The 72,089-nt window shown below is 46.4% G+C and overlaps 3 pseudogenes; all 3 read right to left on the bottom strand.

Annotated features, from left to right (window-relative positions):
• Nucleotides 1-15,188: 15,188 nt before the first annotated feature.
• Nucleotides 15,189-30,742, bottom strand: LOC124991323 (peroxynitrite isomerase THAP4-like; annotated as a pseudogene).
• Nucleotides 30,743-44,430: 13,688 nt separating this feature from the next.
• LOC124991322 (STE20/SPS1-related proline-alanine-rich protein kinase-like) lies at nt 44,431-46,387 on the bottom strand (annotated as a pseudogene).
• Nucleotides 46,388-56,443: 10,056 nt separating this feature from the next.
• On the bottom strand, nt 56,444-57,928 carry LOC124991177 (tyrosine-protein kinase Lyn-like; annotated as a pseudogene).
• Between the last annotated feature and the right edge of the window lie 14,161 nt (nt 57,929-72,089).

Raw genomic sequence — 72,089 nt, 5'->3', positions numbered from 1 at the left:
CTGAACCTACACATGAAAATCAATTAGCAGAAGGCTTAGGCTGTCTTTGGGGGGAGAGCAGGAATGTAATAACAAATTGCCCAGCTGCTTCAACCACAGAAGTGAACATTTCAAGTGTTTCTTACAGGAGGAGATGAGGGCTCCTTTAGAGAAAACAGTGGATCAATTTTCCAAGCCTAACTAAATTCTTCAGAGCTGCTGAAGGCTTAATCTGATGACAAAGAAAATTATTGTCAATACTTAATCTCTCTGAGTCTCCTTGTTGCAGTGAGTGATAAGGAAAAGCCACATGGTCCCTGAATTTAGCATATCCACAGAGACCGCTCTAGGACAAAATGCACAAACACTAGTAAATTACTTCAAATTAACTGGAGTAATTTTGTAATAACCCCACAGCTTGTGTCTTAAAATGGAAATCATTTTAATTAACTGGAGTAATTTTGTAATAACCCCACAGCTTGTGTCTTAAAATGGAAATCAGTTAAGGATCGAATCCGTCTTTAAACTGTATTTCTCTAGTCCTGTGGCTCAACCAAGGAGAGGCCAGCCCCACGAAGGTGGTACTCAAAGCCTCCAATAAAACACACAGAACTGTCTGACTTCACTTCAACCCAGGCAGATGGTAACAAGTGTCAGAAGCATTTAATTAGCCTGGGCACTAGCTCCTGATTTAATGGACCCATCCAGCTGCATACCTGTGATATGTGGACCTGCAGAGACATAAACTTCTGAAGGGTTATAAAGAGTTTTTTGAGAATGAGGGTTGCAGCATTGCAAATTCCCAGGCTGCCATGAAAGGCAGAGGCCAGGCTTGCCAGTCTCCCTTCACCACATGCACACTCAGCACGTTGAGCTTCCAAAGGCAATTCAGTGCATGCCCGATTCCATTGGGGATCAGGGTCTCTGCACACAGCTCTGTAGCATCACTGAGCCAGAGGGATGGTGCCCTGAATATAAACCCTGGCATTTCTGTTCCTTGGAATTGCTTTTCAAAGCAAATCCACTCACATGACCACGTTTGAGCCTCACAAAGTCCTGTTAAGCAGAACAGTTGTCATCCCATTTGACAGGTCAGAGAATTGCCATCCAAAGTCTGAGGTCAACAGTGAACAAGTACTAAAGCCAACACAGAATCCCTCTGTCTCCCTTCAGAGCCTCTGGTGCAGGCTCCAGCCAGCCTTGCACTGGTGGGGGCCTAAGGGCAGCACTGTAGACTTTTTCCAAGCGCTGGGCAGCTCTAGGGGCCTGGCACATGGGAGCAACAGCCAATAGTCACAGGAGGACAGCCTGGGAGAGTGTCCTTTGGGTGAGAAGTGGGATCTAAACCCTGCAACTCTGCTGCAGCCTGGCTCCTCCGTGGACTTGGAGGTGATGAGGTTTACAACTGCATAAGTGGGTTACCTCCACACCATGAGCAAGACCTCTCCATGATACAGACCAACATTCCTTCATTCCTCACAAGGGAAAGGCCAGCTTCCACTCTGACTGACCACCCCCTATGGAGATACACTCAGAGTCAAGACACTCTGTGCTACATCTTGGTGGGTCCCCAGATTCCAGGCAGGCTCTCCACCATGGAGGAGCATGAAGCCACATCTGTGTCTTTGCAGGCACTCAGGGGAAGTCCTCAAGTCCAGACCCTCCCACTTAACCAGAGAGGATTGTCACAGTGAGCTGAGAGACCGCGTCTGTCATACCCTCAGCCCATGTTTTTGAGGGCTGCAGCTTTGGCAGTAATGATGGCAGAGGAAATGGTTTGGAAAGAAATGCAGTGGCATCTGCAGAGACAATCAGTCAAGAGGGACTTCAGAGGGGACATCAGCTCCCCCTGGTCCTCCTTGCAATTGGGTTTACATCCTAAAGCTCCAGGGGTTCCCACATGCCTATCCTCAGCCCCTCACAGCTAATTCCCAGGGGGAAACCTGGGCTGCTTTTGCCCTAGGGCAGGTAAATGCAGCTCTCTGGATGAAGTCCTGGCACCTGAGGTCTTTATCGCCCCCACCTTTGAACTCAACCATGGGTGAGAACCACCCTGAGAGGGAACCTCCAGTGGGGGCGTTCTCCATCTGGCTTCATGCTGGGATCTCTGGGAGCTTTGAAGAGTGCTGATGCAGGGACCCAGGACTGGAGCATGGCTCAGGCAGCAGGAGCTTAAACAGCCTCCAGGTGAGTCTGATGTGTGGTGATACTGCTCTAATGCTTTTACTCTTTTGCTGTAAAATGAACCCCTGGAAACTCTGGGCCCCTTTGGCTTGCAGAAAGTCACTCAGTTCTGTGTAACCTTGGCTCACAGGTAAAACAGACCCTGGAAATCTCGGCAAATTGGCAAATTAACTGACTCCCAGGAATGACTTCACTTCCTTCATGATTAATAATGATCCCCAACCCCGTGTGGTGTTTGAACACCATGTGATCCCTTCCATTGCCCTCATTGGAACATCACCAGCACCATGGGACAGCAAGTACTTTATTGTTCTCTGAACCTTTTTCCTCATGTATGAAGTGGAGTCAGGTGACCGACCATGGTCGCTGGGTTTGGGGAAGCCAATAATGTGACCCAGCCTCTGACCCTGAGCTCAGACCCTCTCCCTCTTAGTCCTCATGACACCCCTCACTGCAGAGCTGGGAGGGGAGGCAGGCTGTATGGACGCAGGAGGGGTGTCCTTTTCTGCAGCACAATAACATCAGAGACTAGAGAAGATCTGTGGCCACCATGGGCATGAGGTATGCCCATGGCTGAGCCTCAGGCCACTATCTGGGACAGGAGCCCTTCCAGATGTCCCCTTGGGGTCACAAACTATGGGATTGGTGCTTCACACTAGAGCAGGGCAGCAGGGAGGGCAGGAACTGGCCTGCAAGGCAAGACCAGCTAGAGTGAACCCTGAGGTACAGAAGGCAGGGTGCCTCTGGAGGCTGATGACTGGCCTCCTGTCCTCCTCCTGTGACACCTCGAACTCCATGACATCATAAGGGAACTCTGCTAGACTGTGGCAGACACTTTGTTCTGAATGTCTCTTTCTATTTGATATGACTCTAATAGAAGGATTTCAGTGTCACCAAAACATCACCTCCCACTCCTTGCATGGAAGCTATTGGAGGATGTGCTTCAGCAAAACAAGTGGAAAAAAACACAAAATGGGATCTAAGTAAGAGGAGATTCAACCACAAGAAAAGAGTGGAAGAAGTACCAGAATGATAAAAAAGTGAAGGATGATGAATACAACTGCTCTAGATTAGAGCAAAAAAAAAAAAAAAAAAAAAAAAAAGAGGACTCCAAGAAAATATTGGAACAGGTATATTACCTAATGTCTATGACTATTTGGAAGATGTGATTGATGACATCAGAAATCTTTTCAACACATCTAAGTAAACATTAGCAAAAGTTAAATTAAACTGCCTGAACTCACTGCCAACATGTCCTTGGAAACCCACAACCACCTCGGAGCCACGGATCCACAAGAATCCCAATGAGGCTGTTTCCATGAGAACAGGAGCACATGGTCCCCAGGTTTCAAGTCAGAAAGTCTTGTCTGCCCAGCACTGCTGACCCAAGAACACAGAGTGCTCTGAAGGGCCCCACGGCAGGGCTGCCATGTGACACGCAGGCCCACTGCCAGTCATGCCATCACTCTGTGCCTCACCAGCACTCCAAGGGAGCACTGGAGAAATCTCCCTTTGCCTGCAACCCAGGCCAGCCTAGAACTCAGGAAGGGCCCCATCTCAAAACAGAAAGGGCTGTGGGGTAGCCCAGTGACAGAGCACTGCCTAGCATCCCCAGTGTAAATCAGTCAACGAGGGCATCAAAGAGACACACAGGCATTTAGGACCAAGGCCCAGAGAAGAAATCCAAAAAGTCAGTGACATAAATAATTTTTCAAAAATATCTGTTTCAGCTGTAGATGGACACTATACCTTTATCTTATTATTTATTTTCATGTGGTGCTGAGGATCGAACCCAGTGCCTCATACTTGCGAGACAAGTAATCTACCACTGAGCCACAGCCCAATAAATGATTTTAACAAGATCATGTGATACTAGAATATTTAAGGACCCACTGTTATTTCTATATATTAGCAAAAAATAATTGGAAAATAAAAAAAAAAACATTTAGAATAGCAGCCAAAACCACAAAATACTCAGAGATAAAATTTAACAAATGATGTATGATACCAAAACATCACAGATGCTGGGGAGATCCAAGATGGCAGACTAGAGGGAGGCTGTGTTCCTTATCGCTCTGTAACTCTGGTTTCAAGCAGAGAATATGTTTCTTGGTGAGGCAGTTTTTGCTGCTTATCGATCCCCTGCTGTTTACCCCATTTGTCTACGGTGATCACCTGCATTCTGCCAGCATATTGACACGTTTTTTGAGTACAGATTACTCACTGTCAGGCACCTACCATCCGCCATTTGCCTGCCTCTTGCATGTCCATCACCTACCTTACACCTATCCATCACCCACAAAACAAGGTTCACCTCCCAATTGTCTGACAATTTTCAGTGAACTAATCACCAATGGACAGTGGAGTGCCAGCTGCCTGCTGTTTCCTGGAAGTTCACTGTTACAGTACCTGCAGGTTTGATTACACGTAGCTGCCACCATCTTGAGACAACAGCCAGGCCCTGTAGGACCCCTGGCCTAACTGACTGAGCCCCATCTCCAGGATCCCACAACCACACCAAACACTCCTGACCTCCAGGACCCCTGCCTGACTAACCACAACCTGCCTCCAAGACCACCAGCTGACCATGTCCACACCCTGAGCTGCAGCTCCCCATTTGCCAACACTTTTGGAAGCCAGAACGGTCATCCTGGATAATCTTGGAAGCCATAGCTCTGATCTTTAGGTGGGGCAAAACCCATCCTGAGACACCTGCTGGAGACCTGAAGCTCATTGTCAGGTACCTCTCATGCATCAGGCTACTGAAGATCGGAGGTTTGAATACTATATGACTGTTATAGTGTAGATTTTCCATTTTCTCCTTATTGAACAATTTTTAAATTTTTATTTCTTTACTTTTCTTGCTCTCTTTTCCTTTTGCATACCTGTTCCCTCAGAGTCTCTTTCTCCCGTTTTTCATGCTAACATCCAATTTCGTTTGATTACACTCTCACCCTTTCTATTATCTAGAATTTTTGTATATTCCTTTCTTATCCCATTAACAGCTACAACCTATATCCCTCTACATCCTCTTTGTCCTCCATTAGAAACTGCAAACCTTTTTGCAAATCTGTTTGTTGTACTGAAGATAATATTTGAACTCATTCTATTTATTATGACAATATTGTTATCATCCTCATAGGGGCTATTTGGTCTAGGATTGCATACTGTATGAACTGGGCACTGCTAATATTGATCTCCCCTTAAAGAAAAGGTTTGGAAACCTATAGGGCCACTATAAGCCTATAGGAGGAAATCTGCAATACCCCAGATCTGCACTGCTAGAGGGGAAGATACGTGAACAACATAAAAAAACAAGGGAAGAAAATGATCCAAACAAATCTAGATTTTATATTAATGGAATCCAATGACAGTATGTTAGAAGAAATGTCAGAAAAGGAATTCAGATTATACATGATTAACATGATTCGTGAAGCAAAGGATAAGATAAAATAGCAAATGCAGGCAATGAATGGTAATATCAATAAGCTGAAAATGCAACTGCGGGAAGCAAAAGATCATTTCATCAAAGAGATAGAGATTATAAAAAAATACCAAATGGAAATCCTTGAAATGAGGGGAAAAAAGAAATAAAAAACTCAATGGAAAGCATCACCAAAAGACTAGACCACTTGGAAGACAGAACCTCAGACAATAAGCCCAATTGAATGGGAATAAAAATCATATCTCAATAATAACCTTGAATGTTAATGGCCTAAAGTCATCAATCAAAAGACGCAGACTGGCAGAATGGTTTAAAAAGAAAGACCCAACAATATGTTGCCTGCAAGAGACTCATCTCATAGAAAAAGACATCCACAGACTAAAGGTGAAAGGATGGGAAAAAACCTACCATGGACATGGACTCAGTAAAAAATGGGGGTTTCCATCCTATATCAGATAAAGTGGATTTCAAGGCAAAGTTAGTCAGAAGGGATAAAGAAGGACATTGCATACTGCTTAAGGGAACCATAAATCAGGAAGACATAATGATAGTACACATTTATGCCCCAAACAATGGTGCATCCCTGTACATCAAGCAAATTCTTCTCAATTTCAGGAACCAAATAGACCACAACACAATAATTCTGGGTGACTTTAATGCACCACTGTCACCGCTGGATACATCTTCCAAACAAAAACCAAACAAACCATAGAACTCAATAACACAATCAATAACCTAGACTTAATAGATATATATAGAATGTTCCCTCCATCAACGAATGAATTCAATTTCTTCTCAGCAGCACATGGAACCTACTTGAAAATAGACCATGTGTTATGCCACAAAACAGCCCTTAGGAAATGCAAAAAAATAGAGATACTGCCTTGTATTCTATCATATCATAATGGACTGAGAATAGAAATCAATGACAAAATAAAAAACAGAAATTACTCCAACACTTGGAGACTAAATAATATGCTATTGAATAAAACATGGATAACAGGAAACATCATGGAGGAGATAAAAAAAATCTTAGAGGTCAATGAGAATGACGATACAACATATCACAATCTCTGGGACACTATGAAAGCAGTACTAAGAGAAAAATTCATTGCATGGAGCACATTCCAGAAAAGAATGAAGTCAATAACTAAATGACCTAACATTACAGCTCAAAGTCCTAGAAAAAGAACAGAATGACAGCAAAAGTAGTAGAAGACAGGAAATAATTAAAATCAGAGCTGAAATCAATGAAATTGAAACAAAAGAAACTATTCAAAAAATTGACAAAACAAAAAGTTGGTTCTTTGAAAAAGTAAACAAAATACACAAACCCTTAGGCACACTAACAAAGAGAAGGAGAGAGAAAACTCAAATTACTAAAATTCGTGATGAAAAAGGAGATATCATGACTGACAGCACTGAGATACAGAACATAATGAGAAGCTACTTTGAAAATCTGTATTCCAAAAAAATAGAAACTTCTGAAGACATTGACAAATTTCTAGAGACATATGCTCCTCCCAAACTGAACCAGGAGGACATACACAATTTAAACAGATCAATATCAAGCAATGAAATGGAAGTCGTTAAAAACCTACCATCCAAGAAAATCCCAGGACCAGACGGATTCTCAGCTGAGTTCTACAAGACTTTCAAAGAAAAATTCATTCCAATACTTCTCAAAGTATTCGAGGAAATAGAAAAGGAAGGTACCCTACCAAACTCATTCTATGAATCTAATATCACCCTCATACCCAAACCAGGCAAGGCACATCAAGGAAAGAAAATTTTAGACCAATATCCATGATGAATATAAATGCAAAGATCCTAAACAAAATATTGGCAAACCGTATCCAAAAACATATTAAGAAAATTGTACACCACAATCAAGTGGTGTTCATCCCTGGAATGCAAGGATGGTTTCACATCCATAAATCAATAAACGTAATCCATCATGTCAATAGACTTAAGGATAAAAAACATATGGTTATTTCAATTGATGCAGAAAAAGCGTTTGACAAAATACAACACCCCTTCATGCTTAAAACACCAGAAAAAATAGGGATAGTAGGAACATACCTGAACATTATAAAGGCTATTTATGCTAAGCCCATGGCCAACATCATTCTTAATGGAGAAAAACTAAAACCATTCCCTTTAAAAACCGGAACAAGACATGGATGTCCTCTTTCCCCACTTCTATTCAACATCATTCTTGAAATACTAGCCAGAGCAATTAGACAGACTAAAGAAATTAAAGGAATATGAATAGAAAAAGTGGAATTTAAGCTGTCACTATTTGCTGATGACGTGATTCTATATTTAGAGGATCCAAAAAACTCCTCCAGAAAATGTCTAGACCTCATCAATGTATTCAGCAAAATAGCAGGCTATAAAATCAACACGCATAAATCTAAAACATTCTTATATGCAAGCAATGAAACATCTGAAAGGGAAATGAGGAAAACTCCATTTGCAATAGCCTCAAAAAAATAAATAAATAAAATTCTTGGGAATCAATCTAACCAAAGAGGTAAAAGACCTCTACAATGAAAACTAGAAAACAGTGAAGAAAGAAATTGAGGAAGACCTTAGAAGATGAAAAGATCTCCCATGTTCTTGGATAGGCAGAATTAATATTGTCAACATGGCCATACTCAAATCCCCAGCACTGAAAAAAAAATGGCCATACTACTAAAAGTGCTGTACAGTTTCAGTGCAATACCAATTAAACTCCCAATGATGTACCTTACAGAAATAGAGCAAGCAATCATGAAATTCATCTGGAAAAATAAGAAACCCAGGATAGCTAAAGCAATCCTTAGCAGGAAGAGTAAAACAGGGGGTATCAAAATACCAGAACTTCAACTATACTACTAAGTAATAGTAACAAAACCGGCATGGTATTGGTACCAAAATAGACAGGTAGATCAATGGTACAGAACAGAGGACATGGACACAAACCTAAATAAATACAACTTTCTCAAACTAGACAAAGATGCCAAAAATATGCAATGGAGAAAAGATAGCCTCTTCAACAAATGGTGCTGGGAAAACTGGAAATGCATATGTAGCAGAATGAAACTAAACCCATATCTCTCACCCTGCACAAAATTCAACTCAAAATGGATCAATAACCTCGGAATCAGGCCAGAGACCCTGCATCTTTTTTTTTTCAGTACTGGGGATCGAACTCAGGGCCTTGCGCCTGCAAGGCAAGCACTCTACCAGCTTAGCTATTTCCCCAGTCAGACCCTTCATCTTATAGAAGAAAAAGTAGGTTCAAATCTTCAACATGCCAGCTTAGAATCAGACTTCCTTAACAGGACTTCCATAACACAAGAAATAAAAGCAAGAATCAATAACTGGGATAGATTCAAACTAAAAATCTTTCTCTCAGCAAAGGAAACTATCAGCAATGTGAAGAGAGAATCTACAGAGTGGGAGAAAATCTTTGCCACTCATACTTCAGATAAAGCACTAATTTCCAGAATATATAAAGAATTCAAAGACTCTACACCAAGAATACAAATAATCCAATCAACAAATGGGCTAAGGAAATGAACAGACACTCCACAGAAGATCTACAAGCAATCAACAGATATATGAAAAAATGTTCAACATCTCTAGTAATAAGAGAAAAGCAAATCAAAACTACCCTAAGATTCCATCTCACCCCAATTAGAATGGCGATTATCAAGAATACAAGCAACAATAGGTGTTGGTGAGGATATGGGAAAAGGTACACCCATACATTGCTGGTGGGGTTGCAAATTAGTGCAGCCACTCTGGAAAGCAGTGTGGAGATTCCTCAGAAATCTTGGCATGGAAACACCATTTGACCCAGCTTTCCCACTCTTTGGCCTATACCCAAAGGACTTAAAATCAGCATACTACAGAGATACAGCCACATCAATGTTCATAGCTACTCAATTCACAATAGCCATATTGTGGAACCAACCTAGATGTCATTCAATTGATGAATGAGTAAAGAAACTGTGGTATATATATACAATGGAATATTACTCAGCCATAAGGAATGATAAAATTATGGCATTTGCAGACAAATGAACGAAATTGGAGAATATCATGCTAAGTGAGATAAGCCAATCTCAAAAACCCAAAGGACAAATGATCTGGCTGATAAGCGATGATGACACATAATTGGGGTTGGGAGGGGGCAAGAATGGAGAAAGGAGGGACTGTATAGAGGGGTGGGGGGAAGAAAAAATAACAGAATGCATCAAACACCATTACCCTATGTAGATGTATGATTACACAAATGGTATGCCTTTACTTCATATACAAACAAGAAAAATATGTATCCCATTTGTTTACAATAAAAATAAAAAAATAAAAAAGAATCCATAAATTAATAAAAAAGAAAGAAAGTAAAACACATGCCTGAATGTAGGATGGGACAGAAAAGCTGCTCAACGTTTTGCTTCTGTCTGCTTTTCGCAGGGTTGGGATAGAACCCAGGGACTTGGGGAATCAGGCAGGTGCTCTGCCCTTGAGCTACACACCTAGCCCCATTTTATATCTCTCCAAAAATGATGTATTTAAAAAAAAGAAATCAAGTGAGTGACAGACACTTTGGCAGACAGATACGGCCTGAGCAGACACCGGTCCTCCTCAGGGTGGAGACACTAGGAGGCAGATGGTCCTTAAGGAGGCTGAGTCTGGTAGGAGGTCCTCAGGTCACAGGGAGTGCCTCAAGAGGAATTGAGGGACTCTGCCCCTGCTTCTTCCTCCTTTTTCTTCCTGGCTGATGAGGTGAGTGATTTTGCTCTGCCACATGCTGCTACCATCTCCCCAAACAATGGGATCAATGGATCGTGTACTGGAACCTCCAAAACTGTGAGCCAAAATAACCTTTTCTCTTTATAAAGTCCAGTATCTCAGGTATTTTGTTATAGTGATGGAAAACAGACTACACAGTCTTGAACTTCCCAGTCTCAGAACCAAGAGACAAAGTACACCTTTTTTCCTTTATAAAGCATCCAGGTATTCTGTTACAGTAACAAAAAACAGATTAGGACACAGCTGTCAACCACTGAATGTCAAGAATTGGTGGGCAATTCCCTCCAGTCTCCTGAACCCTTCTGTGACTTTGAGGAACCTTCTACTCAGTTGCTAGGAAGATTCCAAAGGAAGCCAAGTGCCAGTTGCCTGTTCATGAATGTGTCTCCCCTCCCTACCTGCTTTTCCTATTCCCTCATGCTGTTTTTTGGGACCACCTCCCTTGTTTTGGACAAACCAGAAGACATGGACTAAAGTGGGAGGTGGTGAGGGAACAGCGGACATTTGTGACCCTGAGTCAGTGCTCCTAAAACACTTGCTCCATGCCTAGCATGTAGTATGTGCTCAACCAAATCTTCCAGTTTTTTTTTTTTGCTATTGTTTAACATTATAAATTGCAATTTACCATTTTAATCATTTTGAAGTCTATGCTTCACAACATTCTCCTGGCTGTGAACCATTGGTATCAGCTCTCTCCAGAAATCTCTTCATCCTGCAAAACTGAAGATTTCTTCCATTAAAAAGCATGCCGCCCTTTGCCCTCTGTGCTTAGCTGGCCATTCACTTCTGTTCCACCGATGTGCCTACGTTGATGACCTGGTGCCAGTGAAGGCACAGCGTTGTCCTGTGGTGTCATGCTTCTTACCCCCATGTCCGTCTGCAGGGTTTACCACATGGTAGCGGTGTCAGTGATTCCCGCCTTTGAGGGCTGGGTGATGGTCCCCTGTGCTGAAGGACCACACTGCATTGGTCCGTTTGTCCTCCCACAGGGTCTTGGAAGCCTCCCTGTGAGCTATTGTAAAGGAGGCTGACCATGGCCGTCCAGGCCATCTTGCTTTTCGTCATTCACTCCTAAAGTCCTAGGAGGTCCCATGTGCTGATGTTCCAACCCAAACAAGAGGGATGCTTTAGCCACCCTCCAGGGGACATTGGCCCTATCTGGAGACATCTTGGTTCATGACGAGATGGGCTGCTACCAGCACCGGGGTGGAGAGAGAACAGAGAAGCTGCTCCACACTCTGAAATGCACAGGACAGGCAACCTGAATGACCTGGGCAGCGAGGTGCAGCATGCCATGCTCTGAGGCCAGCTGGCCTTTCTTTTTTTTGCAGTACTGACTGGGGGTCGAATCCAGGTCTGCTCACCACTGAACCAACTCCCCAGCCCTTTTTATTTTCTTTGGAGACAGAGTTCACTAAGCTGCAGAGGCTGGCCTTGAACATGTGATCCTCCTGCCTCAGCCTCTGGAGTAGCTGGGAGGACAGGCATGCACCTCCGCACCAGGCGGAGGCTGATCTTTCAACCTAGGCACTCTTAACCCTTACTGCCCCACTCTGTATTCAATCATAGCAGCAGAGGTGGGACCAAACCAGACCAAATCCAGTGTCCCAATAGCAACAACTTGGTGACAGCTGGTATCCCACAGAACTGTGAAAGGTCTGTGCTGTGGTTTGGATGCGTTTTGTCTTCCCCAGGGCTCATGTCCCCAGGGTGGTGATATGAGAGGTGGTGGGCCCATTGGGAGCTGGGCCTTGGTGGGAGGTCATTAGGTCGCTGGGGACTAAGGTAGCTCTCCTGGAACCCTGAGTTAGTTTTTTCAAGAGGAGGTTGTTTTAAGAATGAGCCTGAGCCCTAAATAACCCGCTGCTTTCTGCCTGGTGCTGTGACCTCTTGTTCTTGCATGGGCCCCTACCTACCCTTATGACATCATCCACCATGAAGTCCTTACCAGAGCTGAGTTGATGCCAGCACCATGATCTTTTAATTCCAGCACTGTGAGCTAAACAAACCTCCTTTCCTTATAAAGTTACCAGCCTTGGGTATTTTGTTACAGTAGTGGAAAATGCTTGTACAAGCCAACAGTTTCAACACTACAATTTCACGGATGCTTGCAGAAAACAAGAGACACCAGGGTCAGAGAAAAGGGAATTTTATTACTGAGGCACAAAAAGCAGTGTGAGTTTTTCATTTGAGCTGGTACCTCCCAAGCCTCACATGGAGTTTATTCCACAGCCAATAAGCTGACAGCTTAGAAATTCCAATTTTTATAGTGGAAACAGACCAACCTGGCCTACCTCTATGAGAGGGCGACACTGTCTTTATTCCGTGGACAGCAAACACACCTTCACTCTGCTCCACAGGAAGACCCTCTCGCTACCCTCCAGTGCTATTTGCTCTACAAACATTTTTGAAAAGACGGCAGGAGCCAAAGCATCCACAAGCCTGCTTCTGAGATGTGCAGATGTTTGAAAGACCCATTGATAATTGTCTCCCAATGGCATCAGACACCCACTGGGCAGTGGCTGTCTTCTGTGGCATCACCTGGACTGGGAGTGGAACAGGGGAATTTAGTGGATCAAGTGTGAACTCTGGAGTCAGACCCCATGGGCTGGAGTCCCGGTTCTGCCTCTGCTTGAGCGAGTTTCTCTTCTGGTCTGTGTCTCAGCTTCTCCTTCTGTAAAATGGGAGTTCCAGTAGCTCCCATCTCACAGGAGGCTGGGAGAGGAGTGGTATGTACGCAGGCCCTCAGGACAGAGCCACAGGCCACGTCAGTGTCAGCTGTGGTTACAATTAATTACATGACCATGCTAAAAAAAAAAAAGAAAAACTCACAAATGGCCATGAAACTGGCCAGGAGAGACCTAGACCCGTCGGTCCAGCCTCACGATGGATCAGACGACTTCCTCTTCTCCCTGTGGGGTGACAGCCCCATGCTGCTCGAGGCCGCAGCTGCCCCTTCTGCTGCTCAGAGGCATAGGCATCCACATGTCCACAGTATGAAGAAGCTGACCATGGACTGCACCTGAGGACTCGGTCAGCAAGATGATGGCTCCTTACAAATTCACCTAGAAATTCAAGTGATCCCAACAAATGCTTTTCTAGAAACTGACAAGCAGGTTCTACATGGGTCCCAGAGGAACCAGAGGAATTGTGGGAAAATGCTAGACAATGAGTATCAGCTAACTTAATACAAAGCACAGCATCAACAAAGTGTGAGGTTGGGAGAAAGGTGGAGTCTGGAGGTCGAGCCCCACCCATGGATTCACAAACCTCAAGTGGAAGGGAGTCTTCGAGAAGCAGTGCTGGAGCCAGGGAGTGTGGTGGGGGTACCCAGCCACTACTGCACACTGCAAGGACCAGTTGGCCCCACACCACAGACCTCAAGCCAAAGGAAAGGCCGAGAAGCCTCTTGAGGAACATGAAATGAATTCTCCCCAGTTTGGCTTAAGTGAAAAATTTGACAGGACACAGAAAACACTACAAAACAAGGAACTGATAACAGAGCTAGGTGTTCTGTTCTTCAAAAAGCACCACTTAAGAAGAGAGGGTGGGCCCAGGACTGGAGCACAGACCCAGTAGACCCTGAGGTCAGTAAGCACTCACCCACAGGACGGCAGATGAGCCTTGAGCCCAGGAGGGTGCCAAGCCCCACATGTCTCAAAGTGCAGTGTGATGCGTGCAGGTGGAGAGACAGAATGAGACCCTCACAGGAGACAGAGAGGGCTGGGGTGGGTCTGTGTGGGAGATCGTGAGCAGGGTGCAGTGACCACACCTGTGATCCCAGCAGCTCAGGAGATTGAGGCAGGAGGATCACCAGTTTGAGGCCAGCAACTTAGTAAAACCCTGTCACGAAATAAAAAATAGAAAGGACTGGAGCTTAGTGTGGCTTAGTGGTTAAACACCCCTGGGTTCAATCCCCAGTACACACACAAGGAAAGAAAACAAACCAAAAATGTGGGCAGCAGCACCAGCCCCCAGAACCTGTCCACTCCCCAAGACCCAGCCTCCAGAGGTGCCCATACAGTGCCCAGCAAGCACTGTAGAGGAGCAACCTACCAACAGGCCACGCCCCCAGTTCTTGGTCCCACTCCCAGGTCCCCACCTCGTAGTCATAGCTACGTCCCTGGCCCCACCCCCACCTCTTGTGGGTCCCACTAGGGGAAAGGGCAGACACACACAGGCAGGTATTGTCTGCCCACTTGCCAGCCCTCCAGCTCAGGGACGTGCCCCAGGGGACCCTGTGGGCGACTGAGGAGCAAAAACTTCCTGCAAGGGTCTCATTCTGTCTGTCCACTTGCATGTATCACACCGCACACTGGGGTGGAGATGGGAGGATCATATGCAAACTGACCACAACAGTAGAGATTCTCAAACAGCCAAAACATGTTCCACCAAGGAACTGGGACAGATGAAGAGGCTCAGTGATAGTTAGCAGGTGGCAGGTGGTGCCTCCTTGCAGGTGTGGGCAGCAGGACACCCCTGGGAGGGCAGGCAAGCCCCTCTGTACAGCAGGCAGGGGACTCAGAGAGGTTTTGGATGCAACTGTGAGGCTTCAGGAGGCAGAGTGCGAGGATCAGGAAGACAGCTTCAGCAGGGCCCCCATGCAGAATCACAAGGGCAGGACTGCACCCTGAAGCACGTGGACTGAACATCTGTTTCTCCACCTGCAGAGCTACTTGTGCTGCATGTAACTGGCTGAGGGCAGTTTCTGGCTGTAAGAACTCCTGCTAGACACTAGGAAAGGTGACTCTGGGTCCTGGGTCCTCTCTGAACCTCAGGGGACAGTGGGCAGCCCTGCTTTGTCCAGGCTGCTGCCAGGCGTGGTGGGCTGCAGCACAAGTGGATGGACAGCAGATGGAACAGACAAGGTGGGCATGGCCAGGCCTGGGGAGCAGTACACAACGGGCAGCATCCAGTAGCCTGGGCTCTGCAGGATCTGCAGAGGACAAAGGGAGGCAGCCCACCCAACATGCTGGACCCAGGTGGAAGCGGGGAACACAGCCTAGGAATAGTTTGGGTCAGGGTGTGTTCAGGAGGCCTTAGGCACTATTCCTGACCACAGGCAGCATGACCCCAGCCTACCTGTCGGTGCCAGGTGGATAAACAGAAAGCCCCCTCCCCTGTACACACCTTGAGGACATCAGGTTCAATGGAGAGAAGCCAGACACAAGAAAATGGTCCCAACTTTGGAAGTGTCCAGAACTGGCCTGTTTGGAGACACAGATGAGTGTCTCTTGAGGGCTGGGGCGGGTGGGGACCTGGGGGGCACCAGGTTTCTTTTGATATGTGAATATGCTCTAAAATTGACTGTGGTTACACTAAAAGTCACATAATTGCACACTTTAAGGAACTAATTGCTACAATATGTGAATCATACCTTTAAAAACTGTAAAAAGCATGTCCACAGGCTGAGTAGCAGATGCATGGAAAATAAAAATTAAAGGGCACATAGAAGAAGTGGATACTCTGCAGATCCTGCCCCATCTTCATGGAGCAGGGCTTTGGTGCCTCAGACCAGCAGCCCAGTCCTCGGCTAGGCCCAGAGCACAGGGCCACCAGGCGAGATGCCCAGCTCTGGACCTGGCAGTTGAGCCAGTTTCCAGCAGCAGAAGTCTCCTTCTTTGGGGTCCCCACAAAAACCTCTCTCCCCTGGGATCTGCATGGCACACCCAAGAGGGTGCATCATGGGCCTGTAGCCTGCAGCACTGCACACCTGCCTCTCTAGTGGACCCTGGGGTGCCTTCTGCTGGAGGAATAGGAGCCTGTTTCCTGCAGACCCACCTGCCCCTGTCCCTTTCCTGCCTTCCCTGTGTCTCTTCTGTGGGGGTCTCAGCTGCCAGTGCCACTCTGTGCTCAGTCCTCCTCGTGAACCTGGCTGGGGGCAGTGGTGGGACCCCCAGCACATCATGCATTTAAAGAAACCTCATAGAAGAAATGCAAAATCAAAACAGAAAAATATTAGAAAGCAACTTGGAAGGAAAAAAGGAATAGAGAAAGAAGAAAACTAACCCGTCACAAGTACCTCAGTGAGAAGCTGTGTGCAGGCAGCACCTGCAGCTCCAGCTATTCAGCAGGCAGGGGCAAGAGGAGAACCCCTGGCAAGAGTTCAGGATCAGCTGGGACAGCAAGGTGAGACCCCATCTCAAAAAAAAAAAAAACAAAAACAAAAACAAATGCTCTCAGAGAGGCAGGAGAAGCTGCAATACCCGTGGATGAAACCAGAGCAACATGTTTAAAAGGGCAGGTAGGAGAGGAAGAGGGAGACCATCCATGGAAACGAGCCCTCCAGCACAGCTCAGAATTCCACCATGGCATGGAGATGGTGATGAGGAAGTTTTCTGGAGAGCAAGGCAAAAGGACCAAAACAGAGAAAACAGTCTGGAGAGGTGGCTCTCACACTGAGACGCAGGCATCTCGTTTCTGGTGTATGGAAATGGGCTTAGGTAACTGGCAAGAGAGTGGGGCTGGATGTGGGAAAAGCACATAACAAAGCAGATGAAAGGACCCTTTTGAACACCGAGGAGATGTGTGAGAAAAGAGTTACCTCTGGCTGCAGCAAAGGCAGCCTGGGAAAGCAGGTGCACTCATGCCTGGGGTTGAGGGAGCACAACCTCCTCCACAAGAAGAGGAGTGTGAGTCTGTGTGAGGCTCACCAAAGGAACACTCACCAGGGGCAACAGACATACTGTCAACCCAGATGCTGACCAACACTAGCTGCAGGAATGTGGTGGGATGGTGGCACCTACCAATCCTGCAATTCCCACCGAGGTCAAGGTGTAGAACAGGACAGCGTGGGGACACTATGACCGGGCCAGAGGCTTCAGGATGCAGTAAAGCTCATGCTCAGCAAGGTCATGCACCCACAACACCTTCATTGTGAAGAAATTCCAGGCCAGGCACAGTGGTGCATGCCTGTATTCCAATCGGCTCAGAGGCTGAGGCAGTAGGATCAGGAGTTCAAAGCCAGCCTCAGCAAAATTGAGGTGCTAAGCAACTCAGTGAGACCCTGTCTCTAAATAAAACACAAACTAGGGCTGGGGATGTGGCTCAGCGGTCGAGTGTCCCCCCAAAAAAATTCCAAACACATGGTCATGGCAGGGTCATGGCCTTCTGCCCAGCAGCACCTGGCAGGGCAGACAGCTCCTCACCAAGCACCAGTCCCTAACTTCCCACATCCTGGACTCCGACCCCAGCATGATGTGTTTCCATGATGATTCAAGGGGAAGATCCAGGCCTGCTTCCCACCTGTGGTCAGTCAGATCAGCAGAGTGCCGGGGTAGGAAACAGATGCAGCAGCAGAGGACACAGGCCTGGGTGCTGGCTTCTTAGGCTACACCCCAGGCCCCCACTCCGGTGCACTGCCTCCTCCCGCCGGCAAAAGAGGAACATTTTGTTTAATTGATAAAACCCAAAGCTAGTTCTCCAGATAAAATGAACAAAATCCAATTAAAACCCTGGAAGAACAGATGGCCACTGGCAAGTGTGAGGAGGAGAAAGAGGCCGACCAACGAGGCAGTGGGGCAGTTGGCTGAGGAAGAGATCTGGGAAGAGGGAGCAAGGCAGGCACACAGGACCCACAGAGGCTACCTGGCACCAGCAGCAGCCAGGGCGCAGGCCCTGCTCCCACAGCCAAGAGGCCTGACCACTGACAGGGACTGCCTGGTGAAAGCAGAGCCACTCAGAGCACTCTACCTGGACTAGAAGGAATGCGGCTGGGGAGGCCATCACAGGAGGACCTCCCTGTCCCGCTGGGCCCACCCTTTTGGACATGCCCAGTTCCTGCATGGGCTGCCTCAAGTGGAGAAGCAGAGTCCTCCAAGAGAGGCTGCAAAAGCCTCTGGAAGCCAACCCCCCACAAGGCCTGCGGACTGGGAGGGTGCCCAGCAGCAGAGTGTTCACCCAGCACCAGGCGCCAAGAGCTCTAAGCACACTGGCCACACAGCCGCCAGTCCCGCCAGCCCCGCCAGCCCACCAGCCCCGCCAGCCCTGCCAGCAGGCACTCCCAGGCTAATTCACACATTCGATGTGACCTCCATGTAAATGTTTGGAACCTCGAGTCTTATTCAGAAACCCATCCAGAAAGGGAAATGCTCAATAAAAAGAACCTGTGGAGAACACTAAAGAAAGAAATTCAAGAAAACCTCAGAAGATGGAAAGACCTCCCATGTTCCTGGATAGGCAGAATTAATATCGTCAAAATGGCTATACTACCTAAAGTTCTATACAGATTCAATGCAATTCCAATTAAAATCCCAATGATGTACCTCGCAGAAATAGAGCAAGCAATTATGAAATTCATCTGGAAGAATAAAAAACCTAGAATAGCTAAAGCAATCCTCAGTAGCAAGAGCGAAGCAGGGGGTATTGCAATACCAGATCTTCAACTCTACTACAAAGCAATAGTAACAAAAACGGCATGGTATTGGTACCAAAATAGACAGGTAGATCAATGGTACAGAATAGAGGACATGGACACAAACCCAAATAAATACAATTTTCTCATACTAGACAAAGGTTCCAACAATATGCAATGGAGGAAAGATAGCCTCTTCAACAAATGGTGCTGGGAAAACTGGAAAACCATATGCAATAGAATGAAATTAAACCCCTATCTCTCACCCTACACAAAACTCAACTCAAAATGGATCAAGGACCTCGGAATCAGACCAGAGACCCTGCATCTTATAGAAGAAAAAGTAGGTCCAAATCTTCAACTTGTTGGCTCAGGATCAGATTTCCTTAACAGGACTCCCATAGCACAAGAAATAAAAGCAAGAATAAACAACTGGGATAGATTCAAACTAAAAAGCTTTCTGTCAGCAAAGGAAACTATCAGAAATGTGAAGAGAGAGCCTACAGAGTGGGAGAATATCTTTGCCAACCATACCTCAGATAGAGCGCTAATTTCCAGAATTTATAAAGAACTCAAAAAACTCTACACGAAGAATACAAATAATCCAATCAACAAATGGGCTAAGGAAATGAACAGACACTTCACAGAAGAAGATGTACAAGTAATCACCAGATATATGAAAAAATGTTCAACATCCCTAGTAATAAGGGAAATGCAAATCAAAACTACCCTAAGATTTCATCTCACCCCAATTAGAATGGCGATTATCAAGAATACAAGCAACAATAGGTGTTGGCGAGGATGTGGTGAAAAAGGAACACTCATACATTGCTGGTGGGGTTGCAAATTAGTGCAACCACTCTGGAAAGCAGTGTGGAGATTCCTCAGAAAGCTTGGAATGGAAACACCATTTGACCCAGCTATCCCACTCCTTGGCCTATACCCAAAGGACTTAAAAGCAGCATACTACAGAGATACAGCCACATCAATGTTCATTGCTGCTCAATTCACCATAGCCAGATTGTGGAACCAACCTAGATGTCCTTCGGTTGATGAATGGATAAAGAAACTGTGGCATATTTATACAATGGAATATTACTCCGCAATGAAGAATGATAAAATTATGGCATTTGTAGGCAAATGGTCGAAATTGGAGAATATCATGCTAAGTAAGATAAGCCAATCTCAAAAAACTAAAGGACGAATGATCTCGCTGATAAGCGGATGAGGACATATAATGGGGGGTGGGACGGGCTAGCATTAGGTTTAGGGTTAGGTTTAGAGTTAGGCTAAGGAGAGCAGTAAGAATGAAGGAAAGAAGGACTGTGTAGAGGGAAAAGAGGGGTGGGAGTGGTGGGAGGGGTGGGAGGGGTGGGGGGGAGGGGAAAAATATAATAAACATCATTACCCTATGTAAACGTAAAAAAAATAAATAAAAAAAAAAAAAAAAAGAATTGAGGATAAAATTATAAAAAAAAAAAAAAAAAAAAAAAAAAAAAGAACCTGTGGATAGAGGCACTTGGGACCCTCCTGCAGACACCAAGGGCACAAACACCCCAGAACCTGCACGGAGTGTCACGGGGACAAGCTGCACGCCCTGCGGTGGCATCCATGAGGGACCCTGCTCACCCCCTAGAGAGCCAGGACTGCAGCAGTCACAAGGTGCACCCATCTGGGAGGTCCGGGTGCTAACTGTAAAGGAAGCCATGAGAGCACAGGAAACACGGAGCAAGAACCCAAGCCATGGAGAGAAAGGAAACCTGGCGAGAAAGGTGGCTACAGAGAAGCTCCCACCACCAGACAGGCCAGAAAGCAGACCGCAGGTGAACAGCCACAGTTGGCCACGTGTCCACCCACACCAGCAGCAGCACGACCCCAGCAAGTGTGAGTCCTCCACCAAAGGCTGGATTCAAATGTGAACAAGGGACCAACTGCTGCCATCAGACTCAAAGCATCAGAGTGAGGCCAGGGACTGGGGTGGCAGCAGCACACACAGGAGTGAGCCAACCTGTGACACAAGCACAAGGGTGTTCATGAGAGGGAAGCAACCTGGCAACCACCTGCCCATCAGCCAGGGAGGAGCCAGGAGGTCCGGGAGATGGGCTCGGGGGAGGAGACACAGGCACCTGCAGAGGCCCTGCTGGCCATCGCACACACACCACAGCTATCTTGGGGAGGGCTGGGCTCACCTGCTCCACATGGGGCTCCTTGGTGAAGGAGATCCTGGCGATGGAGTGGGACACGATGCACAGTTCCTGCCCATTCACCTCACCCTTCTCCACCTTCACAACAACTGCGAGGAGTGGAGCTCAGCTGTAGCCTCCCATTCTGGCTCCAGAGCGCAGCTTCCTCCCCACAGGAGGCTGGCCTCTGAGTCCTTCTCCCTCCACAGAAGGCTGGACTCTGAGACTTCCAGCACAAGGCCCTCTTGCCTGCACATGGCCTTCTGGGTTTCGAGTGTGTTACAGTACAGGATGGGTACCCTGGGGGGCTGGCCTCTGCAGAAGTGCTCTGAACCCAGCCCTCCTACCAGAAGCCCCACTGGAGCACTGTGGGGTGGACATACCCACTGACTTCCACCCACTGCCATGCCTACCAGGGCCTGAACAGCTCCACTCTATGCTGGGTGCATCCTGAACATTCAGGAAGGGAGCAGTTTTGGGGCAAGTGGGCAAGGTCAAGGTCATGCAAGCTTTTTGAGAGTAATTTCTTTTTCGGTACTGGAGATTGACCACCAGGGCTTAGGGCCTCACTAAGTTGTTGAGGCTGGCCTCTAACTTTGGATCCTTCTGTCTTAGCCTCCCGAGTCCTGGGGATTGCAGATGTGTGCCATGACCTGACAGTCTGAGTGACTGAAGTAATGAAGGTGTTAAGGGTGGCTGATGAACGATTTCAGAAGGACCTCAAACTGGGTCAAGCCAGACTTCCAGAGAAGGTCCTTGCTACCAGACTATCCTCCTCAGGAGCCCTGCTCCTCAGGAGGGGGCCGCAGCCCCTACACACACCACGCATCCATAGTCCCCGAGCAAGCACACCTGGGAGGTCATCTGCAAGGCCCTTGGCCCTGCTCCACTGGGTATGGGCATTACCTGTGTTCTGGGTGCTAATGAAGGCCACCTTGTTGGTGTCAGGCTTGAGGCAGATGAAGCCACACTCTCTGTGCAGGGGTTTGCGTGTGCCGGGTGGAAGGAGTTGAACCTGCAGGAAGTCAAGACTTGGGTCAGGCACCGAGCTTGCTAGCGCCCACACCTGGGTGCAGAGGTGCCCAGCAGCAGCCCAACACACAAGTGGCCTTGGACCCTGCTGTCTCTGCCCCTGCAGGCCCTGGGGTCCTGGCTGGCTATCACCATTCCCAGGCCTGTTGTTCCCCACCTTCCACCCAGTGCTGTCCAATGCCCATGGGCAGTGGACAGCTCTAGGACCTCCTTCTGTTGAGCCCAAGTCCAGCTGGTTTATGTGGTGGAGACAGAGCAGGCACGGGTTTCTGGCCGGCACACACCCTGTGGCAGACGCAGGAAGAGGGACACAACTCTGCTGGGCAAGCACCCAGACCAAAGCCCTTTCCCTGCATGGCTTAGGACGCCACGCTGCCTGCGGCCTGTCTACAGCTCTCATGGAGAACTTTAGACAGGTCAGGCGTCATCGGCTGGGCTGGGCCTGGGGTGCCTGTGTGCAGGATGCACACTGCAGAGTCCAGGGCACATGCGTGCCCACCTGTGCTGGCACCAGACCCCACTCTGCTGCTCTCCCATGACAGTTACAAGATGGACTTTCTGATCCTCTGATGCAGGCCACAGTTCAAAAGGCTGACAACACTGTTCTGCATCATCTCTACAACCCAGAATCCCACTGCTATGGGTTGGACTGACAGTTGGCCCCTTGTCAGTACACCCTGTGGACATCTGGTCCTTCGTCAGTCCACCACTGCTATGCGGACTGTGAGCAGATGGGCACGGCTGCCATGGGGGTACATCTTCCCTGTGCTCCCTGCCCTTCTCTGTTTCCTGACCCCACCATGAGCTCCCTCTACGGAAGCCTTCCCCATGACACGCTGCCTCATCTCAGCAATTGAGAAGGACCTCTGTGAACTGAGACCTCAGGGACTTGAGCCCCACAGACTTTGCCTCCTCTCAGCTGCCCTCAGGTCTTCTGGTCACAGTGAAGCAAAGCTGACTCAAACACTCCTTAGGGTCACATGCCCTTGTCTGCTCAATGAAGAACGCCACACTTGGGCCCAGCAGTGATGCCTATGTCCAGCAGCCTGGGAGGCTACGGTGGAAGGATCCCTGAGCCTGGTTGTGAAACAGTGTTTGTAAACAAGATCTTCTAAATCTCTCTGAGAGTGGATGTATTATAAATACAAGTGGAGCTTCTAAAATCTGAAACTCAAAATAGCATCATGTCAGGACTCAGAAATGCTTAGCCTATGGAGTATTCCAGATTAGGTTGTGCAACCGGCAGTCTGTGCACACATCCTAATCCAACACTGTGCAACCTGGAACAGGTATGGTCCTGAGCCCCAGGCTGACTCGCTGCCTCTGTCACACAGCAGAGGCTGGAGGAGCACAGGGCCCTCTCATTCCAGAGGCCTGGGAGCCTCTGCCTCCTCCAGAACAGCAGGGCTCTCCTAGTGAGTGTGCCGTGGGACCCAGCTGAGGACCTCACTGTGGCAAAGACTCTAAGACCACAACTCTAACAGAATCCTCAATTCCCAACCAGCTCAGGGCAAATCAGGAGGAAAGCCACACCCCTTGTTCTCAGTGACACTGGGGTGACTAACTTCCACATGGGAATTCAGCTTGAGATCAGATGAAAACAAGCATGCACTTGCTCCACGCTTGGTTTACAGCAATGACCCTGGGGTCTGCCTAACACCTTCACACACATAATGGACTCAGAAAGATCATGCCACCACTCCTGCCTCAGATGGCCTGCATGTTCCTGCTGGACCCTCTCTGTTCTGGATCAGCCTAGAACCGGAAGCCCACCGTGAGGGATTATGAGAAGTTGAGCATGGGCTGGTCCATGTGGGAGATGTGCACCTCCTCCTGGTACTGGAAGGGCTGCAAGGTCGGGCAGGTCCCAGCTCCCAGAGAGTCAAACAACCAGGTGCCCAGGACAGCAGCTCCACCACTGGGTTCATCTTGGGAGGCTCTGAGGACAGAAGGACAGCAGTCAGCAGCCTCCTCCTGTGCACCTTGCTGAGCTTCCTGTGGAGAGGCACACGCCATCAGAGCACACCTCAGACTGGCACCACTGGCACCAGCTGTGCCACGTGGTCAGAACCTCATGAGTGACCACAGAAACACAACCCAGAGGAGCCAGGGGGCCAGGGCGGACAGCAGCTCCTGCATGGAGTTAGGGACCTGGAGATGCAGAGTAGGGGTGTAGGGCTCAGGGTCTTCCCCAGCTGTGTGTGGGAAGCCAGGGATGCAGCTGGGATGAGAGGCTTGGGGGTGGGCAGCAGTGGGATGTTGGGTGGTGGGGACTGAGTGTTGCTGAGTGACTTCGTGTGACACGAGGTCAGCAGGGTGAAGTACCTCTGCATCCCCCACCTTGGACTGCCCATCAGGGCTGCCTCTTGTGGGCCAGGGCTCTTCCCAGTGCCTGTGTCTGAAGGCTGGAAAAGAACACTAGGGACAGCAGGAGTGCAGGGGGCTCCGCCCACCCTCCAGGCCATCTTTTAGGAGCCTGGGCAACAGGCACAGGAGCCCTGGGCACCAACCACAAGACAGTGGAGGTGGAGGGGGTGACTTGGCCAGATGATAGGAGGGGCAGTGGGGGAAGGGCCAGGTTCCGGACCCCCAGGTCAGAGCAGGTGGACATGGGATGGAGGGGCTTTGAGGGTTTTGGCCTGAGCTACTGGAAGATGAGCTACCATGCTGACCTGAAGAAACAGACCAAGGACCAGCTGGAGACCCAGTGCTGGAGGCCCCAATGCAAAGGCCAGCACCTGGGCACCTTCCTCCTGGTTTTTCAGGTTGACTGACAGCTGCTCAGCACTGAGAAGGGGTATTCCCCTCACACCTGGGCCTTCCAGACTCTGGCCCCATGGCAGGCAGGGCTACCGTCACAGCCTGGCCTGCCTCCACATCAAGCAGGGCCAACTCACGAGGCCCTTGCCTGAACAGGCTGAGGTTGAAGCCCTGCCTGTGGCTCTCACCAGCTGACCTGGTCCTCAGGCAGTGCTGCAGCCCAGGTGTGGGCCAAAGCAGCAGCCTGGGCACAGAGGAGTGGACAGGGGCTGGTCTACCAGTGATTCAGTCAGTGGACTAGAATCTGACCTGCTGCCCCTCACAGAGTGGTAACCTGCAGCCTTGACTCCCAACACACACCTGAGCCTTCCAGGGAGAGTAGCATAGGTGCCCTGCTGTGGCTCTTCACAGAGGCCAGCATGAACCTGTAGCACCAGGGGTCAGTGCACCCAGGCACTTGGCTGGAGGGCAGGGAGCCTGACCTGGAGGCTCAGGAAGTGCTTGTCCAGCCCTGCCCACACACTGGAGGCTGTAGCTCATGTGAAAGCCGTCCTGTTGGCCAGCAGGCTCCCCAGGAGGTCCTGGGTGTCCCTCTACTCAGCAGGCCCAGGCCTGGGATGAGCCATGCCTGCACCCAGATGGGGAGATGCACAGTAGCAGCAGCAGAGCTGGACGCCACTCAGGAGGCAGGGCCAGGGTCGCAGGCCAGGAGGGACCACATCACTCACTAAAGGGACATCTGAACCCACGTCTTAGTGGGCACGACTCCACCTTCCCCAGACCTGAGGTCACCCTCCCTAGGCAAGAAGCCCACCCAGCTGTCCTCATCTCTGTCCCTCTGATCCAGCACTAGGTCATGCTGCAGCTGGCCAGAGGCCTGAGGGAGACTTGTTCCCAAAGCCTAGAAGGCAGTCCTCAGAGACAGGGTGAGGAAGACAGAGCCTGAGACACACTGGCATCTGAAAACCATCCACAAGTCAGAGTTGGAGAGAAGCAGAAGAGAGGCAGTGACCTCGCTCCTCTGTCCCTCAGTCTGTCTGTGGTCATCCTAGGGACATGACCAAGTAGGTCAGAATGATCTCCACCTCTTCTGGAATTAACAAGAAGAATGCTATGATGAAAGCTTTTCCCTGATAGGTCACAGAATAGAATCCACAGCCACCAGAACGTGGGGGCTGTGGGAGTCAGCTGGGAGAGCCAGGGTATGGCTGGAAGACAGAGGGAACCAGGCCAGGGCTGCTGGAGGCAGGTGAGTGGTCCCTGTTCACCAGAGGAGTGAAGAGTGGGCAGGCAGTGGGGAACAGCCCCCATGACCCTCTAGGCTGCTAAGAATAGAGGCTGGGTAAGCTCCACATCTCCTGAGGTGCAGGGCAGGCCAGCATCTCACCAGGCAACATGATTGACCCTCAGCAACCCACTGGTCCCAGACCCGTGCTGTCCTTGGCACTCAGAGCAAAGTGTGTGTCCACCCCTGGTTTATCTATTCATTCTGAGACAGGGCCTCAGCCTCCTGAGTTGCTGGGACTGCAGGTGCACATGCTGAGTGCAGCCACTTCTGTGAAGAAAGACCAATCACCTGAGTGCAAGAACTCAGGGAAGAAAACACAGGTAGGCCACAGGCTGGAGGATGCTGGGGAAGGAGGAGGAAAACCAGCAGGAACGCCATGCACAGGGGTCACGGGGCAGCGCCCAAGACACCCAGAAACAGAACTGAGAACAGCAGGCAGACCAGCACTGCTTTGGGACGAGAAGCACACCTCCTCACCAGAGCCAGGAGCTAGCTCTTGTCACCACCATGGGCAATCGCCCTCCCAACTGATGAGAGGTGAGTGGACGCGGTGTCCAGATGACACAGCCAGGACCCAGGTCCTGGGCCAGCAAAAAGACCCGAGCACACACCACACAGGCCTGGCCACACTGAGGGACTGTGGGGGCTTCTCCACACAGAAACCTTGAGGCAGATGCCAGGCATGGGCATCAGGAAGGTGGTGGTCCCTGAGGTGTGCTGAGTGCCAGAAGAATTCCCAGCTCCCCAGTGACCTAGACCATGGCTGGAGACCATGCTGGAGACAGGTCTCAAGTCAAACATGACCAAAGTAAGTCTCCCACCTTACGCTAAGGGCCACTAGGTGTCCAGGCTGCGAGGCTCCACTCAGGGCCTGAGTGGCCCAGCAACCAGGTTGCCAGAGCCATGACCAGACGAGGTCATTTGCTGCTCTAGTCTTCAGATTGTCAGGAAAAACCAGAAATATTGGTTTGGGGATAAAATGCCCCAATTTCTAAAGATTTTTCCGAACTAAAAGAGCTCCTCCTGTTGTGGTGTGAGTCACGTACCCTTGTCCCTGGCTATCCTGTCCACCAGCCCAAGGAGTTTGGTCTCATGTCATAGGCGGGTGAGGCAGGCCTGAAGCCCCACAGTCAGGGCCAGTGGTGCCCACTGGCTGCAGTGTGGCCTGAGGTCAGATGCTGACCCAGGAGTTTCTGCTGCAGCCCTCCTAACTCCTAGCAGAGGCTCATTGGAGGAATCTGCAAGTACACGGATTATGGCAGGGAGACAGAAGAGATGCAGGAGCCCATGGGGGTGGGGGTGTAGAGGGGGAGAGTGGGGGGCCTGGGAGGGAATGGAACTGTGTGACAAGGCCTGGGGGTCTTGTGGGCATGGTGGGGGCTATGGGTGAGGCCTCAGCTGGGCGGGACTCTCAGAATCCAGGCTGCCAAGGACCACAAGCATCTTGGTGCCCAGCTGACCCACGTGGATGGTGGGAATCAGGCAGGGCAGTGTACTGCCCCTGGGTGAGAGCAAGGTTGTGCTCTGTCCCATCAAAGTTCTGTTGACACTGGGTGGCCAGGTCTAAGTGAAGTCTTGATGACAGGAGCTGTGCCTGGGGGCTCAGGTGGGGAGAGGCTGCAGTTGGAAGCCCAGGGCCGGCAGGACAGAGTTGCCAGAGCAAGGGGAGCTGCTTCTGACGTCACATGGTCAGAGAAGCGCCCAGACGCAAGCAGGAGGAAGCCCCTGCACAGTGCTGATGGCAGGAGAGGTGGGCAAACTCAGGAGAGATAAGGCAAGGTGCTCAGGCCTGTGTCAGGGAGAGCGGGAGGAGTGCCTGGACATGGTCGGCACTGGACAAGGCAGGTGGGTAAGGTGCGCCTGTGCGCCCACTGAAGTCCAGCAGGTCCTCTAGGAGGCACAGGCCCTGGACCACTTGCAGGCACCATAGAGCCCTCCCAGCCTCTGCTCCACATGGCCTCAATGTGGACACCAACAGCAGGCTGGGCAGGGACACCTGAGCCTGGGTCCCTGGTTCCCCGCCCGCCCCCACACCCTAGGTCCTGGCCACTGACCCTCAGCCTTGTTCTCATGAAAGCAGGCTCTGGCCTGTTGGTGTCTGCCACGAGCTGGGACTGGGTTGGGGCTCTGCATGGTGGTGGGTGTGGGGACAGGAGGGGGCTGGGGAAGAGCAGGACCAGCCTGAGATGGAAAGCAGCAGCCAGAGGGTGGTTCTGGGAGGTCCTGGGGCAAAGGGGAGGTAAAGGGTATGGGGATCCCACAGCACTGCCTTTCTCCCCAGGGGTCTGCTGCCTCCTAGGGTCCAGGGAGAACCTAGGCCAGCTGCCCTGACTCCACCCATTGCCTCATGCCCTTGTGTTAGTGTCCTTGGCCCCATGTGGACTATGTGACCTGCAGCTGTTTCTTGATCTCTCTGATCCTGGGAGAGTGAGGGTGTTGTCTGCCCCTCCCATGGCCTGCTGGCTCTCAGGACACCCCTCAGGCCAGCTTGTGCCTGCCTATCACACTTCACCCCAGCCCTTCCCAGGCTTCATGGGTGGTGGGCTCTTGGCCTGCTGGCTTGGGCAGGCCCTCTCGACCTCTACCTGTGGAGTGCCCACACTGGTCTTGTACACTGGCCCTCCAGCTGACTTTCCTGCCAGGAGTGCAGCCTGCCAGGCTCCACCCTGCTGGGAGGCTGCCACCCGTGCTTCCTCTGCTGTAGCCACCCTGAGCTGCAGCTCCCAGGCTCCTGCCCCCCGTGACAGGACAGCCGAGGCCTCAGGAAGCAGCAGCCACTGCTGCTGGTCTTGTGCTTCCCTGGGGGCTTTGAGTTCACCCTGCTCATTTCTATTTCTTTTTTTCTTTTTTTTTTTTTTTTACTTTTTTAAATAACATTTTTAATTAAAGTTTTTGCAAAGGTAAAATATTAAACTTAAAATAGGTATTAATACATGAAAATACTAAGTTCTCTAATTGTATTCCAAGATGGTCTTTAAAACATAATATCCCATATATCACAGAAGAGCAACCTTGATCTGCAATTGTACAGAATGAATTTTGCAAAAATAATAAATATATTTATGCCCTTACACATAACAGTGTGTACAACAGCAGTTGACAACAGTAGCTCAGAAAAACCCCCAAGTTGTAGCCCTGTGTATACCAGACTGATTTAAGGAAATCTGACTGAAAGAAAGAGTAGTTAGTAACACAATAAAATTCTTCCTCTAAAAGAGAAGGAATATAGCTTGTTCATCAAAATAAAAAAAATAGTTTGATCTGTACTTCTTAAACCACAGAAAAATAACAATACACTAAGGCAGGATTCCTACCTTTCAGAGTAATTTAGCAAAATAGAAGATTAAAATGCAAAACTAACACAAATCCGTGAGGAAACATATAAAACTACTTTTTAACCAACAAATTCAAAATTTGCTATAGCTGATTCAGACAGGTAGGTGGGAGACAGGCATTATGAAATTAAAATATACAAAGACAGATCGATAAAATATTACATTGCACAAGAGCTCAAAAAAACAGGCTGGGGATATAGCTCAGTTGGTAGAGTGCTTGCCTTGCAAGCACAAGGCCCTGGGTTCAATCCCCAGCACTGAAAAAAAAAAAAAAGCTCAAATGAAATAATCTGAAATATAGGAATTTCCTCAGGTGAAAGAAAATGCTAAAGTTATAAAGAGAACTCCCAAGAAGTAATTATGTGTTCTCCTATACATGGCATATTTCCCCTCTAATAATAATAGTAAATTATTGCTATGATAATAAAAAAATCACTCTTAGAGGGAGAAAAATCTTTTTACTTCTCCATAAGAGGAAGAAAAAAAAATCCTTGACTTTCACTGTAGCAAAAGAAAACCTTTATAAAAAAGCTATTATATTTTCATATTTTCTAAAACCAGGATCTATTTTGCTTATGGAGAACACATTTTCATCACTAGACACAAAGCTCAACTCTTGTTGCAATCATAGAACATGAGTGGCTTTGATTTTAAAAGCCAACAGTGCAAATTATGATGATATTTAATTAACAGAAATGTGAACATCTCAAAAAAATATAAAAACTTATCTAAAGATCGCCCTCATATAACAGATAATTTACTCTAGAAATGAATTGCACATGGAAGAGTTGTTTTAGCCACATGCGAAGCTCTACAGAAATTAAATGTGCTATCAGGCTCATTTCCACTTCTGATCAAAAATCAGCAGTGGTTTTATTTCTCCTGAATATAAGAGTAATATGTTTTACCACAGAAAGACGAGAAGACACAGAAGAAGTACAGGAAGGACTCTTAGAAACCTTTACTAACCAGGTGTCTCACATAAAGCCTGGGTCAAGGAGCCAGGTGTGGTGGGCATGCCTCCCACTCTGTCCCTGCCACTCGGAGGCAGAAGCAGGAGGACAGCATGTTCCCGGTCAGCCTGGGCAAGACCCAGTGGCAAGGGCTGTGGAGGTGGCCCAGTTCCTAGCGCCTGTGTGTGTATGTGCATTCATATGAAATAAAGGTCAGCTTAGAATCTGTTTCTCCAAGGATGATGTCAAAATGGCTGGGGTGCAGCTCTGGCAGAACTTGATCAGCCCTCCAGGTCCTGGGATCCACCCCATCCACACACACGCAAGCCAGCAGGACAAATCGCTGTCCAGCACCACTAGCTGTTACGCAAAGATGGGCTGGACCTCCTCGTTCCAGGATGGCTAGTCCCACAACTGCAAGCATGGCAGCTGTGTGAGCACCAGAACCTGGCCAGGCATGTGGCCTCTTAGCAGACAGCCTGGCAGGTCCCCAGGGTTAAACATGGAGTTTCTATATTACCAGGCAGCTCTAGGCAGAGGCCTAAGAGACCTGGAAATGGGCAGCAGCCTTCTTCATCCTGCCCTAGAGGTGGGAATGGCCCACAGTTTCCTCTGTTGGTAGACAGACATGGAACACTGTTCAGTCATGGACAAGAGTGACCAGTGCCCTGCACCAGGGTGGCAGGACCCTGGGCACCATGCTGGGCACCCTGCTGAGTAAGGCGTGTTGGACAGGAATACCCTGCACTCCAGGTGGAAAAGTAGCTAAGGAGTGACCAGTGGGTCAGGGGACACAGGCATGGTCTGGAGTTGGACAGTTGTGGACTGTGTGGATGTACAGGAGGCAGTATCCCACTTCTAATGGTCATGTTCAGCCCTGGGCAGCACTCCTGCAAATGCCTGTGGCTCAGCTGTGCCAGTGTGGCCATCCACAGAGTGCACAGTCCTCTGCAGAACAACCTCGGATCACCCTGTTGGGCCCCATGGAAATCCTCCCCTTCACCCTCCACTGCTGTTTGTTGGAGGTCCGGGGCTCAGTGGGCACAGGAGGTACAGTCTGGGGTTGTGACTGGGCATGGTCAGGAGGCCCTGTTGCCCTGCTGTCCATCCATGAGCAGAGCCCTGGGGTGGGAGCTCAGCTGTGGAGGACCAGGACCCAGCGGGCATCCTGGCCCCTTGGCAGCTGACCTATGGGGCCAGCTCAGTCAGGCTTGAGACTTGGGTGTGGCTGGACAGGGGAGGGTTTGCACAGTGCATGGTCTGAGCTCAGGGCTATTTCTTTGTGTGGAGTTGAGATGAGTAGAGCAGCTTCACCTACCTGAAGTGGCAGTTTGATGGCATTTGGTACACTGGTGTGTTGACCCCCACTTGGCCCACCCCGCCAAGCCACTGACCTGCTCTGGCTGCAGGCGCTGTTCTGGATGCTGCACATGTGGTCTTGCCCAGTGTACATACTGTGCATCTGGATCTTTCCACTGGCCTTTCTGAGGCTTCCACTGTTCATGTGTTTCTCTCAGTGCTGGGTTGGAGCCCGGGGCCTGACAGCTATTGGACAGCTGCTCTGGCTGGGCCCAGTCCCAGCCTGTGTGCGAGTCTCAAGAGGGGTTTACTTCGATTTGTGAACTGACTTGGTGTGCTCAGGAGAGCCGCTGGCCCGGGGCTCAGGAGCACTTTTCCAGGGCCGTGGTCTGTCTCCCCTGAGGTGGCCCCAGCTCCGTTCTGCCACTCAGTTGGTCAGTTGTCTGGGAAAGGTTCTTTATGTGGGCCTTGTCTCCTTCATGAATGGATGAAGGGGCTGTCCTGCTGCAGAGGGACAGGTGTGTCCCTCTTGCTGTCCCTTCGTGCAGCCGCAGGTCTGCTGGGCCCTGTGCTGAGGTGCCTCCCTGGGGCCTCTTCTGTCCTCGGGCTGAGCACCTTGTCAGGTGGGTGGGACTGACCCACGGGAGATGTGGCAGGCTCTCACCAGGGCATCGGCTGGCCAAGAGCCCCTGGGGCGAGGGCCTGCAGGAGGTACCTGGCTCCTGTCACTACCTGGGCATCTCCCACTGCCAGTGCCAGACCAGCAACTCTCTCTGCAGGCATCACGTGGGGCAAGGTGGTATCCCTGTATGCAGTGGCTGCAGGAGTGGCCATGAACCGTGTGTGACAGGCACAGCCCACAATGGTGCATGCCCTGGTGAACTGCCTGGGGGAGTTTGTTCACAGGACCTGGCAGCCTGGCTGAGGAGGCGTGGTGGATGGGTGAGCCCCTGAGTGCAGGGCTGTGGGCATGGCTTGGGGTGCCAGGAGCCAGGGCACTGATGCAGGGCATGGGAGAGTGGATGACACTGGGGCAGCACCTAGCTGGCTCCTGCTGTGTGAATCCTTCATTGGCTTGTTTCCTGCCCCTCCCCATCATGCCCTGCGCCAGCTAAAGACCTGTGAACCCTAGAAGGTGGCCAGCAGAGCAGGCCCCTGGCCTTGGGAGAGGCAGGACTCTGGCCCCCTCAGTATTGCCCAGAGTACCCTCTCTTCCTTGGATCCCAGCCTCACCCATTGGAGGAGGGCTCATGGCCTTGGGGGTGAGTGTCAGAGGCAGACACTCCGCTGTATCCATGCTCCACTGGCCACCTGGGCCTGGGCACACTGTGGGTGCTGCTGGGCCTGGGCATGAAGTGGGCTGCACCTGTAGAGCGGGTGGTGGGGCTCAGTCTCCCCATTGCTGGGCCTGTGGTCCCATCTGGACACTGGGCTGCTTGGGGAGGGTGTACTCCCTGTAGAGACCTGAGGCTGCTGACCTCCTACCTCTTTCCTGCAGACCCTGGCAGGCCCTAGTGCCCAGGAGGCCAGCAGGGAGTACACCGGGCAGCACCGAGGCCAGTCCAGGAAGCGGGGCTAAGGTGTAGGCATGTACCCATCCCTCCTGAAGGGCCTCAAGTCCAGGGTTCCTTGGCTTCTGGAAAGCCCAGCCTCTGCTCCCACTCCAAGCAAGGGTCCAAAGCTGTTCAGTGGCCCTGTGGGATGGCTGTTTGAGGCTCCTCTGGGATGGCTGGGAAGCAGGGGGACATTTGGGAGCCCTGGTGCAGGTGACCTCTCTCCTTCTCCACACTGAGCCCTCCCTTCTGCTGATCTTCAGGTGCCTGCAGTCCAGTCCTGTCCCCTCCCCAGGCAGCCTGGTGCTGACTGTGTGGCTCGTGTGCTCTGGGCCTGTGGGGCTGGGCTTTTCTGACAGTCCTCTCCTCCCTCACAGACTGACATCCTTAGGTGCGTGGTCAGCACGGACCCTGGCCTCTGTGCACACTGACTGGTGGCCGTGCTCTACAGTTTTGGCTGCTTCCTGAAGGCTGTCTTCTTCATGCTTCTGCCAGAGAGATGAGCTACTCAGCTGGGCAGAAGCTGTGGCTTGGCCCCTGGGGTCCACCCCCAGAGGCCAGCAGCACCTGGGAAGCACCTCTCCCCTCTGAGTCCCATTCCTCTGCAGACCCAGACCCCTGGGATGGGTAAGTGGAGAGGGGCTAACTTCAGTGAGGCTGCAGGCCCTCTCCTGGACCCCTGCCAGGAAGTCAGGGTCAGCTCCCTGCAGCACATGTTCCCTGATGCCTCCAGCCCCTGAAGGTCCGTCTCAGGACACAAGCTGGCTTTGGTCCTTGTGGGCAGTAGGCCCTGCACAGTTGGTCTGAAGGAGATTGGTGTGCTGAAGCTGGAGAACCGAGAGCTCCTACTGGTCTGGTCAGTAGCACAAGGCTCCCATGCTGGTGCCCTCACCCATTTCTAGAGGGAGGGAGTGTCCCTGACCATGGTGGGTTCCAAGCCAGTGTCATGACCAGTGGACCTCTGATCCCGTGGGCAAGCAGGACCCATTGAAGCTTCGCATAGTAGAGAATGATTGTGAGCCCTGCTTTCCCTGTGCCTCCCTCATCCGGCCCCCTGAGGACTTGACGCCAGGAAGCCCAGCCTCTGGGGTGCAATAGAGGCCAAGGCTGGCCCAGACAGAGTTCTGCAGCCCCAGCAACCCAGCCCAGCCTTGCTGAGCAGAAATCTGTGCCCCACATGGCTGCTTAAAGTACCCTCCCCTCTGGCTCCTGTGCCCACCCTGTAGCTGCACCTGCCCCCAGGCCCCAGTGGGAGACCACGTGCCATGTGGTCTACCTGGTAGAGCGGGTCTGTCAGGAAACAGCCCCAGGGTTGTATGGCATTCAGGCCCCATTGAGGGCACAGACTGGAAATAAAGTCCAAACCAAGGTTTTCATTTTAGTTGCCCTGTGTCCAGTGATGTTCAAGGATGCTGTGTGAGGTGTGACAGGCTCTCCGGTCTGGTCAGGTGGAAGGGTGCAGACGCCTGCTCAGTGATGTTCGAGGATGCTGGTCAGATAAAATTGTGCAAACACTTCTCCCAGTCGAAGCTCCTGACAGTCCAGGGATTGACGTGGCAGTAGAAATACAAGGGACAGGGACATTGCCATGAGAGGCTCCCAGGCTCCAGGTGACCTCAGAACATCAAGGAGCAGATGGGGTTGCCTGACTGTTCAGAGGAAGAGGAACACAGGGGTCAGACCCCACAGGTAACCGGAGGGCTATGTCTGCCCTCCTTCAGCTGTGGGATCCCCCGACCATCAGGCCCAGGACCTCGTTCCTCTGGAGCTGGATCACAGTACCAGCGAGAGCCTGGCCTTGCAGTGCAAGCCCTGTGAGGGTGTGGGCTGTGAATGAGTGGCATTCTGAGGAAGCAGGGCATCCAGGAGCCCGGGATCCCATGGAGGTGTCTGGCCAGTGGAAGCTGCTTCCCACCCCAAGAGGCAGCTGTCTACCTGTCCCAGAGCGTGGCCTTGGGACAGCTGCCCTGCAAGAGGATGCAGATTCTCTCACACCACCTGTTTCTAGACACCAGCCCTGCAGACCCCTGGAGCTGAGGTTGACATGGGACCTTGAGGGACTGTTGTAGTTTTCTCACTCATGCTGACCACTGGGAACACGAATGCAGACTGAGTGTGGGAGAAGGAGCACAGTCTGCCAGGCAAGCAGAGGTTCTGCACTCAGTGTGCAGCCCAGAGGCCTGGAGGGTGAGCTGGAGTGGCATGTCCTCCCTCCCTGCCCCACGGGCAGCCTGGACCTTGGCAGGCACTCCTGCAGAGCAAGTCCTTCGCCCAGGGCTGGCAACTCAGGTCCTCAAGCCCAAGTCCGTCTCCACAGGCACAGGTGAGGTGATGCCACTGACCAGACCCCCATAGGGCCCACAGTCATGGACATGCACCTCGATTGCACAACTGGGGTTCTGCACGGGGCCCTCTAGGGCAGGGCTGCCATCCTTTCCCACAGGCCTGCAGAGGCTCCTGGGGACCCTGGCGGCTGAATCGAATGGACCACAGTGAGGGCCTTTGAGCCCTTGTAGGGACCTTGTGCTTTGCTGTGCCACCAGAGGCTCACACATGTGCACACACCAGGACAAAGGCCAATTTGCTGCAGAGTTGCAATCATTCCCTTTCCCTTTATCCTCCTATGTCCATCTGCTTCCAGGCCAGCACAGGGCCTAATTTTGAAAGCAGGGAGTTTCTCCCAAGGTCCACCCAACTCCAGTTTGGGTCACGGGACACTGCTGGAAGGTGGACACATCACAGGGTTGAGACAACAACCGCCAAGGTTTTCTAGCCCTGCCTGGCCCTCAGGACACTGCAGCCCACCCTACCTGCCCAACCCCCGGCGCCCCTGCTGCTCTCCTGGCTCCTTCCCCCTCCTGGGAATCCCCACCTGCTCCTCTCACAGCCCCAGCTCCAGGCAATGTGGACAGGTTCCCAGAAGCCTCCTGGCAGCCATGTGAAGTCAACTCAGGGGGGACACTGCTCTGCATGACCACCAGTTGGGTGGTCTTGGCTCCGCCTGCCTGATGGGCAGCAGCCTTAGCAAAGGGTGCAGGGGTTGCAGCTCTGCAGGCTTCCAGGCTCCTGTCTGTACCTTCCGGAGCAAAGGCTGTGATCTAGTCTAGCACAGGAAGTTCTCCACATCAAGGTCCCAGAGAAGCTGCAGGTTGAAGAGGCAGAGATCAGTGGCCTGGCTCCAGGAAGAGATGGCCCATCAGGGCAGGGACAGATGCAGCATCAGTGGAACAAGCAACGTGAACCCAAGGCAAGGAAAACTAGGGACATCTTCAGGACCCCAAAGTGGACATGAACAGGTGCAAAGAGAAATGTGTCTTGGTGGCAAAGTTGGACACTCCCCAAAAAAGTCACAAATCAAATGTAACCCTTATAAAATCAGCAGAATGCCTTCCCCTGAATCTAAACAATCTAACTAAAGCTCACAAGAGAGAGAGGAGTAAAAATAGACTGGACCACCCTGAAATGTAGAAGGGTGAGGTGGAGCCCACTGGAGGGCTGGACACCCTAACAATGGTACCTGAGGGGGATGAGGAGGGGGAGTCTGGGACAACCAGGAGGGCACGCTGGCAGGAAAGAAGAGGGCCTGTCCTGTGGAGCACAGGGCCTGCTTGTGCATTGTAAGACAACCCAGGAACCTGCGGGCCACACACCTCCCAGGCTCTGCTCTGTGAGCAGGCAGAAGCCTGGGGTGCCCAGGGGTAGGGCCTGGCAAGCACTACCAGGAGCTGGCAGCAGAGTTGGATACAGTCCCAGCCTCCAAGTCCCCCAACATGGGCCGTGCCAGCTCAGGTCCTTGCCACAGGCCACACCCACCCCACAGCTGGACACAGACCTGAGCTGTCCCCTTAGATGAGGCGTCCCCAAGTCCTGGGCTGCAGCTGCCTGAGCCTGTTGCCCATCACTGTCAGGTATGCTCCCAGGGGAGGCTTCTGGAAAAGGGGTCTCCTGGTAGGTGATGACAAGGCTAAGCAGTCCTGGGGGCCATTGCTTCACCTGAATCCACTCGCAGGCACTCAGCAGCAAGTGGGGGAGGCAGAGATGACTCTGGGCTGGAGCTGGGTGGCCAGGAGGGGTCACCAGAAATGAAAGCAAGCTGTCATGGGGTAATGAATAGAACAGACACAGTGCTGGCGGTTACCACCGCCTGGCTCCTGGGGCTCCTGATTTGGGGAATAGGCCTAGACTCTGGCTCCTAAAGGTGATGGAAATGACCTTCGTTCTTTTTTTCTCATTTTGGAGACAAGGTCTCACTACATTGTGGGGGGTGGGAGAGGGGCTCAGGCAGTCCTTCTGCCACAGCCTTGAGTGGCTGGTACCACAGGTGTGGCCACTGCGCCCAGTACTGTGACCCTTTGCATTCCATCTTTTGTCTGCAACACTGTAACCCACCCTATTGAAGACTGGTGGGTACTTTAGATCTTGTTAGAAAACTGCAGGAAGAAAGAGAGGAACTTGCCTATTACATGAATTTTCTCTTGTGGGGCAAGGGGTGGACCCAGCGGGAGCTGCCCTGTTGAGCTCCACCCTAAGCCCAAGACTAAGTTTTTAAGGAAAAGACTGTGGGAAGAAATCAACAGCAGCAGATAGAAACACATGCCATCGAAACAAGAGGTAACAGGCAACATTCTTAACCACAAAAATAAAGGCCTTTTATTTGATTTTTCTACTTCACTCCAGGAGCGTCTGCACAGGACCACCTGTCAACTGCAGCCTCGTAGGTCCTGGGCAATGGAGTGCTGACTACAGCGTCACCTTCTTGTAGGTGACGTGAAGATGCTGCGTCAATGGCTGCTTGGTGGTTGCCATGGACACCATCTGTTCAAGTTAGCCTTCAGATTTCAGCCTGAATTTTTGGGTAATCTGAGGAGAGAACAAGACAGATTGCCTTGTTTGAAGGGCCAGGACAGTACTTTCTTGTTATCACTTGATTCTTTCAACTATAAGCATATTAATATTCTCACTGGGAAAAAGTGGGAAAGAGAATAGGTTAAAAAAAAAGAATACTGGGAGTAGACCAACAGGTGCTTGGGTTCTTCCCCACCAAGACTCCAAATCTGGCACTGGACAAGCTCTCTAGCAGGATGAAGGAAGGGTCAGGGCATTGTCGACCATGCTGAGGATGCCTCCAGCTACTCCCCAGTCTTGTCTGGACTCTGATGCCAGCTCAGCCATCGCTGATACCTACAAATATGTTGGAAATATTGATGGCACGTGGAACCTCTCCAACACTGGAAAAAGTACCAAAATATGAACTGAAAACTATGAAAACGCAAAGCCCCCTCAGTGGTGCCCTGACATCAGCTCTTCTCCAGGCCACGCTTGTCCAACAGCAGCAAGGGAAGCCGAGTTCCAGCCTCCACCACCTCTGCATGCCCTGGGAGTTGACCAGGGGTGGCAGGCACAGAGACAGGCTGTGGGCTGTCTGGATAGCCCACCAGCCCTCTTGGTTGAAAATGTAACTTTAACAATCACTATCCCTAAAAAGGAGCCAGCAGGCCTTCAGGGCCACAGGGCCTCTGACCTGATGCCCATCAGAGCACACCAGCTGCTCAGGGGACAGGCCAACTGATGGCCTCTGATGAGGACATTCTCCCTACTCTCTCCAGTCTTGGGAAAAAGAAGAATATGGAGCCACCAGCACATCCCAGGAATTGGCCAGCTAAGCTCCTGGGCCAGCCCCTGCTCCACAGCACTGTCCCCTGACACCTGCTGTGGCATGCCCAGGACTTGACTATGACACGTCTGTAGCCAGACAGCTGTGGTTTCAAAACTGAATCCATCTTGTGTCCGTGGGTGAAGAACTGACCTCTCAGCCTCTACTTCCTAATCTGGAAAATGGGGATAATAACACTTGACTCTGAGGGCCAAGGGGAGGGGTGGGCGAGTCTTCTGGCAAAAACCCAACACAGCTATACAATGGATGGCACCTTTACCACTAATGGATGTTCTCTTAAGCTCTCTGCAGAACCAGTCAAGGAAAAGTCCCTGCCTCTCCTTGAGCCCCACTCCCACAATCCCCAGTCCCTAAGGCCCCTTCTCCAGGATGCACTGCCCCTCACTCAGGCCAGATTCCAGGGATAACCATACAGCCCTGCCCATCTCAGAGCCATCCTCCTGCCTGGACATCCACCAAGGCCTGTTCAGGGATCCTCTGCAAAACCCAACGTGTATACTTTGAGCACTTCCTCTTCCCTGCTGGCGAGGGAGGGGGTCTCATCCTAAGGTCACAGGATGGTAGAACACATGACAGCTGACACCAGGCAGAGGAGACTGTGAGCAGGTTGTCAGTCACTTGTGTTCCCACCCCAGGGTGGGGGGACACTGCCTTCCATGCAGGGCCACATGGGGGAGCTTGGGGACAGCATAAACAGAGGCCACAGGAGGCAGGCTTTGGAGCATCCAAAGGGCAAGGATGCCCCAGGTTCCTACCAGAGGATGTGATTGGCTTGTTTGAATAATTCCACAGACTACCAGGAAGCTGAGGCCCATGACTCAGGGGTTAGCGGGAACTGCCTGCCATGCTCTGGGTGAGGAGGGGGCTTGACTGGAGGACACTGCCCACCAGAGCAGAGAGGGATGGGGGACATGCAGCCAGTGCCCATGAGGCCCTTCTGACTTCACCATATGGACAGCAGGGTGGCCTGGTCTATAAAGCAGTGATATGACCAGGGCCCAGCTCCCTGTTTTTCAAGGACCAGAGGAAATGCACACAGCAAGCTCCTAAGACCAAGTCTAGCATAGGAAAAGCACCATGACCCCCGGCAACTGCATGGTCTACCTGGCTGGCAGGTCAGAAAGTGGGTTGGGTATTGAGCCTGGGTTGGAACCCTGACCCTGCTCTTCCTGTTGTGTGGACTTGGCCTCGGGACTGAGCAAGGACTTGGGGCCTCTGGGGGCAGCCCCAGAGCAAGCATGACATCGAGTGCTCAGGCTTCCTCCCCAGCACCAACGGGAGGCAGAGAGGAGGGCTTGGGGGCCTGAAGGACAGGTCCAGCCACTCACTGGGTCCACAAGTCCACCATGTGACTTGCCCAGAGTGGACACCCCAGAGGCAGGGCTGACTCCTGGGTGGGCGCTCCCCACCCACTCCAGTCTCTATGATTGACACAGTGCCCCTGTTGGTACCCTCCTCTCCTATCCTAGGACAGAGGGCACCTGGGGAGCCCCTGATCCTGAAGCTCCTCCAGAGGCCACGTGAGTGAGACTTTGATCCCAGGCCCAGGTCAAGGGCACATCTCTTGGTCTGTGTTTGGCTTCTTGTTCTCCCTGGCACAGACCCCCGAAGAAGAGTCTGACTGCTGACCACCAGCGCTCACCGTGGGGCCCAGAGGACAGCGCCAGCCTCTTCACCTCCCATCACCAGCTGCCCTCTGAGATCCACGTCCTTGTCATCCCTCCCTGGGCCTCCTTCCCTTTCTCCCAGCAACATGTTTGCTCTTTCTCTGTCCCTCTGCTTCCCTTCATCCCCTCTCCTCCATCCTGGTACTCCAGATCTATGAGTTAGGTCCCAGATCTAAAGCTTCCTGCAGTTTGTCCATGGGAAACTCAGCTGTTCAATGCTCTTCCAAGTCCTGGGCACAGGACCATACAGAGGAAACCTCTCCTTACTCCCTCTTACCCACAGACCTGCCCAGTACGGGCAGCAGAAAGAGAAGAAGGGGCACAGGAGGGGGGCAAACTGTCTGAATTGATGACAGCCATGTGTTGAGGGGTGGGATGGGAGTGTTATGAGGTTCTGATGGCAAACAGAGAAGGACTTCGGAGGGAGGGAAAGAGGGAAGGAGAGAGAGAGAGAGACTATTCCCTTTGTGCTGCTATAATAGAATGCCTGAGACTGGGTAACTAATTAAATAAAAAAGATTTATTTGTTACCATTCTGGAGGCTCAGAAGCACAAGTTCAAGAGACCCACTTCCAGCAAGTCTTCTTGCTGCCATCATCTCATGACAGAAAGCAGGAGGGCCAGGGAGACAGTGTGTGAGGAGGGAGGGTGGGGGCTGCGCTTGCAGGCAGAGCCCTCCTGGCCTCACCACCGCCTCAAGGCCCCAGTCTCAATGCTGCTTCATTGAGAATCAAGTTTCTACGGACCACAGGGGACACACTGAGACCACCTGTGTGCACAAATCCAGGAAAGGGATACAACCAGGGGCTAGAGAACAGAGGGGAGTGAAGTCTGAAACTTCCAGGAGCCAGATTGGTGAGCACTTCACCAGCAGCAGGGAAGGCTGGTCTCCAAATCCAGATAAGCTGGTTGGCACAGCAGCCTCCCCAGAGCCTGGTGGGGCCCCACTGTACACAAGGAAACAAGACCTATAGGGGTCTCTCAAGGTTGAAAGTCACAGAGCAGAGCCAGCAAGAGCAGAGTGCACCAGGCACGTGGTGACACGTAGGACCATCACCTTCCCTCCCTCTGTGCCACCTCCCTGGGGATTGCCTGCATGTTCACCAACTCTGCCAGAATTCCCAGCTCATCCCTGCTGTCCTCAGGAGGTTGCCTCTCCCCCAGGGCCAGCTCCCCTGCCTTTGCTAAGCTGCCACCAAATCACAGTCAGCTCCAGTTAGGAACAATTGACTCGAGGGGCCCTGGCTTTCACAGGGCCAAGTGCTGGGTTTCTGCTACTCACGGCCTGGTGGAGGTGACTGCAGGTAACCGGGAGCAGGCCACTCAGCTTGAACCACCATGCGGGTGTTCTGTGAATCCAGGAGGTGCTCTCTCACCGCTGCTTGTAGTAGAGCAGTGTGTGTTCATGTCCTGGTGCACCAGGACGGATTGTTCACACGTGCATCTGTGTGTGTGCATTCACGGACGTCTGTGTGTCCATACCTGTATACACATCTCTGTGTACACACTTCCGTGTGCACCCATGTCCACAAGCTCAGGCATGAGTTAGGTGTCTGATAGCGGGAATAAGATCCAGCTTGACCTCATAAAGCCCTGAACCGAAGTGTCCCCAGGGGTCTTGGAGGCACTCTGTGCATGCAGGTGCAGCCCAGCACCTAGCCACCCGCACTCACACCTGTGCTCAGATGTGCACTGCAAGCTGCATGGCAGGGTCAGGAGGTGCACAGAGCACAGCCAGCAGGCCTCAGCTCTGAGCAGACACCGTAAGGGGCCTGCATCTTCCAGCCTCCATGCCTTCCAGCTCCCACAAGTGGCTGCTCTGCCTGTCCCTCCTCGCTGGCTGCTCTCAGGGAGCCCCCAAGCTGTGGCTGTGGGGTTGACTGGGGACACCCCAAGCTCTGCCTCCTGCTTCCCAGCACTGAGGCCCCTCAGGCCTTTTGCTCCAAAGGGCAGGGCAAACTCCCTTTGCAGGATCAGCCAGGCCTTTGCACCCTTAGGGCCTGTCTTGAGCCCAGGCAGAAAAACAATTCCAAACCTGCTCTTCGCGCCCCTACTCAGCCCATGTTAGTAGTGACCCAGGGCCCTGCCCCCGAAACCCTGCACCCCCTAGAAAACGTTTTTCTTTTTCTTTTCCAGACTGCACACTGAAGCGCCTACTGGTGCCTGGAGCGCCCCCTTGTGGCAAAGTTGCACAGGCACATCTGGGACATCAGGGTCCCCCTTCTCAGTACCTGAAAGGGGGTGGGAGGCTGGGGGAAATTCACCCCTCTGGGTTCCTGCTGACGCTCCTCCTCCTTCCAGGGTCCTGAGTATGGAGGGAAGAAATCTGAATGTGGGTACTTTCACCAGGTAGAGCTCTGTGGATAACTGGAAACAGAATACCTATCTGCCTGGACTTCTGGATGCAGCTGTATCTCTCAGAGCAAAGTCCCCTGAGGACATATCAAGGCCCTGTTTGCAGGATGTTCAGATTGGACAGGGATCTCCCTGCCCAGGAAGGGCTACCAGAAGAGTCCACGGGACCAGCCCCTGTCCTCCCAAGCCCTGTAGTACATTCCCAACCCTCTCAGAGGCAGTGTGAAGAAGGTCAGAAAGAAAGAAGTATTTTTCTTTAAAATATTTCTGATCATAAGCAGACAGCATTATAACAAGAGCACATACCTACGCGACACCTACCAAGCAGCAGGACCTGTTCTAAATCTTTTGGCTACATTAGCTCATTTAATCCTACTAAAGCTTCGATGTAGAAAATTTGCAAAATACAAAATCACAAGGAAGGAAAATTCTGTCTGTAATGCCACAGTGCATTTCCTCTCTGTTTCTCAGCCGTGTTTGTAGCTTTAACCAGATGGTGAGCATACTGGATGCAGCACATCTGCTCTCTGCCTTTCTGCTTAAGATAATCACAAGAACTGGGTCATTAGTCTTTGAAAAATACCTTTAATGTCTGCTTTGTATTATCACTTCTGAGTCTCCTGTTATTTATCTGACCATTCTCAGGGGGCAAAATTCTGCTTCTACTAAGTGTGCAAGCCTGGGTGAGGGGAAGCCATGGGGCCCATTTATGCCAGCCCCTTTGCCTGCTCTATGCTGATGAGGGCCATGAAGTTTCCCCACAGCCCCATCTTTGGAATCTCACATGTGTGTTTAAATGTGTGTCCTAGCACAGGTGTGAACATGCATGTGTGCACAGAGTTGCCCTTTAAGAAATCACACTTTCTGGGAATCTGTTCTTAAGTATTAAACAATCAAGTGGAGCACAGTGGCGCATGCATGTAATCCCCGAAGCTCAGGTGGCTGAGGCAGGAGGATCGGATCATGAGTTCAAAACTAGCCTCAGCAAAAGAAAGGCACTGAGCAACTCAGTGAGACCCTGCTCTACATAAAATACAAATTAGGGCTAGGGGTGTGGCTCAGAGGTCAAGTGCCCCTGGGTTCAATCCCAGGTACCCCCCCAAAAAAATTAAGAACACTCAAAACAAATATGTGTACAAGCTTGTTCACAGCAGCACCAGTCACCTGGCCCATGCCCACCAAGGGTGCATGGAGGAGCCCAATGTAGTGACTCCACGGTGGAACGTTCCCCCATGTGGGTGAGGCTCTGACATGTGCCCAGTGAAAGAGGCCAGACACAGACGCCACACCTGTGATTCCATCTATACCAAAGAAACACCCAGACTGGGCAATGCAGAGAGACCGGAAGTGGATTGCTGGGAGTGAGGGAGTGAGGACGTGAGGTTTTTCTTCAGGCAAGGAAAGAGTTTGGAACTGGGGGGAGGTGACAGGTGCACAGGGCTGGCATGTGCTGAATGCCACTGGCTGTGGGACCATAGATTTTATGTCAGTTTTGCTTTGACCAATTTAAAAAAAAAAAAGATCTTGTACCAAGTGCCACTCTCAAGCCAGGCTTTCACAGAAATTATTTCTTTTCACCTTGGGGTCGGGCACCCCAAGTCGAAGCCAACTTAAATTTCAATGTTTTTAAAGCTTTGGCATCATCTATAATCTGCTATAAGTTAGCAGCCTCTATAACTATATCAGGACTATCAAAACAGTATGCAGAGAAGATCTCCTGAGATATACCATTATCCATATCTCTTCATGGAGAAAACTCAAATCACATATCATTAAGTTCTTTCTGGAGTTTCTCCATCTTAAAACAAGGTGCACAACACAAGAAGCTTCTCTGTAGTCTTCACTCACATTGGGTTGGCCCCGAGAGTTGTGCACAGAGGGTGACTCTTTGCTGGGGGATGCTGATATTCACCAAGACCTCTGGATTTTCTTCTTAGCCTTCATGACTTTTCCTGAGAGGTGGCTGTTTTCCCCTCTTCACTTTTCTCATCCACCTTTTTGTCATCCATTCCCAGTTTCCACCTTTAGTTTTATGGAGGTGTCCACTTGACAATGGAACTCCTCTTACCTTCTTGGCTCTTTGGGCTATGTCTGGCATCTGGTAAGCAGACTCTCAATCAGGTACTCTCTGTTGTTGGATTTCTGGAAGAGTTTGCATTTTGAAAGTTCTGCTGCTGTGGGCCTTTTGCAAGGATCTTTTTGAAGACACAGTGAAAGTAATTTTCTAAGGTCTTACTATAATTTTTCATTATTTATCTTCTACTTTGGTTTCTAAAGTGGGTGTATCGTTTTGCAAAGTCAACATTAACACTTTCATGGAACGTTATTTGTGATAAGGTACTGCTCTTGATACCAATACAATGGCATAATTCCCAAGCTCCACATGTCAGCCTTGAAGTTGTAGCCTCTTACCAGTTTCATGGCATCATGGTGCCATCCAACAAGGCATGCCAAGAAATGTTTTTCTTACTTTATTCCTTGCAACATCTTCCCCTGTTGCTAAGAATTCCCTTATCCCCAAATCTGCTATTTCTACCAAACCATCCTCACCCAGAGGAATATTACCAATTTAAATTCTCTGTGAATCTGAACATTTCTGTGTAGATAAGTCTAAGTCTTCCACAACCTCTTTAAGAATTATTTGATCTTCCAGAACCCTGTTATTGTGCTCCCTTTGGTTGACAATGAATCTCTTTGATGTCCAACTTTGAGTCTTCACTTCACAATTTCATGACCAGTCAAAGTTCATCTTTTACCATAAAAGAGATGTAATAGGTCACTACATTGTGATGGTTGCACTGACTCATGGCTTGAATTTCTTTTAATAGTTCATCCACACTGGTCTGTTATTTTGTCATTTTGATAACTTTATTGGTACACGTTCTTGCTGGGGCTTGCATAGGGCAGCCTGAACCACAATAGTAGCTCTACTTCCCATAAATTTCTTCAGCTTATATGCACCCCTGTAGATGGACCAGCCCACTGTCTATGCTGTCAGGGTCAGGGCCAGGCTGGGGCCAGCTGTGACTGGGGGAGGCACTGCTGTCACAGCCACAGGAGCCTCTGACTTGCTGTCCCTTGGACTGCCTCCTGGAGAAGCTGGATATGCATACTCAAGTTGCTGGACTCCACTATGATTCTGCCAGAGGAGAGCAGGGAAAACACACCAGATAGCAACAATCTTTCACTTGAAACTTCCCTTGCCTGACCACAGACACCTCTTCACCAGTATACACCCTCCCAGCCTGTAACATCCAAAGAATTATTGCTCATTTTCATTGACACATGCAATAAAATTCTGTAAGTCGAAGAGTGAGAAAACAAGTCATTCTCAGTTCAATGAAGGATCATTACTAGGTTTCAATGCAAAAGTTAAGATATTGGAAGTTTTCTTTGTATAGGAAATGATCAATTCAAGAAAAAGTAGCTATAAATTGTTGAACAGTGAGGTTATTCCATCAGAAGGGAAAAAAAATCACCTTACTTTTATCCACTAAATGAAGTATACTGCTGATCCCCATGCATTCCAATAAGATCTGTATTACTACTCTTAAGGCAACTTTATGAATAATCAAATACTAGCAGGAAATAGTTTGTATTAAAATAAAACAAAACAAAGCAAAACCAGGCATGTAATAAATTCATACTCAAAGATACTAAGAACATGCAATAAGAAAAAGGAAAATAAGATTTTGAATCCATCCAATTTATTGACCCTTGACTTTACTTTTTGCACTTTAGGGATCTTGTTAAAGAAGTCAGATCCTAAGCTGACATGGTGGAGATTTGGGCCTATGTATTCTTCTATTAGGTGCAGGTCTCTGTTCTAGTATCTAAGTCTTTGAACCATTTTGAGCTGATTTTTCTGCAGGGTGATAAATAGAGGTTTAATTTCATTTTGCTACATAAGGATTTCCAGTTTTCCCAGTACCATTTGTTGAAGAGACTATCTTTTCTCCAATGTATGTTTTTGGCACCTTTTTCTCTTAGGAAATAACTCTATTTTTGAGAAAATAATTACCACATTCACTTCATATAAAGCATGAATCTCCTGTATATGTAAAGAACTGAGAAACCATAATACACCAAAAAAAAAATGGACTAAGGAACTGAACAGACACTTCACAGAAGAAGAAATACAATTGATTAACGAACATATGAAAAAGTGTTCATCATTTTTAGCAATTAGAGAAATGCAAATAAAAACTACTCAGATTTTATCTCACTTAAGCCAGAATGGCAATTATGAAGAATGCAAGCAACAATAAGTGTTGGTGAGCATGTGGAATAAAAGGTACACTCATACACTTCAGAGTGAAACCACTCTGTAAAGCAACATGGAGATTTCTCAGAAAACTTGGAACGGAACAACCATTTGACCTAGTTATCCCACTCCTTGGTTTATACCCAAAGGACTTAAAATCAGCATACTATAGAGACACAGTCACATCAATATTTATAGCAACTCAATTCACAATAGCTAAACTAAGAAACCGACCTAGATGTTCTTCAACAGATGATAAAGATGTGGTAAATAAACAATGGAATATTACTTAGTCTTAAGACAGAAATTATGGCATTTTCATGTAAATGGATGGAGCTGGAAAATATCATGCTAAGCTAAATAAACCGATCCCAAACAACCAAAAACTGAATGTTTTCACTGATATACGGATGCTGATCCTTAATGGGAGCATAGGGAATAATGGAGGAACTTTGGATTGTACAGAGGGGTTCAAGGGGAGAGGAGGGATGTGGGGATAAAAAGGACAGTGGAATAAGACAGTCATTATTATGCTGTATATATGTATGATAACACTATCAGTGTGAGTCTGCATCATGTACAGCCACAGGATGGAGAGTTGTGCTCCATTTGGGTACAATGTGTCAAAATGCATTCTACTGTCACATATAACTAAAATAAATTAAAAGTTTTCAAGAAACAAAATAAAAAATTATGGGGAAAAAGAAACCTTAACTCTCTAAATGTAATACTGTTTTATATAATAAAAATATATACTCTTTATAACATCATTGAGTTTTTGTATAATTAAAAGTTATATGCTATAAAAACAACAAAAAGAACAGAAAAATTAAAATATGTTAATATCCCAAGACATTTTTTAATCACACAAAAAAGTGAAACTTTGTAATAGCAGTTTCAGAGAAAAAAACCTAGTACCCAAAAAGGAAAACTTAATTAAAAGTGGATTTATTTAGGTAAAGTTACTAAAGCAATGGAAGTCAAAGAAAACATGTAGATATTTATTTCTCATATTTATTGTTTCACACAGGTGTCTCCCCCAAGTAATTATCTTTATTTCATATATTAAATTAAGTGTGGATAACATATCATAGAATTTTGTGCTGAGGAAGTTACATTTGTATTTCAACATACCTGTCTGTTAAATTCTCTGTGCCTGCTTTCTGAGAGGTAATATCTAAGAAAAGAAGAAGAAAGAAAGAAGAGTAAATTATTAAGGATCAAAGCCAACACTAACACATTTGAATAAAGTAATATGGTGGAATATGTATATGTGTGAATATAAATATTATATCAGATTATGTTAATTTTACAATGATACACATAAGTATAAAAATGCATATATGATTATACCATAAATAAAGTGTAAAGTGAATGTTATATTATAAATGTACAAGTTAAAATAATAAATATTAATATAAAATATTTAAATATTTAAATGGAGACTTCTGCTTGGGAGAGGTAGGTCCAGAGACCCAGGCTCAGTCCAGTCCAGCCCCAGCCTGCAGTTTAGAGTAAAAACTGTGGTTGAACATCTGTCAACAAGTGGAGGCACCTCTGCCCACTAGCAGGGATTATACCTCACCTGGAGGCCACCATCCCTAGAGGGGGAGCATCCTTTTTTGGTCACTGCTTATCAAGTTCCTCCAAGGCATCAGGCTTCTGAAGACTAGGAGGTGAGAACAGTATAGTATAGTTTTATAGTAGATTTTTTATTATTAGTAATATTATAATTATTCCTATTATACCTATAATTATTCCTACTTTTCTTTTATTAATTTTTTTCTCATCCTATTTTCCTCTTATCTCTTGTCTCTTTGGAACCTCTTTCTCCCTTTTCACATGCTGACAACCATGTTTTTTCAATTCCACTTTCACTACTCCTATGACATAGTACCTCTATAGCCACACTTCTTATCTCATTAACATTGTATCCTACACCTCTCCTCACCATATTTGTCCACCTTTAGAAATTGTGGTCCTTATTCCAAACCAACTGGCTAAACTGTAGATAATAATTGAACTCATAATCTCTGTTTAAGACAATATGGTTAATATCTTTAAAAGGAACTATTTGAGTGAAGGACGCATATTGTTTGTTGGTGTGCTGCTTATATTGATCTTTCACTCCAAGGTGAGGTATTGGAAACTACAGGGACACTGTAAGTCTGTCTATAGGGGGGAAACTGCAATACCTCAGATTGGCACAACTGGAGGTGAAGATACATGAACACTATGAGAAAACAAGGGAAGAAAGTGTTCCAAACAAACCTAAATGCTACATCAATAAAATCTAATGACAGCATGGCACAAAATATGTCTGAAAGGGAGTTCAGAATGTATATAATTAAAAAAGATCAGAGAAACGAACAATGATATAAGAACAAATGCAGGCATTGAATGATCCCATCAATCAATAGTTAAAAGAGCAGGAAGCAAAGGATCATTTCAATAAAGAAATAGAGGTTCTGAAAAATAAAAGAAACAGAAGTCCTTGAAATGAAGAAAATAAAAAAACAAATTAAAAACTCCTTAGAAAGCATAACCAACAGGCTAGAACACCTGGAAGACAGAACATCAGACAATGAAGATAAAATATTCAATCTTGAAAACAAAAGTTGACCAAACAGAGAAGATGGTAAGAAATCATGAATAGAATATCCAAGAATTATGGGATATTATGAAAAGACCAAATTTAAGAATTATTGGGATTGAGGAAGGCACAGAGAAGCAAATCAAAGGAGTGAACAATCTATTCAAAGAAATAATATCAGAAAATTTCCCCAATCTGAAGAATGAAATGGAAAATCAAATACTATAGGCTTACAGGACACCAAATATACAAAATTACAACTGACCCACACCAAGGCACATTATAATGAAAAAGCCTAACATACAAAATAAAGATAGAATTTTAAAGACTGCAAGAGAAAATAATCATATTACATTCAGGGGGAAACCAATATGAATATCAGAAGATTTCTCAAACCAGACCCTAAAAGCTAGAAGGTATTGGAACAACATTTTTCAAGCTCTGAAAGAAAATTAATGCCAACCAAGAATCTTATACCCAGAAAAACTTATCTTCAGATTTGACGATGAAATGTAATCCTTCTATGATAAAAAAAGTTTAAAAAATTACAACTAGAAAGCCAGCACTACAGAATATTCTCAGCAAAATATTCCATGAAGAAGAAATGAAAAACAACTTTGTAAGTCAGCATAGGAAAGAACTACCCATAAAGGAATAGCCAAATAAAGAAGAAATCAAGTCAAGTTAAAAATAAAACATAAGCCAAAATGACTGGAAAAATAAATCATATCTCAATAATAACCCTGAATGTTAATGGCCTGAGCTCATCAATCAAAAGACTGATACTAGCAGATTGGATTAAAAAGAAAGACCCAACAATATGCTGCCTTCAATAAACTCATCTCATAGAAAAAGATACCCACAGACAAAAGGTAAAAGGATGGAAAAAATATAGCATGCACATGGACTCAGTAAAAACGCTTGGGTATTCATTCTCATATCAGATAAAGAAAATTTCAAGCCAAAATTAGTTAAAAGGGATAAAGAAGGACATTTCATACTGCTTAAGGGAAGCATAAATCAGCAAGACATAAAAGTTATAAATATTTTGCCCCAATCAATGGTTCATCAATGTATGTCAAACAAACCCTTCTCAAATCCAGGAACCAAATAGAACACAACACAGTAATACTAGGTGACTTTAATACACCTCTCTGAGCACTGGACAGATCTGCCAAAAAAAAAAAAAAAAGTCAAAGAGAGAAATAACAATAACAAATAATTGAGGAGAAGATCTCAATAACAAAATGGATAATTTAGACTTAACAGACATATATAGAATATTCAACCCATCAATGAGTGAATACACTTTATTCTCAGCATCACATGAATCCTTCTATAATGTAGACCATATGTTATACAACAAAGTTACTCTTAGAAAATACAAAAAGATATAGATACTACCTTATAGTCTATCAGATCATAATGGATTGAAATTAGAAATAAATGACAAAATAAAAAACAGAAACTATTCCAACATCTGGAGATTAAATAATATACTATTGAATGAGGCATGGATAACAAAGGACATAAGGGGGGAAATAAAAAAATTCTTAGAGGTAAACAAGGACAAAGACACAACCTGTCAAATCTCTGGGACACTATGAAAGCAGTAATAAGAGGAAAATTCATTGCATGGAGTGCAATTAATAAAAGAAGAAAAAGTCAACAAATAAATGACATAAAGAACAACTCAAAGCCCTAGAAAAAGAAGAACAGATCAACACCAAAATATTAGAAGACAGTAAATAGTTAAAATCATGGTTAAAATTAATGAAATTGAAACAAAAGAAACAATCAAAAAAACTGACAAAATAAAAAGTTGTTTCTTTGAAAAAATAAACAGAATTGATTAACCCATAGTCACAATAACAAAGACAAAGAGAGAGAAAACTCAAATTACTAAAATTTGGGATCAAAAAGGAAATATCGTGACAGACACTATTGAAATACAAAACACAATTAGATGCTATTTTGAAAATCTATACTCCAACAAAATAGAAAATCCTGAAGACAACAGGTTTCTAGAGACATATGATCCACACAAACTGAATCAGGAGAACATACACAATTTAAATAGATCAATTTCAAGCAATGAAATAGAAGAAGTCATCAAAAGTCTACCAACAAAAAAGTTTGGGACCAGATGGATTCTCAGCTGAGTTCTACAAGACCTTCAAAGAAGAGCTCTTTCCAATACTCCTCAAAGTAGTCTATGAAATAGAAGAGGAGGGGACCATTCCAAACTGATTCTATGAAGCTAATATCACCCTGATACCAAAATCAGACAAAGATACATCAAGGAAAGAAAATTTCAGATCAATATTCTTCATGAACATAGATGCAAAAATTCTTAACAAAATTTTAGCAATTTGCATACAAAAACATATTTTAAAAATTGTGCACCATGATCAAGTGGGTTTCATCCCAGGGATGCAAGGTTGGTTCAACATTCAGAAATCAATGAATGTAATTCAACATGTTAACAGACTTAAAGTTAAGAATCATGATTATTTCAGTAGATGCAGTAAAAGCATGTGATAAAATACAACATCCCTTCATGCTCAAAAAACTAGAAAAAATAGGGATAGTAGGAACATCCCTCAACATTGTAAAGGCTATTTATGCTAAGCACAAGGCCAACATCATTCTAAATGGAGAAAAACTGAAAGCATTCCCCCTAAAAACTGTAACAAGGCAGGGATACCCTCATTCATCACTTCTATTCAATATCATCCTTGAAACTCTAGCCAGAGCAATTAGACAGATGAAAGAAATTAAATGGATATGAATAGAAAAAGAGGAACTTAAGTTATCACTATTTGCTGATGACATGATTATATATTTAGGGGAACCAGAAAATTCCACCAGAAAACTTTTAGAACTCATAAGTGAATTCAGAAAATTATCAGGATATAAGATTAATGCTCATATATCCAATGCATTTTATACATAAGCAATGAATCTTCAGAAAGTGAAGTTAGGAAAACTACCCCATTCACAATAGCTTCGAAAAAAATTCAAAGTCAGCCTCACTGACAGCGAGGCATTAAGCAAGTCAGTGAGACCCTGTCTCTAAATAAAATACAAAAAAAATGTAGGACTGGGAATGTGGCTCAGTGGTTGAGATCAATTCCTGGTACCCTCCCAAAACATAATAAAATAAAAATAAAAAATAAATGGAGTTGATGCTCTGCAACTTAAACTGTGACTGCATTGAGAAGTTGATGTCAAGGGACAACTTCCATCCACACAGAATTGACCTTTGCATGCAGTGCAGAAATTGTACAGAATTGCTTCCCAGGTGGATTTAGTAAGTTCCATGTAGCTCTTCCCTATCAGTTTTTCATTGAGTATTCCACAATATTTGTTACACTTTGGCATAGCATATTTGTTATGAATTAAAAGAGATTGTTTTAAACTTCAAGAGTTATTTTGGTATGAACATGATGTGCCAGTTTATAGCCAATTTTTCTTCATTTACAGAATCTGCTGATCTGTTATTTACATAGTGATTATTTTATCATAGAACCAGTAAATGGAACATGATTTTTGTTCCTTAAAAAAGCCAATGTAGATTGTAAAAGTATCTAAGTACACTAACATTTCACACAAACCTGCCATTGTTTCCTGAAATGGTTGAGTAAGAATCTTCAATTTCAGGTTTTATTTTTTCCAATATTAAATTCTCCAGCCTTGAATATTGGTAGCTCAGTTAATAGTGAATGAAGGAAAATGTAGGGTGGTGTACTGCTTTACAAATAAAGTAACAATTAAACTGCATCTGCCAGTGCCTGCATAGATAAGGTTATTTGTCTTCATCTCAGGTTTTGAATGCATGCTCTATTTTCCATTTCTTTAAGGCCTTTACAAGAAAACTTTTCTCTACTTCAATACTAAATTTGGTAATAAATTGTTTCATATTTTTTAATTGGGATGTATTTTCCAGGTAAGTAACAGAGTGATTTACTTTAGAAGTCCCTTCTTTCCTTCCCTTCCTTCCTTCCTTCCTTCCTTCCTTCTTTCTTTTTCTCTTTCCTTCTTTCTTTCTTCCTTCCTTCCTTCCTTCCTTCCTTCCTTCCTTCCTTCCTTCCTTCCTTCCTTCCTTCCTTTCTTTCTTTCTTTCTTTCTTTCTTTCTTTCTTTCTTTCTTTCTTTCTTTCTTTCTTTCTTTCTTCTTCCTTCCTTCCTTCCTTCCTTCCTTCCTTCCTTCCTTCCTTCCTTCCTTCTTTCTTTCTTTCTTTCTTTCTTTCTTTCTTTCTTTCTTTCTTTCTTTCTTTCTTTCTTTCTGTTCTAATTTGTTATATATGATGGCAGAATGCATGTTGACACATGGTACACAAATGGAGCATAACTTCTCATTTCTCTGACTGTATACAATGCAGTCATACTTGTTGTGCGATCATATATGTACATAGGATAATAAAGTCCATCTCATTCCAACACCCTACCCGCCCTACACCTCCACCCCTTTCCTCACCCCCCTCTGCCCAATCCAGTGTTCCCCCATTTTTCCCTAGCCCTTCCCCCATTATGGATCAGTATCAGCATATCAGAGAAAATATTTGACCTTTGGATTTGGGGAACTGTTTATTTTGTTTAGCATGATATTCTTCAGCTCCATCCATTCACCTGCAAATGCCATAATTTCATTCTTCTTTAAGACTGAGTGATACCACATTTTCTTTATCCAGTTATCTGTTGAAGGACACCTAGATTGGTTCCATAGCTTAGCTATTGTGAGTTGAGCTGCTATAAACATTGATGTGGCTGTGTCACTGTAGTATGCTGATTTTAAAACCTTTGAATATGAATCGAGGAGCAGGATAATTGGTCAAATGATGGTTCCATTCCAAGTTTTCTGAGGAATCTCCATACTGTTTTCTGGAATGGTTGCACCATTTTTTATTACCATCAGCAATGTGTGACTGTATCTTTTTCCTCACATCCTCGCCAAAATTAATCGTTGCTTATATTCTTGATAATTGCCATTCTGACTGGAGTGAGATGAAATCAGAGTAGTTTTGATTTGGATTTATCTAATTGCTAGAGATGTTGAACAATTTTTCATATATTTGTTGATTGATTATATATCTTCTTTGGTGAAGTGTCTGTTCAGGTCCTTAGCCCCTTTATTGATTTTGCTATTTTTTTTTTTGGTGTTAAGTTTTTTGAGTTCTTTATATATCCTAGAGATTAATGCTTATCTGAGTTGCATGTGGTAAAGATTTTCTCCTGATCTGTAGGATATCTCTTCACCTTATTGATTGTTTCTTTTGCTTAGAAGAAGCTTTTTAGTATAAATCCTTCCCATTTATTGGTTCCTGATTTTACTTCTTGAGAATTAGGGGTCATGCTAAGGAAGTCAGATTGTAGGCTGACATGGTGAAGATTTGGACCAATTTTTTTTAGTAGTCACAGGGTCTCTGTTCTGGTCACTAAGTCTTTGATCCACTTTGAGTTGAGTTTTGTGCAGAGTGAGAGATAAAGGTTTAATTTAATTTTGTTACGCGTGGTTTTCACCTTTCCCAGCACCATTTGTTGTATAGGCTAGCTTTTCTCCAGTGAAAGTTTTTGGCACATTTGTCTAGTATGAGATAACTGTATTTATGTGAGTTTGTCTTGTTGTCTTCTGTGTTTGTTCTTTGATAAGTGCCTACTCCTATCATTTTACCATTTGAAAAAAAATCTACAGTAAATTTCTAGAAAATATTTTTGCTTTGAATTTTTTTATTATGGTTTTGAAAAAAATTATTTCTTTATTCAATTATTGCTCATTGAATGGTAGATGCACAGAATTAGTTTGGTTTTGATCTGAACAACTTTTGTAAGATAGAAGTGGCTGAGATGTGTATGTGTGTGTGCATGTGTGTGTCTGTACAGATTTTGTACTTAAGAATCTTTAACATGAGATGGAACCATTTAACAACATTTTAAGTGTACAACACAGTATTGTTACTATAGGTACTGTGTTCTACAGATAATCTCTAGAATTTATTAGCTTAAATGATTGAAACCTTACACCTTTTGAATCCCCACCCCTGCTTCTCCTCCATTCACATACCAGGAACCCCAATTCCGCTGGTGCTTTTGTGAGGTTGAACACCTTATTTTCCTCACATAACTGGACTTAGCAGTTCTTCTATATTTGGTTTATTTCACTTAGCATAATGTTCTGCATGTTTTTCTCTGGTGTTACATGCAATAATATTTCCTTCTCATTTAATACTAAGCAATGTTCCATTAAATATATATTGCACATTTATTTATATTGTTTTTTCAAATTATAATTTTGAGGTTTTTTTATGCATCTGGTTATTTATGCTTTTTAAATTAGTTTGGTTCTGTTTTAACTGGGGATTTTTGCAATGGTCTCTGAACATTTGATTCTCACATCCAATTATATACATGGTTGGTGTGGGTGCACTTTTGGAGAGAACAAGTATTTTCTTCTCAGGAGGTTGTATTCTGAATTTGGTAGCAGAGCAAGGTGACCAGCTAATGTGTGGTTCAAGCTGTATCCTGCTGGGCATCAGTCCAAGAGAACAGAATACTTTCCCATGTTCAGTGTGTGCTTCCTGAGTAACTGAGCCTCTACTTTCAGGAATCAGGTAAGGCAGATGACCGCAGCATGTGAAATAACTGGTGCAACCAGTGATTGTCACTTTCTCTCATCAAATGAGGCAGCCATCCCTGATGGAGGGACAAATCACCCTGAGTGCTAAGGCTGCAGCTGATACTGCCCTTCCATGGCTGTGTAGAAATCATCCAGTAATCAAATGTTGGCCTCTCCTCCACCTTTTATTTCCAGCATATCTTCATGATGTCATAGAGCTCATCTGGGCAGTTTTCCATGCAGGGCATCTGGTAATCCTGAGACAAGGTGGTCATCATATCGGCATTGGTTCTCCCTGGGTAGGGAACCTTCCTGTAAGTGACAATTTCATATAGGAGAATTCCAAAGGACCATACATCAGACTTGATGGTGGAACATCCAAAGTTGATTGCTTCTGGAGATGTCCACTAAATAGGAAACTTAGCACCTTCCCTTGCTATATACTCCTTATCTTCAATTACTCTAGCAAGACCAAAATCTGCAATCTTGCACATGAGTGATTCAGAGACCAGGACATTAGCTGCTCACAGGTCATGGTGGATGTAGTTCTTCCGCTCAATGTATGCCATACCCTCTGCAATTTGAGCGGAAAAGTCAATGAGCTTTGGGAGCACCACTTTGTCACCTTCATCTCTCTTGAGGAAATCCAGCAAACTGCCCTTGGCCATGTACTCAGTGATGATGTAAATGGGTTCCTTCTTGGTGACCACGGCATAGAGTCTCACCAGCTTGTTGTGCTGAAGGGTCTTCATAAGGTTTGCTTCTTTGAGGAATGCTTGCACAGACATGGTGCCGGGCTTCAGGGTTATCACAGCCACCTTGGTGCTGTTGTTATAGTAACCCATCCAGACTTCCCCAAACTGCCCAGTGCCCAGCCTCTTCACCAACTTAATGAATTCTCGAGGGATCTCCCAAACATCTGTATCCCATGATTTCTGTGGTTTGGGACTAATACATGCCTTTTCCAATTTTCTGCACAAGTCATCTGATTGCTTTTGGTAATGCCTAATCACGCCACTAATGCAGGGAAAAGTGATTCATGGAGAGATGTAATAACCTCCATTGTCCAGACTTCTAATTTTGTAGTGCTTAATAATATTGCCATGCACAGGGTCATAGTCTCTGACAGAGAAAGAGAAGCTTCCTTTTAATGTTTCGCTTTCTCTAATAAGAAAAGATCCTGCACTGTTCCCTGGTGCCAGAAGATGTCGTTCTGCATAAGGTTTTGACTTTGACCACATATTTGCTGGGGATGAAGACTTCTCTCTTTGTTGAAAGGGACTTAGCTTTCTACCATTCTCCATGCTCATCCAGGACTTTCATCTTCTCTCCTTTCTTGAAAGACAGGTAGTCAGGGTGTATGCCATCATAGGGATACAAGGCCACCGCAATGTCTCCTTGCTTCTCTGGATCTTTAGTTTGAAACCTCTGTCCTGGTAAAAACTGAGATTCTGGAACTGGCCTTTGCTGTTTATTGAACATTGTCTCTCTCACATAAATAGTTTGGTTAGTATTACGTATTGGTTGAGTCTTCAAATCTACTCCATCGTCATTTAGATTGTCTTTTCTTTTTGATTTTATACATCCCATATTTCCCGCTCACAGTGAAAGTTTTGGGTCAGTGGCCATGGAGCTCCACGGTGACTTGAGTTCAAAATTGGGGGTGCAACGGGACAGCGCAACAGGGCCCTCATAGTGAGGGGCTGCAGGCGGAGAACACAGGACGCTTGGCCAAGGAGTTGCAGGCTCCGGGTCGTAAGTGACTGCTGACCCACCTGCAGTGGTCAGAGGCTGCAGCGCGTTGGGCCCAGAGGCTCCACCGCCAGGGACCAAGAGGCAGTGTGGGCCGGCATGGTGGGAGAGGAACTCAATTTTGAAGTTTTAATGTGTATTAATTGTACATAGCAATGGAGATCATTAAGACATTTTCAAAATATACACAGCATGCACTGATCAATTGCAACCTCCCTGTATCCACCTTTCTCCCACCATGCACCCTTTCCAACCTGTGTCAATCATTATTCTATGCTTGGTTCTACTCTATTAGCTTCCACATATGATAGGAAATGCAAGGTGTTTTTATTGTGTCTGGCTGATTTTACTTCATCTAATTTCCTCCAGTTTCATTCAGTTTGTTTCATATAAAAGAACTTCACTCTTCTTATGGCCAAATCATATCCATTGTGTAAATACACACAGCATTTTCTTTGTCCATTCATCTCTTGATGGGTACCTAGCCTGACCACATGTGCTGGCAATGTGAATAGTGTTGCCACAAACATGGGTGAGTGGGTATCTCATTTGTATGCTGAGATTGTTCCCTTTTGATACAAACCCAGAAGTGGAATAACTAGAAAACATGGTACAGCTATCATTACTTTAGTTTTTAGGAACCTCCATGCTGTTCTCTATAATGGCAATTTTTGGGCATTCCTATTTCTCCACATCCTCAGCAGCAGATATTATTTATTTATTTACTTTTTGTGAATAGTCATTTTAACTGGGGTGGGATGGTACCTTGCTGTAGATTTTACTTTCACTTCCTTCATGGTTAATGATATCAAGCACTTTAGTCATGTAATTGTTGACCATTCACATTCCTTCTTTTATAAGCATCTGTTCAGATTTTTTCCCATTTTTAAACTGGATTGCTGTTGCTTTCTTGCTACGGATTTGGATTCTGTTATCTACCCTTGGCACCAGCCCTTTGTCTGAAGAAGAGTTGGCACATACTTTCTTATGTTCTCCCACTGTCTCTTTTCTCTACCCACAGAGGTATTTTAGCTCTATGAAACCCATTTGCCAAGTTTTGCTTTTGTGAACTGTGCTGTTGGGGTCCTGTCCATAAAATAACTGGCCTGTGTTAATGTCCTAAATTGTTTCTCCTCTTTTGTTTTAGTAGTTTCAGAGTGTTGGGTCATACCTTAAGGTATTTGTCTTGATTTGATTTTTGTATAGGGTGAGAAAGAGGAATCATGTTTCCATCTTGTAAATTCATCCAGTTTCCCAGCACCTTTTGCTGAAGAGTCTGTTTTATCTCCACTATAGTTTTTGATACCCTTGGCAAGATCACTTGTGGATGTGTGGGCCTGTTTCTGACCTGTCTATTTCTGTTCCCTAGGTCTCTGCATCTGTTTTTATGTCAATACCATGCTGTCTGGCTACTATGGCTCCATAGTCTGTCTTGAAATCAGGCATCGTGTACTCTTGGCTTGCTTATGGTTCAGGAGTGCTTTGACTATTTGAGAGATTTTTGATTCTCTGTGAACTCTAGGATTGTTTTTCTCTAGTCTGTGAAGAATGCCACTGTTCTCTTGATGTGGATGACCATTACATCTGTGAAATTCTTTGAGTAAAGCCGACATTTAAATAATATTAACCCTTCCAATACATAAACATGTGAGGTTTTATACCATTTTTCTTTTTTTATTTATTTTCATTAGTTATACATGATAGCAGAATGCACTTTGATACATCATAACTAGATGGAGCATGATTTCTCATTCTTCTAGTTGTGTATGTTGTGGAATCCCACTGGTTGTATAGTTACATATGTACATAAGGTAATAATGTCCAATCTAGACTACTATCCTTCCTACCCCATTTCTTTGTCTGTTATCTGTTGTAGACTTGGTTTGTCACTGTATTTTGGCTACTTGGAATCATGTTCTTGTCATGAAAAATAGGAGTGCAGAGAGCATTTAGAGATTATGATTCATTTCTTCTGGTTATATACTCAGTGTAGAATTGTTGGATCATTTATTTCTCTTTTTTCCCATTTTATTAGGAAACTCCAAATTATTTTGTACTGTGACTGCACCATTCTGGAATCCACCAATAGTGTATGAATATCAAAAATTCTCCACATACTCACCAACACCTGCTTTTTATAAAAGAAATAATAGCCATCTGCAATAATTTGACTACACTGAGTGTCTCCCCAAAAGTTTCATGCATTGGATGATTGGCCCTGAGTGTGGCAAAGTTAGGAGGTATGGAAACCTTGAGAGATGGAACCTAGTGAACATTGATTAGTTCATTGGGGCATTGCCCTCAGAAGTTATTTATTCTGGTCTCACAGAGTTTATTAGTTATTACTGGAGAGAGCTCTTATGAACAGAAAAAGACTGGGCCTTCCTCACTCTCTGTCTCCGTTATCACCTTGTGATCTCTCCTCCTTTTGTTCTTTCCCAAAAGGATGTGTTCTTCCTGGATATGATGAGATACCCAGGTGTTTGAGATTTTAATTCTCAAAACTGAGCTTACAACCTTTTGTCTTTTGAAGTGATCCAGTTTCAGGCATTTCATTATACCAGTAAAAATGGGCAATTATGCCAAATTGTTTCCACAGAGTTGTCAAGAAAACACCTGTATGAAAAGAAGATTGTTACAGGTGATTCTGATGAAAGTTCCAAAGTCAAAGACACTATAGAACAAACTCAGATGGAATTGATACCCTATTAGACAATAGGGTGAAGATCCTCTTGGTTATGAAGTGACAATCAAATGTTCCTTCATTGTATTCATGCCATGGGGATTGATGGAAGGACAGGTTTAAGAGCAATGACCTCAGGTATTTGTGGAGGAAATTTCTGAAGAGGAAATTATTCAGTTTGGGGTTCTGATATTCTTGTGGTTCTCAAGGAGATTTACAGTGAGACACAGGAGAGAAAGAAAACAGAGTAGAAAGATGTATAGCCTGGCTAGAGAAAGAACAAAGAACTTGTGGCGAGCTGCCTCGCCACCATGATAAGATGGCGCTGGTTTCCTGAAGTGCTTTCTAGGTAAACAAGCCCATATTTGGTTGAGCTAACTGTTGCAAATGGGAGCACCTATGAACATAGGCCAAGTGGCAGGAGTAGATTGGCTATTGCAAGAGTATAAAAGTGTATGAGTTCGGCTCAAGAGGTAGAAGAAGAAAAACCATGGTTTTATAATAATAAGGTCCTTATTAAACTGCTGAAGGAAGATTCCTGTGTTGTGCTTTCTTGCGGGCGAGGGACACGACAAGTGGTGCCGAAACCCAGGAGTCAGAACTTTCAGTGGTCAGGGGGTGCACCGGTAAGTACCACAGGTAAGTGGGGTCCACACATAATGGGACGCTCCTCTGTATAAAGAGAGAGAGCGGGAATCGACCTTGCATAGTCGATTAACAAAGAAAAATATTTAATCGACCTTGCATAGTCGATTAACAAAGAAAAATATTTAATCGACCTTGCATAGTCGATCAACAAAGAAAGATATTTTGTTTTTGCTTTCATTCTGCTTGCTCTGAACGCTGCTTTCATTATGGGCAATTCTCCATCTAGTTCATTAGTACAGTCTTTAGATTTTTTGTTGCGCTCCAAAGAGCTCAAGGTCAAACGCAGTACTTTAGAAACATTCCTTGTAAGAATTGATAAAGCAGCCCCATGGTTTGCTGTCTCCAGAAGCTTGACTCCTGCCAGCTGGGATAAGTTGGGAAAAGATTTGGATTTCCTTCAGGAGCAGGGACAATTGGAGAGAGGGGTGATACCGCTATGGAAATTAACAAAAGGATGTATTCTTGATGGTAGATGTCAGGAAGCTATTCATAAAGGACAGGAAGTTCTTGAACAACTACATGAGGAGAAGTCTGAGGATTCTATGAGTACTTCCAGTAAACATAGTGCAGGAGAGCAGGTTTATGGAGCTATTCCAAAGAGGAGACTATACCCAGATTTAAAAGCCCTTAGAACACCAGAAGAAACAGGGGAGTCAGAATCAGACGGTGATGAGGAAGTGAAAGACCTAACGCAGCACTTACGGAAGGTGAAGATAAAAGAAGGGGGAACTAAGAGGCAAAAAGATTTTAGACAAAAGGACTATGAGGAAGAACAGAAGCCAGCTCTAGCCTATGATCCTCCCCCATATGTGGGAGGGGTTCTAGGCACGGGTAGAACTTTTAACTCTGAAGCTTGGAGGGCTGCCCATATAGAGTTGGGGTTTGCCTGTCCTGTATTCCAGGATAATGATGGGGGAAGACATCAGGAACCCATAGAATTTAAAACGATAAAGAATATAGCAGAATCTGTCCGCACTTATGGTGTGGATGCTACTTTTACTATCGCCCAAATAGAGGGGCTCAATAGATTCTGCATGACCCCCTCGGACTGGGCCAGTTTAGTGAAAGCTTGTGTTTCCCCAGGTAAATATTTAGACTGGAGAGACTTTGTGTTAGAGGGGGCCAATGAACAGGCTGCACGCAACCAAGCTATGGGCAAACCTGCCTGGGATGTGGATATGCTTCTGGGGCAGGGTAGATTTGCCAATCAGCAAACAGGCTTTCCATTAGAGGTTTATGAACAAATTAATAAGATCTGCATTGCTGCCTGGAAAGCACTTCCTAATAAAGGAGAAGTGCGAGGTAACTTAACAAAAATTGTCCAAGGCCCCACAGAAGCTTTTTCAGATTTCGTGGCTAAAATGGTCGATGCAGCAGGAAAGATCTTCGGGGATGCTGATGTAGCTATGCCTTTAATTAAACAATTAGTATATGAACAATGTACAAGAAAATGCAGAAATGCTATTAATCCATTTAAAAGCAAAGGCATAGAGGCATGGATGAAAGCTTGTAGAGAAATAGACGGCCCGTTAAAATGCAGGCTTAGCCGCTGCCTTCCTTCGCATGGAAGGACTATTAAAGACTTTATTAAAGGCTAATGGAGCACCTTTAAAGGTTTCCTCAGCTAGGAAGTTTTTAAAAACTGTAGAAGACAAAGCCCCTTGGTTTTTAGATGAGGGATTGTTGGATCAAGAGAAACTATCACAAGAGACAGAAAAAGGCCCCCCTCCTGATCCCTTCCACGCAGCTCCATGGCCACCTAGGGAGGGAACACCCATGTCCTTGAAGCAGTCCTCCCCCTAGGCAGAGATCTCAGCAGCTCCATTCCTCAAAAGTAGTAAGAAATAATGTTTTGTGATTTTCTGCATTCAAACCTAACCTGATTTCTCAACCAGGAAGAAAAAGGGTTAAAAAGTCCTGGGTGATCCTCCCCCCCCTGCCTGGCCTTGCTGAAGCCTGCATTGGAATGTAGGCTGCAGCGGTCTCAGCAGGAAAGGGAGGTAACCTGAAGATAAGAAAAAAAAAAAAAGAAAGAAGAAAGGGTGTCTGTTTTAAACTTCTGGGCTGCTACACAGAACTAACTCATTTTCCAGGATTCTTGTTTTGTTTTGTTTTTCTTTAATGCTGTATTTTTGAGCTCATAATTTTGATCTTGCATACCTAGGTTAATGATTTTTTTTTCTTTTTGATCAGTTCTATTTTTTATTCAATTAAAGTTTTTGAACATCTGTTACATTGCAATGGAGATTCACCTATAAAGTTACAAGGCCTTTGATTTTGTGTTATGTGTATGTTGTGCTGTCTAATGTCATGTTTTGTCTGTATCAAAACTGAGCGCTCCTAAAATTAAAATTTAAAAATGGATCCAAATACTTTTATTCACGTGATTTAAAAAGGTTCAATTTAAATTGAGTAAACTAATAAAAGTAAAATGTCTTTAAAAATAACTTGCAAGTCTCTAGGTGGTCAAACTAACGAAATGTTGATGTTAAACAATGTCTAATATCAATTATTTCTAGGACTTTTCTTCAACAGGAAAGAGACAGCAAATACTGTTCAGGACACTTGTCTGCTTTCTTGGTTTTTACAGAATAAGTGAACTAGAGTTAACATGTATGGGATTACTCAAATGTATTTGTTGGTGACATCTGATTAATTTGCAAAATTAAAATGCTCATTGTTAAATAACATCAAGTACTCTTAACTCCTCAAATTCCATGGGGTATCATACTTAAACATTATTGGTGTTTTCATAGGTTGGTAAATAAAAGGGTTTAAACTTGCTTTGTGTCATCACTAAACTAAAAACAAGGTTACTAAGAGTTATGTCCTAACAAGTGAAATTCTATATACAAAGGGTCCCAAAAGTTTCAACTGTGTTTCAATTAGAGTACTATAAACAACAAAATATTTAATCTTATTAAAATAGAGCAATTTATCTAAATTCAGAAATTTCATAAGAGTTGTTTCAAAATGTGAACAAAAAGGGGTCAACAGATAGGAAAGAGAGAATAAAAGGTTCTGGGTTTGGAAATATATTTAATAATAAAAAAAATGTTTCTGGGTAAGAAAGTGCCTGTGTGATGAAATACATGAGGGTCTAAGTAAGTGCTAAAAAAGTCTGTGTGTAAGTAAAGGGCAAGTTTCAACAAGTCTGTGTGTAACTAAGTTGGTTGTATGTATGTGAGACAGCTAAAGCTATTAAAGGTTTTTCCTAAGGTGAAATACTAATGTGTTGATATAAACCAAAGCTTAATCTATATGGTAAAATGACAAGGATTTCTTAGAAACACTAATTTACCCTTAACTTTGTATCTATTAAGTTTTTTTTCTTTAGAGCAATTAATCTTAAAAATTGGGGATTTATTTCTATCATTTTATGTTCTATTATAGGACCTGCTATCAATGGGGTACGTGTAAAATTTGTTACTTTTTACATTGAGATAAAGAACTTCAAATATAAATGTATTTATAAAAGTTAGAGCCTGACTTATTTAAAGATTAATTTTGTGAAATATAAAGGTATTTTGCCACTTTATCACACAAAAGGAGAGTTAAAAACTCTCTTGGTCTTTCTTTGATTCATGTTTTAGATACAATGTTAAATTGTGTTAATTATAAAGTTTATATAGACTCAGAAAACAGTATATGTAGACTACTTAATGATATTTAGGGAAGAAACAAAGATCAACATCAAAATTAGAACACTTAAGATTTGTAAGGAGCCACGCCTTACCTGAGATAAGGCTCTGCCTCCCACCTTACTGCATGTTAGAGTGACTCCAAAATAAGTCAGACTTCAGCTTATTTAAAGTTATAATCAAAAGATTGGTTTTTTGTTGTAAAATTACTATGATCTCAAATAGGGAATATAATGTGGTTCTCAGTCAAAATTCAAAATAGCTATTATACAAGCAGAATATATTTTTACTCTTACTTATTTCATTTTGTAAAACTGTTACCTATTAATGTTTTGCAGAAGTAGCTGCTTCAAGAACACGCAACCTAGGTAACTTGTGATAATAAGCCATCACCTAACAGATAGTGGTAACAGATACCAGAACAGATAGTGGTAACTTCCAGAACTAATGCAGACTCCAGTTAGATAAAAGGGTAAATAACTGTAAAGTTATGGACATTAAAGTTAAAGCCCAGTACTCTTACTTTATGACTGGTGAGACTGGCTTGCTGGATAATTAAGATCAAACTTAGAGATTGGAATACAGAAGGCAAGATAGACCAGTATTTGGATCTTTTGCCCTCAGTCAGCCTGAACCTAGGGAATAAGAGGACTTCTCTAAGGAGCACTTAAGGTGTTGGAAACTGTAGGTGCCATCAATCCTAACAACAAAGTTTCATCTTTATTTACTCAGTTACAAAATTTGATTTTGGACCGTTCTGCACCCTTTTATCCTGTACATATAAGAGCTCATACGGCTCTCCCTGGACCTATTGTTGAAGGAAACGCAAGGGCAGATGCCGCTACCCGCACAATTTGTTTTCTTTCTTCTCTTGACAGTGCTCGAGACTTTCATAATAAGTTTCATGTTAACTCCCAAACACTTCGTAAGCGCTTCTCTATTCCTCGAGCAGAAACAAGACAGATTGTCTTAGATTGTTCTCATTGTGTTCCATTTCATCATCTTCCTTCTTTTGGTGTTAACCCCCGAGGCTTGTGACCTCTTACGATTTGGCAAATGGATGTAACTCATATTACACAGTTTGGTTCCCTAAAATATGTTCATGTCTCAGTAGATACCTTCTCTGGAGTTATGCATGCCTCTGCTTTGGCAGGAGAAAAAGGCCATTATGTCATCTCCCATTGCCTAGAGGCTTGGGCTGCCTGAGGCCTTCCATGCTCCTTGAAGACAGATAATGGGCCGGCATACACTGGTCACCAATTCACCTCTTTCTGCTCCACTATGGGAGTGCAACTGACTCATGGCTTACCTTACAACCCCCAAGGTCAGGGAATCGTGGAGAGAGCTCATAGAATGATTAAAGAACTTTTGCAAAGACAAAAAGGGGGAATAGGAGCAAGCCGTACTCCTAAAGAGCGTTTGTCTCTGGCTCTTTTTACCATTAATTTTTTAACTTTGGATGCAAATGATAATTCTGCGGCTGACAGACATTGTTTGCCGCCTGCCCCCCCTTCCTTAGGGAAAGTGAAGTGGAAGGATGTGCTTTCAGGCCAGTGGTACAGACCTGATCCCGTGCTGATATGGGCACGAGGTTCTGTTTGTATTTTTCCACAGGATCAAGCGGAACCGCTTTGGGTGCCTGAGCGACTCGTGCGTAGGATACCTGGGAGTGTACTAGCCTCGACTTCAGCTAAAGGTGTGAAGGAACAGAATGAAGAATCTACTGATCCTGTGGTGTCTGGTCCTGATGATCCAATGGGCCAGTCAGAAGCCAGTTTCTAAGATAAGGCTCTGGGCAGTTACTCGGGCATGGCTGATACCCATGCTGATCCATGCTGATTCTAATATTTTGCCAACCCTTTTCGCCACCACTTGTGAGATGGAAATGCCATGTCGTGATCCTATGTCTACTGAAACCTCCGTCTTTAATCTTACATCTTTTAATTTGACTGAAGTCTTTTGTTTCTCCCTTCATAGTAGCAGTCAACACTGTGTGCGTCTGCTCCTTAAAAATGTTACCTCCTGGGACAATCCCTTGCGATATAACAGTGTATCCTTAAACATACTGACTGCTGCCCTCACGCAGGTCTCACAGGGATTGCATTCTGGATCTGGTGTGGAAAATAATAGTGGAGTGGTAAATGTCACCACCCTGGTTACTGTGAGTACCGGTCATTTTCCATGGGCAAGGAAAAATGCGACAAATGCCACACGGTTTCTTGCTTCACCCGCTTGTACTCCTTACAAAATCTTCCCTCCAATATTTACTCATTGTCAAGACAGAAATTGGGATTATAAAGAGGTGGCTCCGGGATTCTCTATATCTCCATCCCTTAAGAAGTTTTCCTATAATTTCACAAAAAATGGTACCTCTACCGGATCGGGGTGGCCTTTTTATCAGTGGCTGATAGGTAATCGGGCCGGAGCCACGGCTGACATCTCTGCTTTAGCCTTATTAAAAGGAGGCAATTTCTCTTTGCATAATGCAACAGGTACTGTCACAGAAGATATACAGAAAGGACATCAACTAGGAAACTTGTTGTTGCATAAGCAGCTATATAATGCTACTCTTCCCCCTGCTCCAGTATGCTTAACCCCCCCTTTTCTATTTCTATTATCAAACAGTTCAGAAGTGATTTTAAATTGTTCTAATGACAATATTACCTGCCTGCTTTCAGAGTGTTGGAACGGTAGTGAATCTGTTGCTGTGATTGTAAAGGTACCCACCTTTGTACCTGTCCCAGTGGAGGTCAATCCAGATAATTTTCCGTTGGTGAACCTCTTCAGAGAAAAGAGAGACTTTGGCATTACCGCAGCCATAATAACTGCTATTGCTGTCTCTGCTGCTGCAGCCACTACCGCTGCTCTAGCCATGACCAATCAAGTTCAAACAGCACAAACCTTTAATCAAGTCATACAGCAAACTGCACAGGTGCTAGAATCCCAGGACCGCATCAACAGACATATCTTATCTGGGATTTTGGCGGTGAATCAAAGGATCGATTTACTACAAGTACAGTTGGATGAACTTTTCAACATTGCACAAGTTGGATGCATCGGGAATCATAAACACATGTGTATAACTCCAGTAAGATATGAAGAAGCAAAGAATCAAAGCCACTTGATTTCTGCCTTTCTTGCAGGCAACTGGTCCCTATAAGCTGAGAAGATGATGAATCAACAATTATTGCAGATTGCGATTTTAAATGACACCCGTGTTGAGCCTGTTACTTTGAGTCAGTTCTCTAACTGGCTCACCTCTGCCTTTAGTTATTTTAAAGAATGGGTTGGTGTGGGAATCTTTGGATGTATTTGTTTTGCAGGCATTTGCCTTTGCCTTTGGTTTATTTGCAAGCTAAGAGTGCGTCAAGCACGTGAAAAGGCGGTGTTAATTCAGGCTGTGTTAGCCATTGAACAAGGGGTGTCACCTTCTGTGTGGTTGGCTAATCTGGCACGGGAATAAGTGACATTTTTAATATATCTCTGTTAGAGTTAGAATTATCATTTACGCTAGGTGTCTGCAGGGTATTGCTGTAATTACTATGTACTTTTCTTTGAGGACTGTGTATTTGCATCCTGGGGATTTCTTGTACTAATTAAGGCTTCAATTGTCTTGTAACTTTCACCTTTGATCTTGAGCTATAACAATAATGTTGGAGGAGAGAACTGTTACTGTGTGCCTTGTGTTCATTATGGTGCCCCTGTATTGTGCAACATTGGCAAGAAGGGTGATGTGTTTTCCTACCTCAGGCCTTTGCAGTTGTGTAAGCTGGATAAGCTCCCCCAAGTATGGTTTTCCATACCATTATGTCTTCATGGACACAGGATGCGAGACAAAGCACTGCACTTGAGAGTTTTATTTTTAAACCTCAAGGAAGGCATGCCCTATTGCATGTGGCTTTGATGTCCACGTCCCACCCTACGAAAAAAGGCATCAGCTTAGGTGATGTCAGGCCCGGAGAAGGCGCCACTCTGGGACTGACGTTCACTGCCACTTTTACACAGTAGGATAGGGCCTCTACCTTCACCTGTGTTCATAAAATAAAGAAGGGGGAGCTGTGGCGAGCCGCCTCTCCACCATGATAAGATGGCGCTGGTTTCCTGAAGTGCTTTCTAGGTAAACAAGCCCATATTTGGTTGAGCTAACTGTTGCAAATAGGAGCACCTATGAACATAGGCCAAGTGGCAGGAGTAGATTGGCTATTGCAAGAGTATAAAAGTGTATGAATTCGGCTCAAGAATCAGAAGAAGAAAAACCATGGTTTTATAATAATAAGGTCCTTATTAAACTGCTGAAGAAAGTTTCCTGTGTCGTGCTTTCTTGCGGGCGAGGGACACGACATTTGGGATACTCAGAACAGCGAGATGGGCAGAGAGAGTGCCATTCAACCCCAGGCTGCCTTCACCCACCAGCTCCTGGGCTCTGGGCTACTGCTCCATGACAGGCACAGTGCTTGGTGTTCCCACAGAGTGATCTCCTTGCTCCTACTTCAGTGCTTCAAGGTAGTTACAGTGATCCCAGTTCCCAGGTGAGACAGCTGAGGCCATGGAGATATGATAGAGAACCCAGGAAGAGAGAGGGTTGGAAAGCAAGCCTGGGGGTTCTGGCCTCAAAACCGAGGTCTGGCCATTGCCCTCTGTTATGTCTTTCTCAGGTCAGAAGGGATGATGGAAGGTGTACTAACTGAGGTCAGTGAAACAGGCCCACTGACCTGAGAACATCTGGGCCTTGAGGGGGAACTTGGCTTCTGGGTGTCATGTAGAAGCGATGTTGGTGAGCACTGGCCTGGGTCATGTAGATGCAGGCTCAGCCCTTCCTCACTGGCATCAGTCCATGCACAGGGATGGGAGGAGGTTTCTCATGCCAGGATCTTTCCTCCTTGGACACCCTGCTAAGGAGATCTGTATGTAAGGACATACTCTAAATGGAAAACAAAGATCTGCTCTGTTCACCTAGTAAGCAGCTGAGAAACCAGAGGGCAGCTTCTTTTGTGAGCAAAGCCAGGGTATGTGGCTCAGGATGGGCCCTGAGACAATCTTCATCTTCTCATCCTGTTGGACCCACTTCACTACAGGGAGGGATCTCACACTGCTCTATAGTTCATTTTCAACTGCTAAAACAAAACACCTAAATGCTAGGTTTATAAAAAGAAAAGAGATTTATTTGGTTCATGGTTTGGAGATTGAAATTTCAATGACATGGCATCTGCTCCTTCTAGGCCACCTGGACTATGTTACATCACCATGGTGGCCATCATGATGGAAGTGTGGGGGAGAGGGAGATCCCATGGAGAGAAAGGAAGCCAGAGAGCTGGAAAGGGCCTGCACTCTCTAATGGCAACCAACCAGGGTTCCATATGAACTGTCTGAACTCTCTTTCAAAGGCCGAGCCTCCAGGTGTCCTAGTGCTGCACACAGTGTCCACTTCTTTAGGCTTCTTCCAGCTCCCACATCTCCACACCCATGTCCTTGCTTCCACCACACAAAGTCAAACCCTATCCAGACCACAGCAGTAGCCCAAATGGCACTAACCATGACCAGAGGAAAAACCTTAAGGTAGCATGTAGGAGAAATTGTACTTATTTCCAATGTTGGTGTCAGGCTCGCTAAGTGGTAGCCTAAGCCAGGATGCCACAGGGGAGGAGAGGGATGGACCCACACCAGGTGACCTGCTCCTTCATGGAGGAAGAATGGAACCTTATCCTCATCCTGACCCTCGAGGCAAGAACAAAAAGAAGAGACGTTAGTGGGTCCCAGGCTATGGGAGGCAGAAAGGAAACAGGAGGGGCTGGAACCTGATGACTTCCATTAAGGCACACGGTCCCTTGTAAAGTCGAGCTCCTTCCAGGCTCTGAAGTGCAAGGCCCATTTCTCCAGTGGGGAAATCAGGAAAGCAGATGGAGATGGGAGCTGTGTTGAGATCCCCAAGACCACCCCAGGCTCAGTGATCCACCAGGAGGAACCAGGGACTCAGCATGTAGCTGTGTGCTTAGCTATGACTTATTACAGTAAAGGGACCTGCAGCAAAGTCAACCAAGGGAGAAAGAGCAAGTGGCCAAGCCCAGAGAGAAGTGAGCCCTCGAGGCTCCTCCCAGTGATCAACCCCTCACCCCTTGATAATGTTTGTGACCGTCTGCCTACCTGCCGTGCTGGTAGAGACCCAGTGCCCAGAGTCTTATTGGGGCTGATCACCTCCTGAAGGCCCAGAGGCCCAGAAGGAAGGCACACATGCTGCCCAGACCCCATTGCACACCCAGCCCGGGCACGGGGAGACTTCCTGCCAGCCATGTTAACAGGATCACACCTAAAGCCCAGGTTTCCAGATGCTCCCAGGGAGGGAGCAACTCAGGCCTGCTAGGGACACTCTCCTGCAGAAAGGCTCCACACCCAGCCCAGGCCTGGTGGTCTGTGTCGGTCTTGAAGGAGGGCAACGGAATAGGAAGTTGGGCAGAGTTCCCTCTGACTCTAACTGAGGTGGGGATGGAAATGCTCTCTCCCAGGAGTGGCCACTGCAGGAGACGCTGCAGTGCAAGTCTGTGGTGGTGGTGGACACCATTTCTCACCATGCAGGAACTACAGGAAGACATGTATGCATTTTTCTGGCTGGGGAGTCCCTCCTGGTGTGCTAGTGTGCCATCCCCTGGAATCTGGAGAAGATGATTTCTAATTTTCCAAACCAATTTTTGCTGACCTGACCTTTTTTCTTCTTTTTTTCCTCCTTTTAGACAGCTCTTCTGCCAAGAAAGGAGATTGAGGGAATGAAAGTAGCTTAATGAAACAAGCAATCTGAGCAGCAGGGTTTGCGTCTCCATGGAGACAGGAACACAGGTCATGTCAGACCTGAGGACTGGCTGGGGTGTGGAGAGGCACTTGCAGAATATGTGTTGTTGGCCCTCTGGGCAGAGGACATGCCTGGCCCTTCTCTGATGCCTGCCTGTCGGGATTGTTGGAAGTGAATGGATGTCACCCTTCACAGCTCACTCGTGTGCTCTCTGTGCCAGTTCCAGGCCAAGAGCTGGGCAGGAGG

This window comes from Sciurus carolinensis, chromosome 8, assembly GCF_902686445.1.
Source record: "Sciurus carolinensis chromosome 8, mSciCar1.2, whole genome shotgun sequence".
Lineage (NCBI taxonomy): Eukaryota > Metazoa > Chordata > Mammalia > Rodentia > Sciuridae > Sciurus > Sciurus carolinensis.
Note: the sequence above shows the minus strand (reverse complement) of the source record. Positions and strands in the feature narration are given on the sequence as shown.